Raw genomic sequence first — 72089 nt, forward strand, 5'->3', positions numbered from 1 at the left:
CCTTAATGCGAACACTATTTGGCGGTTACACCTCCATCAATGACATCCTAATAGCATCAAAGTCAGGTGATGAACATCGTAAGCATCTTCGGGTCATTTTCGAACGGTTTCGTGAGTATGGGTTATCGATTAATGTGGGAAAAATGCATTTTCGGTTCACCATCAGTCGAATATTTCTTCACGAACATCTCGTCGGTGTCAGGAAACGGATAACCGAAACTCAACGAAGATATAGTACTTATGATCGGGAATTGCAAGCAATCTACAGCGCCGTTAAGTTTTTTTCGGTACATGATTGAGGGACGTCCGTTAGCTATCAAAACGGATCATAAATCGCTAACTTTTGCCTTCAACCAGAGAGCCGATAAAGTAAGTCCGAGGCAATTGCGACAATTGGACTACATCGGACAGTTTTCGACAAATATTCTCTACATCGCTGGCGATAAAAACTTAACAGCAGATGCGTTGTCCCGACTTAGTACCATTACGCTGCCTGTTGCGGTGACTTCGGAAGAATTAGCGTTAGTGCAGACGAACGACGATGAGCTTCAACAACTTGTGGCGCAGCAGGATTAACCCCCGCCGCCGCTCTTCGCGGGTTTTCTAGAACTCGCCACGAGAGTGGAGAGCCAGCGGTTTTGTGAAATAAAAAAGTTATTGTGTTTTCAACGCATTTAGAATTATTTTGGTGCAGAATTAATCTGAAAAGTGACTTTAAGCGGAATAGAGGATTAACACTAAAGTTTGATTAACTCGAAAAAACCCATGGAGCTAGAGAAAAGAAACACCTTGCACACGTTACGGGCAAAAGAACAGGATCCAGTGATCGATAAAATCTCCAACTATACAAGGCTAATCCATGCATATTGCAGACGACTGTTGCCTAGTAATAATGGTTATCAATCATATGGATATTTCCCCGAGGAAAAATTCCGAACGACCAGAACTGCGTGCATTAAGATCGTGCAAATTCGATCGTTTTTACCCGAGATCCAAAGATTAAGGAAAGCACAGTCAATAGATAGTAAATTACGGATCATTCATTAACGTTCATTCATTGACTCCTGCGGCATCCTCAGGGTGGGGGAAAGGCTACAGAATGCCGACAACGTCAACAAACATTCCATTATATTGTACGAAAAATGCATTTGTTCTAAGATCATTGTGCGGCATGCTCATCATCAAACTTTACATGGAACCTCACAGTTAATGTTATCGATTCTACGACAAGAATACTGGATTCTAAACGGCCAGGAAATGGTGAAACAATGCATCCATAAATTCATCACTTGTTACAAAAGCAACGCAGAACAACAACCTCAATTGATGGGAAGCCTACTATCCTCTAGAGTGATACTAAATCGACCATTTTGGGAAACCGATCTAGATTATGCAGCGCCATTAGGGATTAAATAGTTAAACGGTCGGGGGCAAAGACTGCCAAGTCGTACATTGCGGTATTCATTTGCATTGCGGCGTAAGCTATGCATCTGGAGTTAGTCAGCGATCTCACGTCAGCAGTATGCATAGCAGCGGTAAAATGATTCATATCCAGAAGAGGCAAATGTAAAGAAATCTACAGCGATTGTGGAACAAATTTCATAGCAGATGGAAAGGAAATAAGGACCATGTTTCAAATTAAAACGCACGAAACACAAGCGTGGATGTCGAATAACCACATCGAGTGGCATCACATTCCACCAAATAGTCCCCATTTCGGTGGATTATGGGAACGACACCTCTTGAAAGCCTTCGAAGAATCCTTTCTAAACATCGAAGATATGTTTTGCAGCATGTCGAAGCATGTTTTGCAGCAGGCCTTTAGTACCATTAAGTAGTGATGCCAGCGACGAAGATGCGCTCACTCCTGCACACTGCCTAATCGGCAGTTCTATGTTTGCACTACCAAATAAAACAGCAGACAACGTCAAGGAACTACGACGGTGGCAGGTAACACAAAAATTGTTAACCGAATTCTGGGACCGATGGCATCGAGATCACAGGATTGTCCCAAATGGTTAAAACCAATCGCTAATTTACAACCGGGCATGCCAATATTGGTAAAAAGTGAGAAAACTCCTCCCACAAAGTGGCCGCTGGCACGAATAATCGACGTACATCCAGGACAAGATGAATTAGTCCGGGTAGCAACGATTAAAATGAATGGACATATCACAAAGCGACCAGTAGTGAAACTGTGTCCTTTGCCAATAAACGACGAATATCCACGAAAAGCAATAAAGCCGGTACAAGAGGCCGATAATGACGAGCACCAGGAACCACCTCCTTTGAAGCGAAGACGTGGAATAACCAAGCATTCTATTACGCCCTCATGAACGTTAATGTTAACAACTATATCACTCTGCGTATCACATGTAACGGCGAGTGGAGGTTTCTACCTAGAAGAGTTAGGAAATGGGATTATAAACAGGGGAACATTCCAATTTAACATCCATATTCCTTGGAGTGAAATTCACACAACCAACATAAAAATTCAAAATGTAATGCAAAACATGACGAGGTTGTGTGAATCTAGTAAGCAGATGAGCTGACATAAGTTGCGAGAGGCTTAATCAGCATTTGGTGACCATGAATGATGATAACATTCAGGATCGATCAAGACCAATTCAGTTTCTGAGATCATGACAAAGGAGAGGTATTACTGGTATAATACTTATGTTCACACCTAACTGAAGTAGTTACAACATTGAACCGCAATATGAGACTGCTACCACCATCGCTACAGATTCATCATCAATCCAACGCGCCAACCCAGACCAGCTACGATCTGCAATTCCACAACGACCCAACAAAAATCTCAAAAATACCTGAAATTCATGAAAGTATCCTCGGACTAAATTATGACGAGCAATTGTACTTCGAAATCATGTCGAGAAGAACTTGACAATCGCTTCGCATTAAAAACAAAAGTTATTTGATTTAATTACCGGCACTTTACAATATACAAATGCATCCGAATTGCCTCATCACTCAGGTGTACAATTGTTACGAAGGAAAAAATTGTTCCACGCACCCCAAATACCTGGATATATGCAGTCACCGACAGTTGTGTACGCTCTGTGTAACGGACAAAGAAGAGAAATCGTCCTCAAGGAGGAAGGGATCATCCAATTGATTTCAGATTGTTCCCAAACCACGAAAGAGATAATTCTTCTTTCCGAACAAAGAGACTTATCAGTAAATCTGAAGATATATTTTAAGCCTTTTGCGGCCAACATCAACTCATCAGTGGCAATCGAAACAGTGCCCACACTCAATGGATCAACTGTCCTTGAAGCAACAGGGTCACTTTCTACAAGAGTGCAAGAAACAAGATATAACAAGTCGGAATACCGGAAGCTCATGCTTCAGGTATAAAGGTTTTGTGTTCATCTTATCAACGCACATTTTTCTACCCGTATACAGCTACAAAACTACGAGACATACGTACATATTACATCCGTAAATGTTACGCTCACCCTAAACAAACAAACTGCCTATTTTCAAATACTGTACACATATAGGCACGTATATAAATTGATCGTACCCATATTTCCGATTTACATCTTATATCTATCTGAATTAGGCTCTACCCGCAAAGTTCATTAGCACGCATATACTATATACCTACATACAAACATGTCTGGTTGGAGTAATTGATATATGCAAATGACTAAAAAACTAAAACAAAAATAATTCTTTCCAACCCCATTCTTAAGAACTCATTTCGTTGTGGTATTGACGAATTGATATGTAATGATGACGTCATGCAGGTATCTAACCTGTAGGGTGCATGAAATTCACGAAACATGGTAAAGTTTTACCCCCTATAACTTTGTTAATAATAGTTGGATTTTCTTCAAACTTGACCAAATTGTGCATTATATTCTACATTATACCCATGCCAAATTTTGTACTTCTGGGATGAACATAAGGGGGGTGCCGGGTAAATTTCTAAAATGTGGAAATATACTATTATTAACTTTATTTGTGCAGATATCGGCACCGGATATATTTTGAGGCCTAGATTTCGTAGAGATGCACTACTGAGATTTTTTTCAGATTTTTCGGTTGGATAGGTTCTGAGAACGAGACCTGTTACACTTTTTGGGGGTCATATTTTGAGCCCTCACTCCCTTATGTTTCACCCAATATCAAATATTGAACCAGTCTCGAAAAGTACTAATTGAGGCCTTTCATTTGATACCCCACATGGCCACATTTTATGAAAAAAAATTTTGCACCCTCCTTTCACATGTATGGAGAGCCCCCCCTTAAACTTAACACAAAATGGCGTCAGTTGCTACATGTAAAGGGAACGGCAGATCACATACTCCTACCAATTTTCGTGACAATCCGTTCAGCCGTTTCCGAATAAATCGGCTGTGACAGACAGACAGACAGACAGACAGACGGACAGACAGACAGACAGACAGACAGACAGACGGACAGACAGACATCGAATCGATTCTAATAAGGTTTTGTTTCACACAAAACCTTAAAAACCAGGAGTTAAGTAAAAACCTGGCATAGAGGAGATTTCACTCCCGCGGAATGATCCAATAGGCCTAAACTATCGTTATGGGTTTAACCAGTATCTTTATCCTCCTACTCATAAGAAAGAACATCCAGTCATTCTGCCAACCGCATCAATCATCTTAAAGCCAAGAAATAAATGAGCCAGCAGTCAACAATGGAACAAGTATCTAAGAACCCAGCGGTTCTTGGTGCGCAGTATGTTCGAGAAACAAAACATCGAACATTTTCCGTTCCACGGCAAAATCAACAATACAAGATCGAGACGACCGGATTACAAATAAACATTTTTGGAAGATATACGATTTAGCGTTTGTAAAGTAATTTGTTGATTTAGCATTTAAAGTAAATTGTAGACAAACGAAACTGAAAAGAATAAAGGTTGCTAGTCAGCGCGATAATAAGACAGAACACACTCGTTTTCGTTGGTTGACAAAGCCAACTTACCCATCTCAAGGATCGGCAAGCATATTGTCAGTCTAAGCGCTTCAGCAATTATTTTAAGGATTTTTGCTATATACAAGTGCCCAACAAATGTATACGATTAAACGGCAGCATTTATCTGGTGTAATATCTCACAAGTAGACCAAAATCAACCTGCTTGGATCTTTAGTTTTCACTTACAATTACTAATTACCATTTCCGGCATCGAAGAGAGTATAGCACTCATTTGAAATGTGTAAGATTCTCCTGACCAACCCTATACAATATTGTATTCATAAAATCGGAAACTAACACTAAAATTGATCGTGCTTCAATGTGAAAAGCAAGGAAGCCAAACTCCAAGATACTGAATATGAAATTAAAATGAAAATATTATCAGAAAACGATAACTAGAAATGGTTTCGAACCAACCAATCACTTCTCTCCTTCTTAGAATTTTGAGCTTGTTCTTTGGGTTTATGTTACTGACATTCGCCGGTTTTTGACAGAATAATAAAATATATTCTAAATAACATAATTCGTAATGTATATATGAACATTATACATATATTTCCGTAGCAATAAGATTTTTTCTCTCCCTAGTCTTTGACTATACGTCAACTACTTTCTTTCATAATGTCTCAATCTTATCAAATTTAATGTATACTCACATACAACGAGATTAAAATTCGAAATCGTGTATATAAAAAAAATCAATTCTTATAAAGACTGGCAAATACCAATTTACATCTGGGTGCATACGTTCAACTCTCCTAGAACAGGTTTTCAGCTTTCAAAGTTTTCACAACGTCATACAAATGAATCGCGTTTGTTTGATCGTCCACCGCTTCTACTTTGTCCACTATAATTTTATCGTTGACTGGAATTAGCTCTTTCAAACGATCTGCCAAGGTTTTGTTGATTTCTTCTGGTATACCTGCCAAAGTTGAATTAGCTAAATCAGTTCAGACTTCAAAAAATTTCGATTTAGAATAATTACCGGCTAATAAACACGTGGCAGTCACACATGGAAGTATCAAATCTCTTGGATATTTCCGAATTTTATCGATATGTGCTGTTGTAAGGTTACCGAAGTCGATGAAAAGGACCGACGGATTCTGATCGCCCACAACTTCAATACATTCGGCGCGATACCAACAACCATCATCGTATTGAACTAAACAGATTTCCTGGGGTCTGAAATCGAATCCAAATATTCATGTTTTACAATCCACCGACTGCCCTATTCAACATTTTACACGCGAACATTGACAAACTTCACTTACCTTGGCGTATACGGTCCTTTGGCTTCCTTCACATAATCTGCAAAAAGCGCAGTCATTCTGTCAATTTCTCCCAGATCAGACTCCAAAACACATGAAATTGCACCAGTCTGTATAAGTGAAGTATCTAACACAACAAGCGTCGTTTTTTCTCCTGGTGGGAGAACTTTTACTTTTATATCCTGAAATTGTGAAAATAAATTATATTTTGCTCGAATCGAAGTTAAACGCAACCATACCGTCGAAAACACTGGTTCATCCACCAATGTCGCCGGCTTGACTTCTCTCAATTCTTTAATCATTTTATTAAAACTTTCATTCGTTGAAACTTCAATCAATTCCGCTACAAGAGGTCCTTTCTCATTCCTTTCGCTGAAAACAAGCTTCAAATCCTTTCCGACCGCATCGACAAATGAATTCATATATTCCGATACCTTGCCAGAAGGTTCAAAGTCCTCAACATCCTTTAAAATCAAAGTCAGAACATGCCTTTTGAGCGATATAAGCTCTTCTGGAATTTCCTTTAATTCAGACAATTTCTTGGTATCCACATTACCAAAATCAACATACGCAACCGTGATCCGATCTTCACTTTCTGGGTTTAACACGCAAACGCGATAATATCCTTCACCTTGAAAATCTGCAATGGCTAAATCACTTCTTTTTGGCATTTTTTCGAGAGGCTTGGCATTTTTGGCTTCGTTGTTGATTCGATTGATATCTTTAACATATGCAACGTTATCCTCAGATGCCATTGAACGAATGAATACTTTATTTGGACGGATCACAGCAGTTATGGCAACAATTGAACCACTTTCAGGATAGTCTGCTCTTACTATTTCAATAGGCTTTTTTGGTTTCGGCTTGGGTGGACTATCCTGTGGTTTTTTGTTTTCAAATGACTTGTTTGCAGCCTTATGCACCACACTTCCACTCCCTTCATGCTTATCCACCTGCTCGTTTCGTTTCTCAAAGCTCGAAATATGTTCCTTATCCTTCCGATTACCAAAACTGTTATGATGATCCCTATCCTTTCTGTTATCAAATCCTTGATTTCTATTCTGGTTTTGATTCATAGCATTCTTACGATTTTCTTGATTATTAGCTTCATGAAACTTGTTATTATATTGTGGTCTGTTATCATTTCGATTACGAGCATTGTCGGCATTTTCCCTAGGTTGGAATTTCTGCTGCCTTTGCTGCGGTTGCTGCTGTCTGTTATCTCCGCTTCGATTGTCATAGTTCTGAGAACCGCCTTGATATTTTGACTTCCTCTCAAAAGATTCGTTCAAATTAGGAATCGGCGAATGTGGTTCAGTTCGTCCACTGCTACTATGATTTGCTGCACTAACTGGTGCAACGAGCTCACTAAAAATTCAACCAAATTAGACCGGATTGGACCAAAAATATTGGCCAGTTACTCACGGCATTGGAAAACAGAACAAACGATGTCGACTCCAATCTTTACGTTGACACTCCAACGAACAGTAGTAATCGCCACAACGCTGGCATACTTTATCAGCGATATTTCTACAAAGATTGCAATATTTGATTTCCTCTGCGTCTTTATCAAATTGCGAGGAGCCCTTGAAAAATTCATCCTAAATTCAACAATGTGGACAGACTGTAAAAAGGAGAAATCAAACTACCTTCTCAGAATTGTAGCTTCCCTTAGAATTCATCGATAACCTCTTCAAATTGTCAGTAGTTTCTCTCGAATCCCTGGAAATCAAAAGAGAATAAACTGAATTAGCAAATTCAAGTTTCGGACGTTCTTTGAGAACTTTATTCTAAAAGATGACCATCGATTACGAAGAAAAAATCGGGAACTATACCCATTGTTCCCTTCTTGCTAAAGAGCGTAAAACCATGTACAAGCACAAGGGAGAAGATTCAAAAGAGGTAGTTGCTCATGAAGAACGGTGGCGTGCACTGAATGAGTGGCAACTCTCTTGTCAAAATGAGATAAGACGCAGAAGGACTGCGCAACCTTAATGCGTGGATGAATTGAAAGCATCATGAGACTGACTTCTTCCTTCGGTACCCAACTCCTAAGTGGGCACGGAGGGTTTCAGTCTTACCTGCACAAGTGGGGTGGGATTCGTCAACATTTTTTTTTTAAACACAGGGGGCCGGATAACAGGGGGTTCCCTGAACTAACAATTCCTTTCCTCCTCTCGCCTTCCTTTGATGAGAGGGAATTCCCTAACGTGAGAGAGCCCGAGGTAATGTGATAAACGGTGCCAGGTTTGCTCTCTGACCCACGGTTTTTGTCGTCGTTATGTATTCCGTGGAGACTTGGGTTCTTAGCAAGAAAAATTGTGAACTCTTGTCCGCGTTCGAGAGAAGAAACCTCCCCCTGCATGTGGATGGACGATTCCGTAGCCTATATAACGACGAAATCTATGAGCGATACCACGACTGTCTGGTTGTAGTAGTAGTTTGCGGTGGACGGGTCAATTAATCCGTACGGATGAGTATAATTCAAGCTGAAAAATCTATAAGGGCAATATCTATTGTAGAAAAAGAAGACAAGGCAGAGCCTGCCTGAGATGGAACGATGGCGCAGACCAGGACGCCAGGTGATAAGGATATCAAATTGGTGGATTTCAGCCTAAAAGTGGAATGTCTGGAGTTCCTTGTTAAGGAAGGCCTAGATGGGATACCGATTGCTGATAATCATTATCAACCATAATACGCTAACGTGAACATCTTCAACGTTCCTGTGCGTGTTTTGTTAGAAGCACAAAATTTCAAGCAAATTCATTTGTTGTAGCGACGGCTTTGCGACATTGACAACATTTTCTTTGCCGTGTCCAGGGACAACCTGACCGGAGAATGCATTTAATAATATGCAATATTCCTTCGTTTTCTCCCGTCCTAACACTTCTTAGTTTTCCCAATTTAATAATAATAATAATCGTTGGCGCAACAATCCAATTGGATCAGGGCCTTGAAGTGTGTTAAAGCGCTTCATTCAAGACCATAACGGTACACTATAGTATTACAGTACCCTACGCTCATCCGTGATTATTGTGATTTTTTTCGGATTTTTCGGTTGGACAGGATCTGAAAACAAGACCTGTTTCACTTTTTGGGGCACACATTTTGGGCTCTCACTCCCCTAAGTTTCATCCGGTGTCAAAAATATCATTAGTATGGAAAAGCGCCAATTGAAGCCTTTCATTTGACATCCCCCACGACCATATTCTCTAAAAAAAATGCACACTGCCCTTAAACCCAGTGCAAAATGATGCCACCCGTTGTAAAGCGATTAATAGACCACACGTTCTCACAAATTTCATGACAATTGGTTTAGCCGTTTAAGGTTTTGTTTTATACAAAACCTTAAAGATAGCAGCCTAATGAATCGTAATTACAATGGTTTGCGAACCGTAGAAATATGTTCTGAATAAGTCCTGAAAATTTCAAAGAAATTCTTTGGATAGATTTTGGGCTTTACGACATTGACTACATGTTCTTTACCTTATCTAGGGACAATCTGACGATAGAATACATTTAATAATATCCAATATTCCTTTATTTTCTCTTGTCCTAACACTCCCTAGCATTCGCCAAGGGCCCTTCGAAGACTCTGTGAACCATCAAGTGTGAACACAAGGAAGAGGCTTGCTGTTTCATTGCGCCAAGGCATTTGCTTTCAATTGTTTTCTCTAAACTACAGTCTAAGGAGGTAACAGGACCGACTGGAGAAGGAGTAGAAGTAATTATCATAACGGGGGTGTTGATTGAACATTAAAAGGGAAAAAAGATTATTAAAAGACGAAGCATTGACTGGTGATTAAATAGAATCGCGATGGTATTATCGGGATTAGTGATTATCCTCATATGAATTCGAGAAATCGACGGTGTCCTTTTTCGGGATTTTAAATTTTCAAGTGACATAAAAAAAGAGAAAGAAATAAAAACGACGTTTTTGAATCGCTCTGGAAAATAAAGGAAACTCTCGACGTCTGTTCTGTTCTAATAAAAATACGGAAAATGTTATTACATGAATTGAAATTCTCTGGAAATATTTTTTTTTCGGATTTATTTTTTGGTCGCAATGGTGTTTTGTTTTTTTTTTTGTGTTTGGAGTACTTTTAGTAATTTCCTCGTGGTTATAAGAGTGTTATACTCAGTAATCTTTCAATCATTTTTTCAGTTAAGTTATTTCCTTTGCAAAACATTTATTTAAAATTTTCGGATTTATGGAGCATCGAGCGTGTCTAAAGAGCTGAGAAGACAAATTTCCGATTAAGTGGGTTTAACAACATTATCTCTCCAAATACGTCGTGTTCAAATTCGTCATCATCATTAGCGGGAAAAGCGGGAGCACCAGTCGGCAGAACTTTTAGTGATTTGGGAGCCGCCGGCTTTTATAGACTTTGTGAGGTCTCATTACTATGATAGAGCAAGATCCCTTTTTGACATTGCATTTTTGATATTGCAAACCCGAACAGCCTGCTCCCTTCATTTCTAAGCCAAGCTTGACCCTGAAGAAGAGAATGTTGTTAAGGACCAATACATTATGAGCTTTTGAAACCTAGTGGAAAGCTAAACTCGGAGATATACTGTAAGCAAATGGATGATTTTAATAAAGTAATAAGAGAAAAGAGGCCGGCGATGTTCAATAGGAAGCATATTATACTGCATCATGATAATGCCAGACCACATGCTGCTTTGGCTATTCGTCAGAAAATCACAGAGCTAGGCTGAAAAATTCCCCACACCTAGCTTCCTCCGATTAGCACTTCTTTCTCTTGTTGCAAAACTTTTTACAGAGAAAAAAATTCAAAACTGAACTCGATGTCAACAAGGCACTTGTTGACTTTTTCGCCACTCTCTCTCAATTCAAAAACGGACAGAACTTTCCGGTAGACCTTATAAAATTGCCCCGCCAGAGTAGTGTGGAATGCATCGAGATAATCTCGGCCCTTGGCGCCTTCTTATTTTTTATAGAGTGCAATCCTTGAAGCGGGCCTATCTGCTCAGCATTAATTGAACAAGATTTCGACAGAGCCTCAATCTTTCTGGTGATCCATCCATCCCGTCGACTAGCTCGTGCCCAGTAGTGAGCTTTGGTTTTGTTTATCACTCTGCGAAGTCTCCTTTTAGCTATTCCGTATTTTGTCATTATGGGGACACACCATAATGACAAGATACGGAATAGCTGAAAGCTTCACGGTCGTCTAGCAGGCACAAGCTAATGCAAAACTAATGACGCCTTTTCTGCAAGTTGGCAGTAGAAGGTGGCCTCGAGACGTTTCGTTTCAAGATCCATAACTGAATTTATGACAGTCTCCGCTGTAGCGCCACCACCTCCCAAAGTGTCCTCAGGCGCAACTCTGCCTTTTCTAAGAGCTTCGACGAATTTATCCATAAACAACAAATCCAGGCAAAGCCAGCCAAGGTCCGGATTTTTCCGATACTGTTCGTTGATTAGCACTAGATCCGCTTTTACCTCCATAATGAACTGCGTTAGCTGTGGTAGCACTGAAAAAAGTTACAAACCGCAAACCTATTCTACTTTAAAGTCCGCTTGAAGTTCATTTTCTCAGGCTGTACTGCAATCGAGTTGGAAGAACAACTACGCCAATTGACTTGTATATGCCGAAGAAAGGTGGTTTTTAAGAGGAGGACAATATTCCACTTACTGTTCTAGTACTAAGACAGGCAGTATAGAATTTCTAGATGAAGGAGATCATGAATTTTTTCGAATAGCCCAATACAAAATGTAAGGATTGCTGATTCTAGGAGGAAATAACAAGAACTCAGGTCGAAAAATTGAATGATGACATTATTGAACTAAACATTGAACTACATTAACTAGCTACGATTCCGAAGATGGAGAAATTGACATATCGGGCTCCCATGAAAAAGACAATTGATTTTGGTAATGGTAAGCTCGATTATTTACCAGCGTCCAAAATTGTTACTAACAAAAAGAAAATTATGGAAGTTATAAGAAATTAAAGTTAGCCAAAGTCTTTTTGTCTAATTATCGAGCGGTTACTGTTCCTTGGGAGTTTTGACAGTCAATGAACAATCACCGTTACTTACACTTGATTGACCACCACGAGTCACTTTCATTCATTAGGCAAACCCATCGGCACCCATGAGGAAGATTGCATGCATTTAATAGCTCTCAATTGCACTAAACTGCAGACCACGTAAGTGCTGTGCTTCTGTCGACTACATTATTGCATAAATGCATTGAAAGTATTGCCAATAATATTTGGTTTCTTGTGAAAAAATGTTATGCATAGAGTAACCTCTAAAACAAAAACCGATACACCACTTTTGGGAGTTAGGTTACTTACTCAGCTTCAGCAAATTAACGGTAAACTGTTGGAGGTTCTCATTGCTCTTGTGTTTACTACTTTCAGATCGAAACTCTTCCATCCGTTATAAACACAATAGAACATGACCTTAAAACACGAAATAAACTTACTTGTAATAAGCCCTTCCTGTGTAAATTTTTCTGCCGCCTTGAGTATCTTCGTCAAACTCGTTTTTATTATTACGATCACGATCGTGCATATCACGTTCGATTAAGAAATGTCTGTCCGGATCCACGACTTTCAATTCAGAATTCTGATAGTCTTCTTCCGTTACGAAAGGTTTCTGATCGACAAGCGGTTTTCGTTCGGGATTTGTAAATGGACCTTTGATGGTCCTGAACGGAAAACAAGAAATGAAGCAAAAGTTACGACCCCGAAACTGATAAGCGGTTCGCGAGCAATTGGAAAGCACAGAATAATTCTTTAATGTTTCGAAAAAAAATTACCTGTTGGTCATATCGGGTTGACATGAAGAACCGCTATCTGAATGTCTGTCTCTGTCTTTTCGTCGGTCCGATCCAACTGTTGATGCGTTCGATGCAGTCTGATTGTTGGCTTGCTTCATCGCAGTATGCTTGGCAACATCTGCGCAGATTCCTTGTGGCTTTTCACGACGAAATCCTTCCAGACAGCGTTCCATATCACTGCAATTTGGAAAATACGTTACATTGCGTTAGATTTAGAAATTAAGAAGTTTAATTTTTACTGAATATATGAATATATTTATGATTTTGATTTGAAAAACAATTTGATCATTTTTACAATACACAAAGGTAATTAAAAAAGAGTTTTAGTCTACTGTAATATATTTCGTTTTCATATTTATGTATTTCTATGTTTCCTGCAGGTGCCATAATTTGCTTCTTAGAGCAAGCTTTTGCTTCCGCGGTTAACCATTCGAATTAACATCTAAGGGCATAACGATACTATATAAGATAGTCACTGCGAAAGCCTGCGAAGTACGCTGGACTCTTTATAAAGTTCCATTATTTTATTTTCATAGACTTCTTGTAAAAGTTTTGCTAACTAGTAGGAGAAGATTCTAATTTTATTGTGGCGTTAAGACTGTATAAGTTCATAAAACAACATTGTAAACGGCCGTCCGACTAGCCAAGGGACAAGTGAACCCCGCCCAGGAAGTGAAACACAAACCACTACTCCTCAGATGTGCAAAGTGCGCACAGAAAGTGAAGTCTTTGATATTATAATAGTAGTACATTCGTGTAAATCTTTCAAAATATTAAAAGGAAAACGGTTGTCTCGATTCGTTTTAGGATATTCACGAATAGGATGCAGACAGCTCCCTCAATAACTGTCGCGGCACTACGGGTGCCATCGTTTTGGAGTAGAAACCCGGCAGCATGATTCCATCAACTCGAACCTCAATGGAAGCCACACGATTTCTTCATCCATTTGTCGGGCGGGGTGAGGAGAAAATTGACCTTGTCTCCGACATGCTCGAGAATTACCCTAATATTTGGACTCAAAAATTCGTAGACTAACGCACAGATGGCGCTAGCAGTATTAAATCTATATAATTTTTAGTTTACCCTAACCTTCAAAAGACACGTGTACAAATTTGACAGTTGTCGGATTATTAGTTTGTTGGATAGAGAATTTTGAGTGAGGCTACTTTTGTTAGTTTGAAGAAAATGAGTAAAAAGGAATTTCATATGTTAATAAAGCATTGACTTTTGGCGAAAAATAGTAGTGCTGAAGCCAAGGCTTGACTTGATAAACATTATTCGGACTTAGCACCAGGAAAATCAACCTTTGAAGCTGCTCCTCCATAAAAAAAACTCGAATTTATGCGTCGACATGTGACAATGGACGAATATATTATTTCACGCCAGAATCAAAACGATCGTCATCTGAGTGGACTCCACGGGGTAAACCGACAGAAACGAAACAGTCGTACAGCAAGGCTATGACACCAGTATTTTGGAATGCGCATGGTCTAATATTCATTGACTATCTTGGGAAGGGAAATACCATCAACAGCGCGGGAAAACGGCTCCATTTGAAGAAAAAGGAAGTGCTGTTTCATCAACACAATGCACCGTGTCACCAATCAATGAAAACGATGGGAAAATTCATATTGGACTTCGAAATGAGCCTTTTTTTCTGTTTTCAGAATTATAGAAAATGCTCGCTGGAAACCGAAATCGTACTTTTCAAATGGTATCAAAAAATGACCACTATAATCGTTGTATCGCCCTCGAAGGAAACTATATTGAATAATAAAATCAAATTTTAACAAAAAAAAATTTTTCTATGTTAGCCTACGAACTTTTCAGCCCAATAATTGCGGGAGATTGAAGGAGCATAAAACGCCTTTCAGTGAATGAGACAACCAAATTTACATTTACTGACAGAGCATACGCTAGGTGATCTTGCGCTAAGCGAACTGCTGCGCATAGTGAAGCAGTTGGGCAGCGACAAAGACGGCACCGAGTTGTTAAAGTCTTTTTGACTACAGAGACTTCCGGAGAGCACACATGCTATTCTGGAATTTGCAAAATTCGAGGTTTCTGAACAATTTGCCGCCACCGTAGATAAAACTCCACAAGGTGCGCGCGACGCGTAGTTGGCAAGGTGTCTCGTATCAGGTAAAATTAGATGACTCCACTGCAGTAAGTACAGCCACCTTTTCTAAATTGACAAAGGCACTCGATGCTTTGCGGTCTGCAAATAGGACTAGTTCCCCATCTAGATCCATCTCCCGAAAAAGATCGGGTAGCAGATTGTCGAGACCCTTGATTGCTCAATTTGATGCAGATCACTGCCACTGAATGATAGTGCCTTTTCCAGGGTTGACCGTCAAGAATTTTACTTTGTTCCCATTCAGTCTCACAGCATGCTATATGGAGCAATCATTCCACTTTTGGACAAATTGTGCCAGATCAGCTTTGCTACGAGACGTTAGTAAATCATCGTCTGTATTGAGAAGCGTTTAGGGCTTTAGGCTTTGGATGTCACCCGCCATAACAACGGACCTGGTCCCCAGCGACTACTGACCATTCGCAGACCTTAAAAGAATGTTCCAGGGTAAAATATTTAGCTCCAAAAAAGAAGCGATCGCCGAAACTAAAGCTAAAATTTATGGAAACTCGCAGCTTTTGAGTAATAACGGCGATCACTTTCCATCCACAGAGAACAATGGCCCCAAAAACCTTCATCGTCATTTTTGTTTTTAAAATGCATTTTCAAATTTTGGATAAAACAGCGAGCATTTTCAATGCATCGGGGACATCGAGCTCGCTGGCGCCGTCCGAAAAAAATGTTTCCTAGATATATAGGTTTTGTTAGTCGGAGCTTATCCGACTCTGCTTGTCTCCTTTCCCAAATCCGGAAATTCCTGAGAGATTTTACCTCAATGCAGCATGATATTATAGTTAATTAAAAATTACAATAATATTAATTAATATTTTATTCTTTATTTTAAAACTTATTTGAACGACATTTCTGTCGCACAAAATCATCATCGCAAGGGCGGCCACCATCTGCTGAAGTTTGGTCATTTGACCCGTGGCCCTCCGCGACACTCCACCGACACGGGGCACGCATGCACCTCGTGGATTTTGTCAACGATGTATACTAACACCTCCAAAGATCCAGAGTTCGCACAGACAAAGATGGCACGTCATACTGTTTCGACATTTCTTAATATGCTGTGTCCTTCCTCTATGATATCCCGTGCATTCATAGATTTCAACGTTATGCTTTTCCTTTTCTTCTTTCTGACGGTTTCCGCTTCCCTCTCGTATTCCCTCCAGATAACCGAAACTAGTCTTTTCGTTTATCCTATATAGATCTTCTCGTAATCTGGACATGATTGGAAGGCGTGCTTCACTCTGGTGTCAATGATATACTCCTTTTTCTTCATAAACCTTTCAGCGCTGAAGGGCACGGAGAACCTTTTATGTGAATGGGAGTGCTTCGAATTTTTCAGAATCGTTCCCAGTGTATGTGTAAGCTTTCTATAAATATCAAGGGTTCCTCATTTTCCCCTCTAATAATTCTTAAATCTAGAAATCAGAATTCTATGTCGTCTTCTATCTCCATTGTAAGTCTTAGGTTCCGTTATACCTTATTCAGGATCTCCAGCATCTTCTCCACTTGGCCTTTTAGGGATTTTAGGTTTTAGGAAGCAGGTCTTTTAAATTCAGACCATTTTCAATCCTGTCTATGATTATGTTACTCAAGAAAGGGGACAGGAAGTTCCCCATTGCCACCATTCTAGTTCTTTCGTAGAACTTTCTGCTAAAAGTAACTGACTCTGGCTCTCTGTCATATATATCTGCCCGAGCTCCATAAGCATCCCGGTTTCTCGTTCCGATGCAGGATTTTTTTTTGAAACCACTCTTCCAGATAAGGAAGCGTCCCTTCACCGGGATGCTTGGAAAGAAGGCCTCCATATCGAATCTAGTCGTTCGTCCGGTATCGTGAATTCAACATCCTTTAATTCCCTAATGAAGTCCTCTCTATTCCTGATGGTTTTTCCAACGGGTAGCTCCCATAGCTGCTTAAGCCAACACAATAGCTACGATAAATTGTTTAAGCGAGTTTATGGTTCTTTATTGCCAGGTTTTTGGATCTTGGGTAGACCCTTTATTCTTTGCAGTACAGGGTTGGCCATTCTTAGTTTAACTGTATTCTCGATGATGGAGCGGTATTCCTTTAATACCTTTTTCCACCCGTTTGACTGAATCCTCCAAAGAGTCTTTCCCCAATTCAAAGTATCCCCTCTTCAATTTTTTTCTAACATTGCCGCGCCCCACTATTACTACCGCATTTCCTTTGCCCGCTCTTAAATAAAATACAAATTTTTCTTGCAGTTCTTTTATGATTTTTCCTTGTCTTTGCGCTATCCATAGTTCCTTGAAGGCAGGTAAATTACACGAATCTGGAAGTATTACGGCTCTATTCAGATTAACCTTCTCGCCCGACGTCCTTATAAAATTGTTTAGTTCTTTCCGTAAGGTTATTTTTTCTGTGTCTTTTCGCCATTGGAAGGACTTTGAATTTTGTCTACAGTGTCAGTCATAGCTACACTGTTATTTATATAGCATGTTGGTCCTAAAACCAGTATAAGGTGGACAACGTACTTTGTAACTATCCCCAGTAAGACAAAAATAAAATGCTGAGATCAGGGAAGGAGAAAGTATTATTGGAATTATTCCACTATGCTAAATCCTGGTGGCAGATCCTACGACAAGCCGACCAAGAAAATGCATCCAATGTCGCTAAAAACAAAATGATCGTATTGAGTCATAAGCCTGGAGAAAAATGCTAGGGTGTTCACCTCAGTCGACGCGGCAGGTCGGCCCCGGTCCTGTTGGGAAATTTGAAGCATAGACGGCGTCAAGTCGTAAGTAAATTAGTGCGAGCAAATCAAATACGCGCGTGCACATTAAATATTGGCACCCTCACTGAAATGACTGAGGAACTCGCAAGATCCCTTGGGGAAAGGCCCATTGATATCTGCGTTCTACAAGAAACCCAATAGTCTGGTGCCAAAAGTTCACCGCAATGACGGTGGCGAGTGTATAATCGATTTTGCGGACATCCTTGATCTTATACTTATGAACACATGGTTCATCAAACGATTGTCTCATCTTCCTACGTTTTATAGCGAGAACAGTAAAACGCAAATCGACTATATTCTCATAAAACGCCAACATTTGACCACCGTCACTGATTGCAAAGTCGTTCCCTATTAGACCAGCGCACCTCAACATCGGCCGTTGATTGCCGTCCTGCGAATTAAGCCACCGATAAAATAGCGTGAGGAACGTACTGGCCCGCCGCGCATTAAATGGTGTGGATTTCGTGAGAAGAAGTGATCTAACTTACGCAATTACCAACCATTACGAATGTGGAAGAATCGTGGAGCCAAATCCACAAAGCGGCCTCTGCTACCCTCGAGGTTACCAAATCAGTTAAGGAGTACATCAACCGAGATACTTTGCTTTGGTATGACGATGTTGAAATGAAGGTCCGTGAAAAGAAACTCCTTTACCACAAGTTTCTCCATGATAAAACGCTAATTGGCAAATTTATAAGAATGCCAACCGGGAAGAAAATAAAGCGATCGCTGTCACCCGAGCGGACCATTACAAAAATCTTTACGGTAAACTGGACACTCGGGATCGCGAGAGAGATCCGTTTCGATCTGCCAAAAGCCGAAACGAACGCACACAGGATATCGAACACTTCTGTTGCGTTAATGATGAGAACGGTACTTTGCTTAACAACCGTCGAGCCGCAACGTATAGATGGCGAGAATATTTTGAGCCGATTTTAACTGAAGAATTTGTTCATCCTCCACTTCCATAATCATCGCCGACATTAGGAGCAATTCCATCTGTCGTCGCAACTTAGTGGTGGCACCGGGAGACGCTGTATCGCATTGGCTTACCGGCTGGGATGCAGTAGGCGAATGCTCCAAAGGCCTAATTAGGGCGATCAGACCCGAGTCTGCACGGGGACTCATCTGAAGTGGCAACAGTCATGAAACCTTACCAGGGGTATACTGGTACCATGGGAAGAATTCCTGTTGTATGTGCGTTCAGCTCGATTATTTGCGGTTGGCCCCCAAGTGAGAGTTTCATGGGGGTTGTGGTTTCGTTCAAGCGAACAGAGACCTTCAGGTCTCAGCGTGGTGTTGCATTTCAACACGGGTGCCGTACTCCTTAGTTCGATAAAGATTTTGGTAGGGCTTGCATCCACCAGTATGAATGTTAGGTCATGCAATCGGTATAAACTGGGCTCTGATTGTGATCACAAAATTCATCCGTAGACCGCGGAATATGTCCACGAGATAGGAACTCACGTAAAACCCCCAGAACTCTCGTTGTCAGCGCAACTGAAGTCGAGGAAACAATTTAGCGAATGAAATCAGGGATAGCACCGCATCTGAGCTCCATAAAACGAACAACTGGGACCCAACACTGTAGCTCAGTGAATTCTTTGATCGGACTATTCAGGATTGGCAAGAAAGTACCATAGTTCCAATATAGAAAAAGAAAGGTAGTCCAGCAAAATGTTCAAATTACCGTTCGATCCGGTTAAAGTATGGGAAACTCCCATACCATGAAGATTTTTGAATGCATTCTTGACAACCGTATTCACGAAATCATTGAAATAACCGTGGATTAAGCCGAATAGCCGTGGGAAGCGTCGGAATCTCTACATTGGATCTGGAGAAAGCGTTTCAGCATGTGTCACACGAGCTCATCTGGTATGCTCTATGGCAACACTTAGTGCCAGAAGAACTTGTGCGCTGTGTTCAATTGTTCTACCACGATCCGAAAAGTAAAGTTCGAAGTATGGCGGGTGTATCAAAACCGCTTCGTGTCTCTGTTGGTGTTCATCAAGGAAGCGCCCTCTCACCACTCCTCTTTGTTCTTGTTATGGACACCGTCACACGAGACATCCAACGTACAGCCCCCTATACACTGCTTTCCTAGCGTCTAATAGCAAAAATGATCTGGAGCAACTTGTCCAAAAATGGAATGATCGCCTCATGCAACACGGTCTCAGATTGAATTTAAACAAAACTGAATTTTTGACGACCGATCTCCATGAAACAGGCACAATCACTGTCAGCGGCAGTGATCTGCTCAGAATTGAGCGATTTAAATACCTCGGGTCAATGCTATCAGCTAATGGAGAACTGCTTTATGAAATTGCTTCACGCATTAACGCAACCTGGATGAAGTGGCGTTCCACAACTGGTGTTCTTTGTAATCGACGTCCGCCCTGTCGCCCTCTATGGTTCTGAGTGTCGGCCGACTATAAAAGACAATGAACGGGGTCTTGCGGTAATGGAGACGAAGATGTTGCGTTGGACTAGTGGCGTGACACGTTTTGATCACATCCGAAATGCACCGACCGTGGAAAAACTACGACAGAGGCGTCTTCGATGGTATGGTCACGTAATTCGCGCTAACGAGAATTCACTTGCCAAGATTGGTCCGAACATCGAAGTAGATGGTAAGCGACCAAAAGGCCTGCTGAAACGACGGTGGCTTGATACGCTGGATGGGGATTTGAAAGCCTCGCCATTGCATGCAGATCAAGCATTTGTAGAACCAAATGGCGAAACCGATCATGTCGAGTCGATCCCGCTTGTAAACGGAACAAAGACTGGAAAAAAGAAGTTTCTGCCAATAGAAACATTTATCAGTCACATATTTGCCGCTTACAAAAATTGCCCAAATCAAATACAATTCAGATGCAAAACACGAACAATATCAAAACCAATCTAATTTGGTGACATATTGGGCAATGTCTCGCAAATTGTGAGCGACTCTAGAGCAAAGTGCAGGAGAGTTTTGAAATGCAATTTCGCTTAATGATGTAGATCCCTCCAACCGTGCTCCCCATCAACATTTGGATCGCCAACACCCCGCGGATCCAAACAAATAACAAAAAACTTACTTGAGCGTCGCGAAGCTAACAAAAACAAAAGGCGTCTTCTGGGATCGCTTCACGTAGGTGACTTTGCCGTAATGCGCACAAAGGTTCCACAGCGCCTTCTCGGACATATCGCTGGGGACCATCTTCAGGCACAGCTGGAACCGCTCGTCACGCTTGTCGGTCGCCTGCTGCCTGCCGCCACCTGATGCCATCGCGCCGGGTTGCAAATTCTCGTCGAACTCCGCACCGGGTCCTTGGGTGTACTTGTTAAAGTTTTGGTTCTTGTAGGCGTCTTCCATCGGATTCCACGGTTTTGCCATCGCCATGGTGTTTGCCTCTCAGTCACGGGTTAAAACCTTGCTAAAATCACAGGATAAAGTCACACGACACAAACCAGACTCTCGCGAACGCAGGATTCCAAACAAGATTATCACCCGACAAACTTTCGTATGAAGCCGAAAATAACCTCACTCTGTTCGCAGACCGACGGGGTTCCGCGAAATTACAAAGTGGTTCCACAGCCGAGCATTGCATTGAGTGATTAGGCGAAATGTTATGTTATTAAATTGGACAGCAGCATAAATGTCTGGTCAACAACTACCATGGAATTTCCAAACTAAAAAAACTTCACAAATTAATAAAACACATCAACGGACAAGATTGAAGTATTCTTCAGAAAATTAGATAAATACCTGGAGGGAAACAAAGCAAATGGGCTATATATATATGTAGAAGCCTCCGCAAAGGTGATCGTCCTTGAATTTCACTTTATTTTTTAGTACGGAAAGGATGGAAAGGTTGTTGGCACTTGCATCCCGCACTTATAGAAAGTTTGAGTTTTTTAGTTAAAATACTTTAGATGGGCGAAACTCACTAGGATTTTCAGCGCGAAACACACATATAAGGGTAGGAGGTAAGTATTATACAAGCTTTTAGTCCTTGAAATGGAAATGTAGATTTTATAACAAATTTTTTGGTTCCTGTGGGGCCAAGCAGTGCACTGCAGGATAGACTGACGCGAAACATAGCTCCCTGAGCCCAACCTATCTCTCTCTGAGGATGAGCTGCCTCTCCTCTGGAGCTTCCAAGCCTCTCGTCTACCAAGACCATTAGTGAGTGGTGATAGCCACACCCTGTACAAGGTGACCCTACTATTAGCAAAACGCTACGGATATAGATTGGGGAGTCGAAAAACACCTTCCCCAATCCAGGGTGTTATGCGAACCGTGCCCATTGGATAGTTTGCATCAGGGATAACTGACTGTATTCGAACGGAGCCTCACTGATACCTGGTCGCCTCAATGAGTAAGTTAGACCTTACCGTACTACGGGGGGCTATGGCACGGCGGACATCCTAATCACCATACCCGTGGGAATCAAATGAGTACAAACAACAAACAAAAGAAAACGAAAACCAAAAAAAGTGGGGCCCCGTACCGCACAAAAACTGGTTAATCAGGCGGAGGCACAACTCCGAAATACTGAGAGCCAGGTGATTACACTCAAGAAGGAAGAAGTTGGGACGTCAAGCAGTGGATTCAAGGTTAACAGTGGTATACTGCGTGAACAACAACCAACGAACGCCACTGTTCAAAGAGCAAGGACCAGCAAAAGCATGTCTGAGATAAATATATCAGACATCAGGAAGGAGACAGGTCTCAGTGGCGCAGGTGTTAAATGGTGCCTGCGCTATCTGAAGGAAGGCCTGAAACCAGAAGGGGCCCTTAAGAAGGCTCAGAACAGAGCTAAGCCATGTCTACCGGAGCCGAGAAAGCGGGGAGCAGCAGAAATCAGCACGCATGAAGGGAATGTTCCCAAAAATCCAAACCTGAACACAAGGGGGAAGAAAACCCGAGGAGGTCAAGGGTGAAGGCAGGACTCTGGAAGCCCGTCATTACCTATGCTAGTACGGTAAAGAGCATTCGACTGGCCATACTGCCAAAAATGTTTCCCGAGCAAATACTCACTCGTGAGGAGTAGGAAACCATTGAGGACCTTGTCGTCAGGCAGATGTGCAAGGGATGGACTTCGAAACTTGTGTTTACCGGAACACGCTTTCGACCAGGCCTTATACTGGGGGACTGCGCGACGGGGGACACTGCAGAATGGATTAGAACCACAGTTCCTAGATTGCCAGGCTGAGAAGGGGTAGAACTATCAACATGTGCTTGGGATGATATACCAGCAGCCCAAATGGTGACAGTTTTTCTGCCAAAAGCCGCGACAATAGAAACGGAAGACCTTATGGGCCTCCTAATCACCCAGAATGAAAATCTTCATACCCGACTATGGAGAGTCTTCAGAAGCAAGGTGGAGGGCAAAGGTAAACTCCTCACGATCGGGGTAGATGACCGATTCCTGGTGGCAATCAAACGTCAGAGTTGCCATATCAACTATCGATTTGGCATGTACATAGGGAAAAGCCGAGGAAAGATGACTCGGAAAAGACACCGGATGAAAAGCATACCGAGGTCCCCGGTAGAAAGGACTAGGTCAACCAGGGAGAAAGACCTGCTGCTCAATGAAGAGCAGAAGTTGGGCGACCTAGACCTAGCACTCCTAGGGCTCAGGGTGGACAGCGATGCGCAGAAAAGCGCCATAACGGAGGAGGAGGGGGATACTCCGTCAGTGGAAAAGAGCTCTAAACAATAACGGAGCCAATGGCCAGCACTAAGATAGCCCAGATAAACCTCCACCATCCGAAAGCTGGATCTGCGGTAATTGCAAGGCTAAGTTCCAAGGAGAACATTGGAATAGTGCTGGCTCAGGAGCCCTGGGTGCACCGAGGGCAGATTCGCGGTCAGCAAGGAGGAAACATGCAGGTAATTTGGGACTCCTCTTGTGACAAACCAAGAGCTTGTATAATTCTTAAACGTAATTTAAAATACATGTGTCTTTCAGAGTTCTTAACCGGGGACTGTATCGAGAGGCAGTCGTGGCATCGAGATACTTCCCAGGAAACGAAATCCGGGCTCCACCGGAACAACTCGCAAAACTGGCGAAGTATTGGGAGAAGAGGGCGTTATCACTTCTTCCCTATAACTTAGAGAACACTTCAATATTTGTGGCCAGCACTAGACATAACTTTAGGAAATACTTTAATGAACGGAATGGTCAGAAATTGGAGGGTGTTGGATGAACCCTCTATGTCTGATCACAGGATAATCAGATTCGACATTGAGGGTAACTCCGAAATAGAAAGAATAATAAGGAATCCAAGGAGAATGGATTGGGAATCCTATGTAGAGCTCCTGAGAAACAACATGGCCCACTTTCAAGGGGGCGGTGACGTCAGGAGCGAACTGTAACTGGAAACACTGGTGGAAAACCTCAACACAGTCGTCATTGATGTTTATGAGGCCAGCTGTCCGGCTAAGACAGTAAGGTCATCAAGGGATGTACCATGGTGGAAAAGGTAGCTGACCAGAATGAGAAGAGAGGCACGAAAACTCTTCAACCGGACAAAACAAACCGGAGACTAGCAGAGGTACAAAAATGCATTGAGTAACGCGATTAGGAAGGCAGAACGGAACAGCTTCAGGAAATTCTGTGAGGGGATCGAATAGATCACTGAAGCAACCAGGCTTTACAAGGCTGTAGCTAAAGACGGGGCAATATCCTCTGTCTGTTTGAAGAAGGAAGGTGGGGCATTTACCGAGAATGAGGAGGACAGGGTACACCTGCTTCTCAGAACTCATTTCCCGGGGTCCTACCCCACGGTGGCAGGCGACAACATTCTGCCTGACATCCCAACCACGAATAAAAGGGGAAGGAAGGAGAACTGGGGACTAGCAAAAGAGGTATGCTCAGAAGCTAGGCTAAGGTGGGCAGTAGGAATTTTTAAACCACTGAAATGGAACTGGAGTAGATGGCATCTTCCCAGCACTAATCCAGAGAGGCCTAGGAATTATCTTACAGTCTCTTCTAAGGGTGGAAAGGGGGAGCACAGCACTGGGATTCATACCAAGTGCATGGAGACGCACAAAAGTGGTCTTTATTGCGAAAGCGGGAAAAAGCATCCTTTTCCCCCTATATCTTTCAGACTAATTTACCAAACGTCGTTCGTACGTAAACGGTGGAGAAGGTCATAGACAACTATATTAGAACTAACGTTCTAAAGCGTAATCCCCTACATCACTGTCAACACGCTTACTGTATCAGCTGACAGAGGCACTACGGGACGCCATAGAAACAAAAGAAATTGCACTGTGCGCGTTTTTGGATATAGAAGGAGCATTCGAGAACACATCGCACACAGAGATACAAGATGTCCTGAGCCGCAAGGGAGTGGGAAACACCCTGGCATTCTGGATGGGCAAAATGCTAGAAAGCAGGCAAATAGAAATACCGATAGGTACAAATTCTATCGTCATGAACACTACTCAAGGTTGTCCACAGGGCGGGGTACTATCGCCGCTGATGTGGACGAGCTCCTGAACGTGCTAACAAATACTGGAATACAAGTCCAGGGTTACGCGGACGACATTGTTTTAATCTGCAGGGACAAATATGAAGATACCCTATATGATAGAATCCAAATTGTACTAAGGGTTACTAGTGCCTGATGCAGGAAGGTGGGATTGCGGATCAACTCAGCCAAAACCCCATAGTACCATTCACTAGGAGGCGTAAGCTTGATCACCTGAGAGCCATAAGATTACATGATATGGAGGTGAAACGAGAAACAGTAGTGAAATATTTGGGAATTACGTTAGACCAAAAATTGCTCTTTAAAACGCATGTCAGAAACACTTGCCGGAAAGCCACGAGGACTCTGATAACTTGTAGGTCCACAGCAGGAAAAAAATGGGGTTGCAGCCCAAAGAGTATCTTTGGATATACACTGCAATAGTAAGGCCAATGATTACCTAGGGAGCGGTAATCTGGGCAGAAAGAACCGAACTCAGCACACAAGCCAGGGAATTACATAAGCTCCAAAGGCTGGCTTGCGTGTGGATCAGTGGGGCAATGAGAACATGCCCAACGGCATCCTTGGAGGTCCTTCTGGGATTAACCCCTCTTCATCTGAACATACAGATGCAGGCAAGGAGGGCAATATTCAGGATGACCGATAGTATTAGTGAGTCGGGGAGCTGGCTAAATCGAAGGAAGATTGATATTCTTTCTAGGCGGTATCCCGAATTACTGATACTAAGGGATAACATGATAAGGAGGTTTCACTTTAATAAGAAGTTTGAGGCACGTTCGATTAACAAGGCAAGTTGGGAGAGCGTGGCTGAGGCATACGGCTTAAACCAGCAGTAGTAGGGAAGTAGGGAACATACTAAAATTCCTGACGGTTATAGGCTTGCTTGAGATATTATGATTAATAGGTACACTATAACCAACAAAAGGGGCACAATAGTTCTTTAAGGATGCAATGCGACTTTCCCATAATAGATAACAATAATAATAGATAGTAAGGAACGGGCCTATAATTCTCTGGTTTGCTAGAGATACCCTTTCTCCTAATGGCAATAATATTATCTATTTTCAAGGTGTAAGGGAGCGTTATTTATGTAGTTGTAGAATACAAGTAGGGACTTGACTGAGATCATCGGGACGTTTCTTATGAAATTTCGTCAGGCCCTGCTGATTTTTTACCGTTTAGATTTTTTTCGAATCTGTGGGAGTGGTTGACGGATTCGTTGACGAAAAAGTGGTAAACTTATAGCAATTTCTTGAGATGAAATCTTTGATTTGTTGATTGAACAGTCACAGTGAGGGTTGGGTCTTTCCGTGGAAGAGATACATTGAGCTGTCGCTCAAAAGATTCCGCAAGGACTGCTGCTTTTCCAGCGTCACTGCAGATAGGTTCTCTGCTGTTAGTCGGAAGGAAGTTGCGGGATTTATGCTTTCCGGTTGGCCTACTTATATTTTGAAACATATTTGGCCCGAGCTTGATATCTGCGTTGCCGCCCGATGCTCCTTTCTCGTTCCAGGAAATCATATTATGAAAAGACTGATGTGTAGACTGTTAACTTACTGGTCTTTAGGAAGGTGGGTGAAATGTTAGGTCGTGAGTAATCACCCCTCCTTTACCGTAGTGACTTATGCAAACTTTTCAAAGAATATATCTCCTGTTATTTCTAATTTTCCTGTTGTAACTGTAAAGTAATAATAATAATAATAATCGTTGGCGCAACAATCCAATTTCGTACGACAGCCTTGTGCTCCAACCACTCAGCTACCCGGACGGAAGACAATATATAGAAAACAAATTACTTGTTACATATTGTCCTCAGAGGGAGGAGCAAGTAAATGGCTAACCTTACGATTAAAACTAAAGACGGAGACAAAGCCAAAGGATCCAAGCCGTAGGGCGTTGTAGGACCGGGATAGTCTCGGGATCGGGCAGTGAAAGTAAGTCTCGAGCTCCGCGAAGGGTACCTCAAAAATGTCCGCACTACGTGTATTATGAGAGGCGGTGCGGAAAATAATATACGAGTTGGCAGGCATCAGGCAATTGCAGAGTTTGAAAAGAGTACACATATCAAGGAAGATACGGCGTTGCTGCAGAGAAGGGAGATTGAGGGTGCGAAGTGGAAGGTTCTATTTGTAAAAGAGGGTTCGGGCGAATTTGTGTTGTCAACTTCAAGAGCGCGACAGTCACGGATGCGGAAGGAGGACCACACTACACAGCAATATTCAAGGATGTTTCTGACAGGGAAGTTGAAGAGTGTTAAGAAGGGCTGAATTGAGGTAAAGTCGAAGGAAGAACGTAGGATAAAACCAGACATTTTGGAAGCTGTATTGATGATGTCAATGAAGTGGGAATCGGAACGAAGTTTGTCGTCGAATATTACATCCAGGTCTTGGAAGGAGGTCAATTGTGAAAGGGGTTGTTCACTAAGAGAATAGGAAAATGATGTTGGGGAGGGTTTAAGCGAATAGCACGGGATGCCATAGAAACACATCCATTCTAACATCGTCGAAGAATTATGGCATTCGTCACCTGTTGAAAGTTATGGCGCCTCGAAAAGAGGCTATTTCCGTAGTTTATTGGTAAGGCAATCACCGTCGCAATGGGCAAGGAAGGTTATAGAGGGCGGTCGACCTGCACCTCCCTGAATAGGTTTGATATCTTCCTTCTCCTCCACCATAAAGTTTCCACTGCTCCAGAGATAGGGCTGAAATTCTGAAAATTATTGAAAACGCCAGACAAGAAATCGAACATTGAAAGATTAACCAGATATGCGCGGTAATTGTCAACCGTTAGAGCTGCTGAAATATCTAGAAAATAAGATTCGACTAGAAACAGAACGAATCAGAGTTTCAAAGGCTGCTGAAACATGTTTTCTTTTTTTATAATTTTATTAGAGACTATTTCAAATCATATTACAAAAAGATTTGATAAAAAAAAAATTGTAGGAGTTGATTTTTTGCAGGTTTTTTCGATTTTTTACATGCTACAAAAAAAAATTAATTTTCGTATTGGTTTTCAATCAATACTTGGTCCATTTGCCTATGGCATCATGTAAAGCGATGATTCGGTGCGAAGAACTGTCATACAGTGATTGGATTTTGTCATGAGGGATGTTTGCCTAGGCCACTCTGATAGCTTCTTTGAGTTTATCCTTATTGCTGTATTGCCGACCATTTTCACAAAATGTTCGTGCCAAAATCAACCATACGTTCTCGATAATATCTGGTGACTTCGATGACCAATTGTCAAAACGCCGTATGCCACGCTCAAAATAAGCCAAAGTTGATCTGGCTACATGTATTGATGCATTGTCTTGCTGAAATTGCTAGTTCAGACTAGCACATTCGATGCCATACGCTGGTAAATGAAGGCCAATCATCTGCTGATAATACACAGCTTTCATTCTGGTCGAAATGAATGACAGAGGCATGTTTTTTAAATAGCCAATAGCACTCCATATACCCCATTACTAAGCCACCGCCGGATTGACGTTACTAAAAATTTTTTCTTCAGTACGTAAATCGTGCCAATAATAGGCAAAACCATCTGGGCCATCCAAATTGAACTTTTTCTCGTCCGAGAAAATAATATTCTGCCATTCTTTTGTCCAATTAATGTGATCCAGGGCGAACTTCTTACGGCCTTCAATATTGTTTGAAGTTAACATAGGCTTGCGCGTCATTTTGTTTTATATTTCAAGTACCTGCAACCACTTAAAATCTTTTCTGTACGTCGAACGCCAATGGGTAAATTATATTCCAACTTGATATCACGAGCAGACTTGTTGCTGTTGGCTGCAGATCGTATCAAGTGGCGTTCTTGTGCTGGAGATATCGTCGATGGCAGGCCTGTCGCGCAATTCTTGTCGAAATTTTCACAATTTTCCAGAAAATTTCAAACAACTTTTTCACTCCGATTAATTTCCTTTGCAATTTTGCGGTTTGACATGTTCAATGTAGTCTTTAAGGGGGTCATCCGGTGTGAAGGTCGTTTTTTTGTCTTTTTTTAGAATTTTTTTGTGAAGAACAGGAGAAAGATGCAAATACGAATTTTTCACCATAGATTTACTAATATATTGAGCGTGCATAATAATTTTTCCAGCCCAATCACATAGCTCGTTATTGAAATATAGAGCAATTTATACACCCATCTCCAAAAGGTATTTTTCTGCTGCCATGCTAGAGGGCGCTACGATCATCTTGGAGAAAAAAGTAAACGGCATTTTAACGTACAGACTTAACTACAGTCCGCAAACTAGGATTATTAAAAAATATTAAAAGCTAACTTTTTGGTGCCGTGTTAAACTTTTTTTTTTAATTTTGACGTTTTTTTACGGCTTCTTCAATGAATAAAAAAAAACTACTGAATGAATCGCAATTATCTTAGTTTGCGGACCGTCGAAATATGTTCTGAATAAATCATGAAAATTTCAAGGAATTTCGTTGGATAAATTTAGGGCTATGATGGCAGCCGATTTTCAACATTCAATTTCGAGAAAAACGCATTTAAAAAGTAGAATGCCATTTTTAGCCATAAAACCTTGACTGGCCATTAATGTCATATACCTAGTCCATAAACTTTAGGTTTTTTCAAGAAACACATGTACAGCCTTCGCTTCAATTCTTGTCCTTTTAGCGAAGTCATTCGAACGTTATTCGGTCCGATAAATACGTGCTTTATTACGGCGATCGACATAAATCTGGCATATGACTTATCACGTGTTTAACACTACAATTTCCGAACGACTCCGAATATCAAAAAATCACTTTGCCCATATATTCTACACTACATCTAGATACAATTGATGCCAAAAAAAATTCGATTCCGCGGATTCGACACACAGGATGATCCTCTTAAATCGCCATCCAGCGTATCAAACCACGGTTGTTTCGGACGGCTTTTTGGTTGCTTACTGTTGACTTCGGTGTTGAGACCAATATTGGCAAGTGAATTCCCGTTACAGCGAATTACGTGACCATATCATCGAAAACGTCTCACACGCAGTTTTTCCACGATCGTTGCAACCCCATATCGATCGCGGATATCCTCATTTCGGACGTGATCAAAACCTGTCATGCCACCAGTGCAATACAACATCTTCGTCTCTATCACCGCAAGATGCCCTTCATTGTCTTTTATAGTCGGCCAACACTCAGAACTCTAGAGAGCAGCAGAACGACGATATTGCGGTAAATTTTAGATTTAAGACGTTCGCTGATACATCGATCACAAAGAACACTAGTTGTGAAGTTCCACTTCATCCAGGTCGCATTAGTGCGTGAAGCAATTTCAAAACGCAGTTCTCCATTGGCTGATAACATTGACCCGAGATATTTAATTTCTTCAGTTTTGGGCAGGTTATTGAAGCTGACAGTACTGAGCAATTTAAATATCTCGAGTCAATGCTGTCAGCCAATGGAGCACTGCGTTATGATTCTCACATAGGGAAACACCAAAGCGTTTCCGGTTTCCCAACTTATTTAATTAAAATCTCTGTTTTGGACTCCCGAGCCAGGCGAATCACCCCTTTCTTCCCCACTTTCGTCAGGCCGAATTCACTATAGTGACTTTTAGAATTATTTTCGAAAACTACAACCCGTGCTTCATCATACTCCTAACTTTTTTGCTGGAACCTCCGCAAATTGTTTAAATAAAAATGCATTATTTTCGAAGAAAAACATTTTCAAGTACCAAATAATTTCATATACTTCAAATTTCGACTCTACATTCAACATCAATATGATATCGAATCTTGAAATCGAACTTGAAATTTACTTAGTCATTTGAACATCTTTATTATTTGTATATTGTGTGTAAATTATATTTGTAATATAAATAATTCTGCATCAAATATTAATGTTAATTAAATTTTCAATTTCAAATAGTAAACCAACGAATGATTACTTGCATATTACCAACTATCCGATCTGCTCTAATAATATTTCTCCATATTTCTAAGTCGTATTTATATTATATTAAGATTTAGTCGATATTCCTCATCCACACGATTCTCGCAAGCAAACTTTTGTACATCACATAACACAACAATTCCGATTACTACTTGCTTCTATGAATTAAGATAAATCTAGTATTTCACTATTACAACAGAATATGCACACTTAAACGGTATTACTGGGGCGCAAAAATGCATAATTACTCGATTCAGGCAGTCATTTGGGGCTGGTGGTGGTGCAGTAAGTCTATTGCAAAGGATGCTGACTACAAGCGATTTGAGTACAATTCATTAATGTGTGGGTGCTCCTTGTATCTTTCGTTTATCAATTTTATCTTAAAAATAAGAATTGAACTACGTACTTGCTCGCGTTTTTATCGAAACTAACAAAATTTTATATATTAGAATTTTTAGGAATAAAAGAAATCTTTTTCTCTGTCTAATTTTGAAAATAAACAAAATTTCCATTGGACCGATTTATATATAATTTTGAAAAAAAATCTGCGAAAAATAGAATATTAGTAGATACAAAAAAAGCGTTATTCTTCTAATAGTTTTCGTTGCACTCTCAAGATATTATTACATAATAATTCTTTATCCAATTCATTACGTTTAATTTAGATTGAACTTTTTGAGGGAGTTGCTTTTCTCAAAGGAGGAAAACTGTTTTGTTTTGGACAATTTCATGCGTGGAGACATCTTTTCAAGCTGTTTCTCGCGATATACAAATGGTTTTGAGTGATATAAACGAGCCTCCCCCATTTTCGAAAATAACAATTCAAAGGGAATTGAATCGTAATCAAATGGATCCACTAGGTACGAATAGATAAGTAGATAGTGTGGCTTGCTTGTGCTTGGATATATACATAAACATAACGAGTAGGAATTATATTAGATTTATTTTGAATATTTAATGTCTTTTGTTTTCATTCGTAATCATTGTTTCTCTTAAGTGCTGAGTGTTCTTTTATGTACAGTGTGACTTAGGGCTCTAAAAATTATAATAAAATGTCTTTTATTTACAGTTAACGTAGATCAATTCGGTGGACTAAAAAAATCACAGATTACACACATACTACACACTACCTTTGATTGATTGAATTTTGAGATATTTTATTTGTAATTTACTTTGTATTGGATTCGGTTCAAAAATATTTCATAGTTTTTTTTAGTTGTTGGTGAATTTTGGTTGTTTTTTTTTTAAAGGAGGTCCAGGAAAATATATTTTTATAAATTTGGAAACATAAAACATAAAAAATTCTAATCCATTGAGAAACAATCTGGATAAATTTCGGGATAAAATTCTCAAACAAATCAAAAGGCTAGAAGACAGTATTTGTTTTATATTTTTGTATGTTTTTTTTTGTTTTTTTGTTTTTTTTTCTTTAATTAAAAGGGAAATAAAAAATATATATATAAGCGATTTTTTTAAGATCTTGAAAATAAGATCTGGTCTAGAGCTAATTATTATGCGAAACTTTTCAATATTTCTACATTCTTCTTAGATAAAAGATAACTAAATAAAGATACAATTAATAATATAACACATAAATGCCCGTTAACTTGAATGAAGCGTATTTCAAGAGAGTGTAAAGCGTTTTTTTTGTCGTATTTGTATTATTTTTGGTTATTTACAGGTTGTGTATGGCATTCAACTGGGGGATTGTGGAGAAATTTCAGAATCTCCGTGTTCAAAGTTAAGGAGCATTTTTGCAATATTATTCCTTTTTTTATATATAAATTGATTAGACATTTTGTCCTTTTTTTACTACATAATGCACAGGTTTGGATTCTTTTTTGTTTGTTTTTTTTTGTTAATTTTTGACTAATAATTTACTTAAAAAATATCATTTCAAAGATTTCAGATTTCTCTTTTTCTTTTTTCTTGAAATTGATTTCCATTTTTTTTACACTTCCTTAGCTAATTGATATTCAATTTGTTTTAAGTTATTTCCTAATATTCAGTTTTTTTATTGTGTTTGTAGCCGCTGACAAGTTTTCGTTGAAAATACTTGGGCTGGATTACAGAACCAAGCGAGACCGAGACTTCATGAAACGATTGGCTGATGCCGAGGCTTTGATGTCGCCACTCCAACTTTTTGATTTTGCACGACATTGCTTGTAGTGATCCACGTAGGAGGGGTGGAGCATTGGCCGGTAGGCAACCGGATCACACAATTCTGAATACTTTCCAAAGAATTCTTTGTAGCCTCCGTGAAGGAGATAGATTTCAGGATAGTGAAGGGCAGGATAGGCGTTGGTATTGCGTTGGCGATCGTTACTTCGCAGGAAACGTGATCTGGAATTAAGAGAAAGAGAAATGTAATTAGAATTAGTTTGGCTGTTGGTGGCTCAAATACACTTTATTAAATCCTAAGAATCATATTCAGTCATAATTTGAAGAAAAAAAAAGCGTTTATGCATCATTATCGCCAAAAGGTTATCATTGTGTTGGTCCTGCGCTCCGGGTGATATTTTTTAGAGAAATTCATTACCATCGTAACAGCCTTCCGGATTTGACGCTCGGGGAAGATGTACTCGTACCCTTGGAATGAATCAAAAATGTTAAGTCAATAAGCTAATTATGGCATTGAGACAGTCGACAAAGGCATCATATGAACTTCATACAAATAGTTCTCAAGTATTTTGACCCGTTCCTGACGATAAGCTTGCTTGGGGTGACAAATCCTTTGGTATTTTTTAGCGCCGAGTTTCTTCTTCAATATCCCCCAGGGAGAGAAAAAGGCAGAATTTGCCAGCCATTTTTGGTTGATGCGCGCTTTATGAGACGATGCTGAGTCTCCCTCGTCTACAGGCGAAATGGTTATGTGGGCATGGTTTGACCACACCTTCCAAGATCCAAAAAGCAGGTGCTTTTATTTTGACGCTACAGTCCAAAAGGACGAATGGAGAGCGGTCATCAGCTGTTATAGCGAACCAAACCATTATCATGAATGGTACCTGCTTTTTTGAGGCTATTCGGAGGCGTAAATTTCCGGATGACCTCTCTGACAAATGAACCTCATTATTTTGTTTGTTGGCATGTTGCTCGAGAACAAATGAGGCCTCATTAGAGAATATGATATTCGGAAGCTTACTATTTTCGTGCAAGCTTCAAGGAATTGTTTATATCCGAAGCGTTGCATGCTTCGTGGTAATAAGTTTAGCTTAACAGTCGTTTCCCTTTTATTTAATCCTCTTCCCCCAAAAGGTAAAAAATCGAAATTCGAATACTTTTTTCACCGTTATTGCAAACAAGGCTTTCAGTAACCAAGGCGGTCTGTAGCGCACAAAATTCAAGAATGGTGAAAGCGGACTCAAAATTTAGACGCATTCAAGGCGACCAACTGCCTTGTTACTGAAAATTGATGTATCCTTGTTGAAGCCAATAAATGGACCACACTTTCTGCTGAGGTGGACATTCTTCAAATAGCTATTATCTGGCATTTCTACGCTCTTGGGAAAAGCAAATGTTGTAAAAAATTGCCTGATCACTTGACCAAACTATTGGAAACACTATGCGAAAACCGCTTTCTGCACCGAATTGTGACTTGGGATGGAAAAATGGAAGCCTCGTCGAGAGGACCGCTTCAGTCTTTAACAAAATAAAATTGATTGTGTGATCTCGGATGGGTGAATGGGCATATAATTTTCTCCGGGGTGGATTTTCTTCCCGCGAACTCTGAAAAAAACGCACCTATTCGGACAATCCAAACAAAAAATCAGTGATGTAAGGTAACCGATAGTCAAGTGCTACTAATTTCTAAGAAATACATAATTGTGTATTTTGCGCATTATGAAGACATCATCCACTGGTTCCAGACGGTCAGCCCATTAACGTAGACTTCTACTGTGCAAAACCTGATCTACATGTATGCGGCACTTGGAGGAAAGTATCCTGCTTTGATCAATCGGGGACCGTATTTTTCATCTCATCCCGCCAGACAGACCAAGGAGAAGATGTAAATTTGTCTGCCCTAGCCACATTCCTTCACTGCTTGTTTGTTAGAGGATTTATTTCCAATAGACTAGATAGCTCGGTTAAAGATCAAACAACGAGCGACTATTAGACCCATAAATGTTCTCATTTTGAGTTTACTTGCTTTCAGGGTTTCGATATTGCTTGAGCAGTCTCGGCTTTGCTAATTCGAAGTGCAGATCTCGGACCCTTCAATGGTGTTTTTGGCACGCCTTTCTTGCAAGTTGATCCGTCCTCTCATTGTTACCTTGTTGTCAACCCCTCTCCGCCCTATCTATCTCAACGTTATCTCATTTTCAGCAGCTAGGGCCACACTAGTGAATCGCATAAACCTCTGTCCGAAACTTCTCGGATTGTCAAATGGAGATGACTTCATTCTCTCAATGTTGTTTCCGGTTAGGCCCCACGTTGGGCGCCATTGCGAAATATCTCTAATTTGAGGTATGTTTCTGCTTCCCTCATGCGTTGTGCCTCATAGTCACCTGAACCATGAAGAAGAATGAGGCTGAGGATACAATCCGTCATGGATTTCAGCCCCTCGTCATGTATCTAGGCTTACGTAAAGTCGGCTCCCCGTGCGAGTTCCACCTGGAAATTTTTGAAGCACGACACTGTGAGATCCTAAAATGCTCAAAAGAGTAGTTTGGAAAACAGAGGGGGATGCTGACGAAGAGAGCGTTGTGCTAGGCCGCACAGGACCAATGCAACCAGAACGATTTGAATCATCCCCCATAGTCCCCTAATTTGATGCCTTCAGACTTGGCTTTCTCATCTCTTTGAAGATTCAGATGAATAGCAAAAAATGTCCTTCCTACACGTCAGTAAACCGTTTAAAAAGTATTTGCTGCTTTGATGAAAAAACAAAGCCTCTTAAAATTTACATTTCTTCGCTACTTATGACTGATTATGATTTCTAAGTTACAAATATAATGAGAGAGCCGTAAAAGATACTTACAATTTCGGTCCACGTTCTGACGAAAATTCACAATGAAATACTAGGATATGTCTCTTTGGTCCTTCAGCTTGTACAGTCGGTGCTTCAGTCTTACAATTGACCAGTTCCTCAAGAATCTGATCATGAGTATAGAGATTATGAGCTCCACGTATGTGTCCACCTTCAAATTCATACGGATACCGGCAATCTATTATCTTAAACGATGCAACACTATCGGCAAATTCTCCTTTAATTAATCTCGCCATTGTGTCGCATGATATCGATTTCAAATCCTGATGTCGTCCATCCATTAACGGCAGACAGAATGGCTTGCTAAAGTCCCCAATTAAATCAGGCTCTGACGACGATCGTGCCAACGCAGTCATAATATGAGCATCGTTCAGTGACATGGATTTTCGCAGAACAGGCCTAGGAGGCTCCTGCAGAAATTGCTGGGAGTTGATGATGGAGTTTTCTTTTTCATCGAGATCGGGTTTGTAGCGCTTACTCTGGATCGGGCTAGTACTGGGGGGTTCGGGTCGCTTGAAGCAACGTTCGCCGGTTAGTGTTAGTCGCGGTGAATTCTCATCGAGTTTCTTCAGGATTTCAGGAGTCTTGGGCTCAAAAAGGACATTTCTTGTTCGATGTTTCTCATTTGAGTCGGTCAAGCTTAAGCATCGTCGCACAACAGGTCGCTTCATTTCCGGAGTGGTTTTTACGTTTTTAATGTCTCCACTGATCAATGTGTTCATGTTTGTAGGGAAATTCGAAACGTCCTCAAGAGCCTCCATATCAAACAGTTCCATATAGTCGTCCTCCATGGATTCCGTGGAGGTCGAGCTGAGACTGTTGAATATTCTGAAGTTGTTTTTCGGGGAAACGCGACTTTTATATTCATGTTGGATCATTTTTTGTGGCGATTTCTCGTCTTGTAATTTGGGTAGCCGTGGTTCGGTGAAATGGAACTTCTGGAAACCGCTCGATTTGCCATCTTGGAAAGAAGCACAATCACCGCGGAGTCGATCATTATCCACTATAGTAACTGTATCATGGACGACGGTGAAGCGTTGCGGACTACCTTCTGGCGGCAGATAGGCAATGTCCATGATAGGGCTAGGCGGACAAGGCTGCGGACTCCTGGATCGTGGACTGTGACTGCCATAGAAGGACATTTCATCGATTGGCATTTCATCGTGATGTTTATCAAAGAGATTGTTCTCGTCATAGTTGCTGTCACTCGTTTCCAGGATATCATCAAGCCGCCGTTGAGCAAAACGTGCTCGCAATGACTCCGATGAGCGTCGGTCCACCCGCGTTCGCGACGAACTCAGCGTGAAGCGGTTCGAGATCAGGCTGCAATGGAAAAAGGACGAATTTTAGTCAAACGGCATTTAAAACACTTGCTTTTATTTATTACATGATTCGATATAAATTAGACGATAAGGATCGCACATAAAAAACAACACAACCACACATCCTTTTTGCTTTTCTCAACACTGAACAGTTATTGGAGATACAAGTTCAATACACCAGGCACTAATTAACGCGGTTTAGAGCGCATCTGAGACAAAACAACGCGTCTTTATCGAGGACCAACTACTATTATATTCCTTTGCGTGGCATCACGCTGAACATGCACCTTCAGACTATGCCACTTCTGATCCGTTTTGAATCCTCGATAGCGCTTGGCTTCATGCGCTATGAGCCTCGTCAAAACACAGCCGCCACCCGGAGTCTGGACGCAGTCTGTCGGCCCCTTGGTAATCGACAGGGGACGCTCAAAAAAACCATAGTAGAGGCGATACGACCATTCAAGTACCCTACGCATGCTACGAGGTGTAGTTTTTAGAGAAGGCGGAGGATCGGGACACAAGCGGAGGAGAGTCAACGAAATGTGTGCCAAATAATTTTATCTCTGTTTCTCGTGTGACGGTAACTTCTATTTCGAAGCTATTCAAGCCTATGGGAGTTATTAATAGTAGGAAGCGCAGGGGAGGATTCGTATGTATATGCATGAGTTCACTCACTGCGTTTTTCCCTCGTTTTGTCACTGTTCAATGTACGGGACACGTAAGGTTGCTTTGGATAAACGTGTGCTCAGTGGTGGCGGTGGCGTTGGGTCGATATGTATGATTGGGAAAAAGGGAAAAGATCGATCTCAAGCCATGATCCTTTTTTGGGCCCGAGCTTTTTTAAATGGATCTACTTTGGGTGAAGGGGTGAAGGACATATTTTGCATGACTAGTGGCTCACTGAGCCCGATATTAATCTTGAGAAGATCCTGCTCAGTAGGCCCATCCGCTAAAGCAAGTCCCAAATTTTTCTAGCCCCCGTCACTGCAGACAATCCTCACTGTTCCTCCCTATACACCACAAACAGACTCAAGACTTATCCGCAAGGCAATCGACCCTCTACAAACCTGTATTTCAGATGGTTCAGTTCATTCCGTTCAATGTATTTTTTCTTCATTTATAATTCTTGTTGTTTCGAGTCTACAATTTTTTTGTTCCCAGTCCACACTTCACTAGTCACATGTTTCATGTACATTTGCCGCCAAAACATACCCAAAAGGGCACAGGCACAAGGAACCTCATCACACATTCCAAATATATCGTGTCGGCTGTAGTTGTATTTATCGTCATATCGTAGCCATCCTGTGACGAGCTATCGACCCGAAACTTTGTACATCTGTACATTTTCATGCGGAGCGTATCTAGGAAGGCACACCAGACACACAGGGCATAGTACCCTATTTTCATTATTATACCCTCCTTGCAGTAAGTACTGTATTATTCCTCGATCGGATGGCTAAGAAAATTTCAAGGTGCTTGAACTAAGCAACACACACAAGACGGTAGAGACAAAATTAAAGACGCAGGAGAAGAATGGAGCGCGGAGGACGGACAGTTGAGGAGACCCCATGCATGAATAATAAAATATAAGAAAATTTGAATAAATTCAAAAGAAAAAGAGACGAAAATTTTCTTAACACAATTCCATTTTGTCACGTACCAAACCGGCAGTGTTTCTTGCGGGGATCAAAAGGAGCGAAAAAATTAGCAAAAACTGATATAGCTTTCCGATGGATCGGCCAAGGACTTGGGCAAAAAAAAATTTGGGAAGCCGTAAAATTGTTGTCTTAATTGAAATATATATGCCTGGGAATTGTTTCAGCTGGTCAGCACGAGGGATTAATCGGTTTTCGAATTTTGGGACCGGTTGTTTGGTATTATCGATTGATCCCAAATGGGTCGAGGGAGAAATTCGCTTTCGTAATTTTGTAAGCGTTTAAAAATGTTAATTTTATGGGAGGCTAAATGAGGCTCTTTCATGGGATATATTTTTTTGAAAGGCTTTTGCATGTGGGATAAGTCCAGCGTATTCAATTGTGTTTGTTCTCTTTGACCTCTGTGTTTCGAGAGGGCTGTTGATGGAGGCGTCTATTGGAAATATTGTGACCCTTCTCAGCAAAAACCTTGAACTGATTTGAATGGATTTTTGGCATTTGTTTAGTGAAGCCATTGTTTCGTATAATGGAATTGAAAAGTCAGAATTAAAGTCGGGATTTTTCGGACACTACCAGCAAAAAGAGAGTTCTTGTGGACCGGAAAAAGGACCTTCGATGAAATGATCTTGCGTCCCATAGGATCGAACAACAATTTTAGAAATCTGGCGGGAGGACTTGCCGCTCGATATACTCTTCATGGTGATGAAGGGTTTCTTAGAGTGTCTGACTTGTCGGGCTGTACTATCTACGATATCGCTGAGAGATAGCACCTGAGGGATTGACAGTGTTATTGGACGAAACTTACAATGAACACGAAAATTGAGAGATGATCATAGTGTTCATTCGATTACTCCTCGATCCCACGTTGGGCGCTATTTTTAATAGACACGAGAGTTCAGGGGTAATCGGGGAGACACCAGAGTTACTTTTTATGAACCACTTCGATGGAGTGGAAAGGCTTGAACGGCCAAAATTCGCCAATATGTCCGGATGGTTTTACAACTCTGCTTTAGTAAACGGCTAAAACCAACTTGAATGTTCGATTGTGATTCAATTTTCATTCTTTTAGCAAATGGCGCCCAATGTGGGGTTGGTGATAGTCAATGTTTATTCGATCACTCCGAACCCCACGTTGGGCGCCATTTGTTATAAGTACAAAGTTGGAGGATAATCAAGTATCGTGTTCATTGCAAACTTTCACTACAAAAATTGGTTGAATTATTGGCGGCTCTACAAATTACGGACGGAATGAAAGAGGTTCGCAAAATAAAAGTCAAGAAAATGACGTTATGTTGCCTCTATATTAAGAAGACCACGACGCTAGCAGTCAGTCAAGTGTTGGATGATTCTTTGGTATATTTTCAAAACCTTGTACCCATGCCGTAACGAGCAGAATAATATCATTGGCTGAAAAAAGAGGTGAAAGAGCATTTGATGAATTTTAGGATCGGATTTGCTCCGCACTCTGTTTCCTTGGTTGTAGGTTCACCAAGCTAAGCCAAATTGCAGCCTTCTTGAACTGAAAGTGAGCGCTGGTGCTTGGTGTGTGGAAGAAATGATGATTTGGATTTAAAATAACCAGTCCTTGCTGTTCATAATTTAAAGAAAACTCTCCGATCCTCTACCAGTGGAGCTAATGATAGTGAAGAACTGTCCTAATCTTTCAATATGGATCTCTCTTTAGAATTCCTGCTTTGTACTTGGTAGAAACGTTGATGTGAAGTTCCAAGAACTAATAAAGCCCCCAATCTTCTACCGGCGGAACTAAGGGTGCTTACAATCGTGAAGGATCTCCATTTCGAATCAAAAATGAGCGCCCCTGCTTGGCATTTGACAGAAATGACGATGCGAAGATCACAGAACTAACACTTGCCATTCCAAGTCTAAAGAAATCCTTCCCAACTACTACTGGCGGAACTAAGGGTTTTGAAATGATATCCTTGCGTTTCACCGACGTGCAGGCCAGATACTCGTGAAGATGTTGATAAAAAATCGGAAGGAGTAGATAGACCATGTATTAAAAGACGACAACTTCATTGTGGGTTATACGGTGGAACAGAATTCACTCTCCCAGGATACGCAGCGAGTGGGTGTATGCGTACTTGATATACCATGTCCTACAAGTGAGGACAAACAAGAGTTTAGAAAAGCCAGCAACCATTAAACTGGGGAAGGTAGATTGGTAAAAACAAGCCTTGGATTCATGAAACCTAGTGTAAATGGAGCTTTCAACTAATTTATGCAAAAGGGTGGGGCAGAGAGAGAAAACATAGTTAAAAACAGGAGATCGGTCTGTATTGGTTAGTCGGCTTAATATCCATTAATGAGGGAAAAAAGAAAAAAATACCAAAAGGACAAACACCAAACAAAACCGGTCAATTCAAACGCGGTCACCGAACTTTTTCAATTTTCAACTCACACAAAAGTCGCTTTGCTAGCAAGTAAGGTCCTCTCTCCACCTCACGCCGTTTCATGACGTATGATCTCCTTCGTCCGTGCCACTCTTAAGTTGAATATTTTTTTTCAAATAAATTTTACCTGTTTTTATTAAAAGCCTACTACTTCCTCCCCCCTCCTCTCCCGCATTTTCGTCCAAATGAATGTTTCTTCGCTGGAAACAAGTGGCTTCACAACAAAAAGCCCATTATAGCCGGAAAAAGTGAGAAAGATTGATCTACGATGGTTGAAGGGGAGGGGGGACTGGTCTGATATTCTTGTAGGAAGAGAGGGAGATGTCGACCTGAGATAGCTAAGAGAGGGGAGAGGATATTGATGTGAAATAGTTGAGAGTGGGGGAGACTGAACTGACATAGAGAAGGTTGATTTGTGACCGTTAATTTCAAAATTGTAAATTCTAGTTCGGCCGTTGGAGTGAAAGGGTCTACAAAATGGTCGATCTTCCATTCTAAACCACCGAACGAGATTTAGTGGACTGGGCGACGAGGCTGTCATGGGTTAGAGCTGCAAAACTTTTCTGAAAGTCCAAAGCCTATAGTAGGAGGCTATGATTCCTCGAAGATCGCCTACCGTTTATGTTAGGAAACCGACTCTCCTCTCCCTCTCTCCTTCTTTGTCATCCTCCGGCTACCTCAAAAATGGGTGGAACAGTAGCTAGAAATTATTCTGTATTTCTGGTTTACCATTTGATTGCTTGATGAGGGCAACTTCTTACTCATTGGTCAGTAAGCTAAGAATGCCAAACGCTGATTACAAATAAAAAATACCAAAAGAAGGGACGTGTCTACTCTCCGACCAACACACTATCCGGCTGCAACTAGCTCCATTGTGCCAATTTGGTTCAAATCAATTTTTTGTCAAAACTTTAATTGGTGCCAAAAAATACTTTGGGATGTCTACAAGTCTTTGGCGACGCATTCATATTATCAAAGCCCCAAAATTAGTCCGACTGACTGAAACCTCAATTTTTTGTCCCCGTCCAAAATAGTCCAGCAATCGCATCCCATAAAACTCCCATTCATTCCTTCAATTCCAACTCAAGTAATCACCCAAAAAGATCTACATTCATGCCCTCACGTCAACAGCTGATCTCATTCATGAGTTCTCCCATCATTTCCCAGCCGAATGCAGACTCCTAACAATCAACAAACATCCAGACCTCTGAACTGCTTTTCGCGCATTTAATCTAACAAATTTAGCACATTGAATGAGCTGAAGATCCATGGCTCCTACAAGTGAATATTTGGGTCAAAATTTCCAGGCCCCTTATCAGTCAAAAACATATGTATGAAGAAATGAATAGAAATGACAATAGTCCCGAATCTTAAATGAATAGAAAATTCTATGACCATATTGCCCCCGAAAAGAGGAAAAAAAAATTATCATAACAAATAAATACATTCATGATTGTGTGGCGTCAAAAATGATAATCGCGACAGAGTTTCCAAAGCGGTTTTTGACCCCCTGTTCGTTTTGGTATGTTGCCAAAAGTATAATCAACGAACTTTTTGACGGAATTGGACCATATATTCCGCTGGTCCTATGAATTAAAACCCAGACTCTTCCTGAACCGGAAATATAGCACATATAGACCTCGTTTAAGACGCAGATAATACAAAAAAAAAAAGAAAAAATCCCAGTCACAACGACCGATCTTGACGACGTGCATATGATGAAGATCAGTTAGACCACGGTTTATGGGAGCATGTTGGGTAACTAGCTGTACAATAATTTCACTTTTATTTCTCCTCTAAAAAATCCATTTCGTTTTCATTTGAGCCAAATACAAAGTTATCATGCCAGTCAGTCAGACATAGTCCGCAATCTGCACGATCATTTCTTTGTATGGCACGAAGCATGGTGAGCAAGGTGATAAAAAAGATGTACCTTCTTGTGAGGGGATCGAGAACGTGAACTTAGAGTAGAAGAAAAAAACCCGGAGGCCTCAAAGTCAGCACCAGTCTTCTTTGCGCATGGATTTGAAATGATCGTCTTGGGGGAGACCGTACCAGTATAGCTCAGAGGAATGAAAAAACTTGAACCAGCCAACTTGGTTTTTTCATCTGATGGAGCAGTTTCAAATGAGATCGAAACTCCACTCTCGCTCTCGGGGCTATTTGAGATGCTGATCTTGCCTCGTTTTTCTTGTTGTCTTCATGATTATATGAATAATATCAGAAAGAATTTTGATTAATTTCAACGGTCTCTAGTCATTTTCGCCGGCCGGCTCATAACAAAACGAGAGCCTGACTGAGCTGAGACCAACCAAGTTCAGCTGATCATGCATGCTGATCGCTGCTGGTCAAGCTCTTTTCTGTTTTGATCAATGGAACAGGGAAAATCTAGAAGGCTGACTGGTAGAAGAGCGCTGCAACACTTCAGAGAATATTGGGCCTGCTTTTCGTGCCTTATTGTTTTTCAATGAGTCCCTCTCATGAATATGCCTCTCAAGATCGTATCTTTTTGTTAGGCCGGTATCAACAATATAATATTCACGAGTTGATGTATATATGAAACAAAACAATACAGAAACACTTATGAATCTGGCATATAATTGTTAATCAGCGAATCCGGATGGCGATTGAGATAGAACGTTGGAGACTTGGACTTGGGAAGAAATAACCATGAGAACCACATTTTTCTGTGTGTTATTGGGGTTCTTTTTCACTTGATCGGTATGAATGCTGTGGCTGTGACTATCGATACCAAAGAAGTCGGTTTCTGAAATGTTAAGTGACTTGAAGAGCACAAAGAAGAATGGAGAACAAAATGGTTATAAGTGTGCAGATGAATCGATTTGGTTATAATTACTGGACTAAGAGCATCGAGATTTTTTTATTGAAAGTGAAAATGTTTAGAAATTCAATGGCAAGGTCGGTCAAGTGCTTTTTGATGAAGGTAAGCCTGGGTTTTCCAGGTCTCTTTTGGTAGCCGCTGCAGTTTGTCAAATTCCGAAATACTTAACTCGGATGAATAACAAAAGGATATTTTCTGATGAAACTTATTTAAAGTTGTCCATCAATTTGGAATGACTAAAGGCCTACCGGTGGACCTTCAAAGTCCTTTCGATCCTGATTATTATTTATGGATGAGGTTAAAGCTGAGGCTGATTTTTTTACACTCATTAAGCTAATTTGACACTTCTGCAGGTAGATCAATAAAATCTCATTCATGTTTTTGAAGCAAGCCTTTTTCACAAATTATACCGGAATGAGGATAACTGCAGCATTTGACAAACCAAAAAAAAAATTCTGTTCAAAATTTTTAGTCAGAAAATCCTAAATTCACTTCTTTACTATTAAAACTGTTCGCATGCAATTTAGGGGATGATTAATCATAACAAAAATTCCACAGTCGTTTGCGACCCATCGTTCTTCGAAAACTGAAAAAAAAAATCTTTGCGCACTGTGGAGTACTAAAACACTTCTCAGGACTATTATAATCTGTCTCTGCAAAAAAGAGAAGATACAAAATTGCGTTCCAAATAACAAAGGCTACAATTTTTTTCGAGTTAAGAATTTAGTTCTAAGGGCTAACATCAGCCAAGACCTTTACTACCAGCAACCAGTTAGGGCTATAAAATAATATGATCTGGCTCTATCCTGCTGGAAGGAATTACGACCAATACTGTCAATCCCCAAAATATTTCTGGATCTTGATTGATCCCTTGGATATCTACGAGTAATCCAGGTACTGCTTTTCGATACAGCAAAGGTTCGGTGGTCCCAAAAAGTAGTCTCACTTTTTTTCGATCCTCAGCGAATTAAAAGAAGTGTTAATTCTTGAACTCCCCAAAATCTTATCCACTCAATTCAGTCCACCAATAAATAGCACATAATCACAGTCATTCCAATCAACCACACAAAATATTTCAATAAATCCCAGAAATCAGAGCTTTTTCAAATTACCTCGTACACTCCATCACTTCGCAGGTTTCTTCAGGAATACTTTCCCACAACATTTTGACAAAAACTAAACAATTGACCTAATCCCGAATTATGTTGATTGAAGAAATTATAAATTTTTCATTTATTTAAAAACACCAAAACACACGATATCACTTTGCAACAATTTCCGAATATGGATCAAGAGTGTCCCAAGGAAATCCTGGCCAGTCACCCCTTTTGTTGCGTTGAAGCAAACCAAATCGAAGATTTCTGACTCCAAGGAGATGGGGGAAGGATAGTGTGAGCGAAAGAAAGTCCAGGATTATCCGATATGCAACATGTTTTCAGTACTTTCACAATGTTCACTGTTCACTGCAAATGTTATCATTTTCGATTGATATTCTGCGGAGATGTCTGCACTATCAGAACCAACTTAAGAGACTGCACTTGGGTCTAAAGAAACTGCTGAGTAATATCCGTTGCGGCAGTGAAAATTCTTTGATAAAAATCCTTTTTAGAGCATCTTAAAATCAATTATAATTTTTCTTGATTTTTCAGATGTGTCCGTTGTCTTTTTTGAAAAGAATTAAGAAAAGTAGAATAACCGGTATCCGAATATACGATGTGGTGTATATTTTAGAGGCATATGCACCCCACAACGTGGTCTGAACTCAAATGACTACAGCAAATAATTTGTAGAGGCTTTTTATCAGTTCGAGGAGAAAAATATGCTGTGCGCCCCCTTGGTAATTCAACACGACATACAAGTTATACATAGTCTACCCGACATACAGAAAACACACAGTGAGCCTGCCTTCTTGAGCGTATGAGAACCAACCATACACACACACGGCTCGTTACATACGTACATGCGTACAAGATGAGAAATATATACACAACTATCACACAAGATGCATGGTAAATCAAAGGAATTTCTTCTTCAGATGATCGACGAAACAACAACGACAGCAACAACAAAAGCAACTTTTTCAGCCCCGAGAAACGGCCGGTAGACAGAGAGCGCTCAAATCAAGCTTCCTTCGGTTATAACCCCTGGTCCAGTATGGAGGCAGTGTCTCGAGATGATCAAGTTGATCTTTAAGAATTTATGCATGTATGGCTGAGAGACCTACCTGAATGAAAATTTCCATATGTAGACTCAGCCGACCCAGCCGAATCAGCCGAAGAACATATGATCGGGACCATAATCATATGTGTGTGTTTTGAAGGACTCGTTGCGAAAGGAGCAAGACAGCCGAGAAGGAAACCCATAAAAAGACAAATTATGTGTGTCCAGATTGGGGAAAGACCTCGATCAATACACGGACATTATTGCTTGAAGATCACCAGGTAATTAACATTATATACTCGGCAGGAATTTTCTGGTCCCCGTTACCTACCCTGCAATATATAGGCAAAACAAGTGCATTCATGGAGAAGGGACCTGATCATGTTCTAAAATCAATTCCCTTTGATTTGTCCACAGCTGATTCAAGGGAAGGAGATCTTGACAAGCAACTTCATACCTTCCAGCGAGATCGTCGTTTTGCAGAAGGTATGTGCGGTCATCATTCCTTCTCGGAGCCTTGGTGCAAGAGGAAGGAAGTGATCTCCACGTCCTCAAAGTCCTTGGAATAGAATAGCATTTTTTGGAACAAATCCTCCTTGATTCCTTTGCAAAGACACAATTGATCGCGGTTATAATTTTGGTGTTAAAAATTATCAGCACCCAAAAGCAAATGAAGAAAATGACAAGGACCCAATAAGAGTTAAACAATTTAAATTGATAGTGAATTTCGAAAAGGCTAGGACACACAGGGATTGCGTAAAAGTGAATAGACAAATGTGCATTTCTGAGGTCCTCTGGAAACCTTGTTGTCAGAAATGTCACCTAAGCAAAAAGTATGGATCTTGTGAAAAGTGACAAGTGTGGACTTCAGGCTACAATTTCAAGTAGGGCTCAAACCTGAAAATCAGAGCATCAATGTTGCTTTCTTTCTTGATTGACTACTCTTCAAATTGGGCAAGGATTCTGGCACTCATATTTCGCAAAATTCACGAGATTACTCTTGAAGATGCGGAATGTAATCCACATCAGGGGAACAAGATATCTTTCTGCAGACAAGAAACAAGAGGTATCTTTTGGTCAACTCCTTAGCATAATCCTAAAAGCAGAAGAATTTCTTGACTACTTGCCTTTTGGATGGTCAATCTCAATTAGTTTTGCTAGAAAAATTTAAACTTTTCCACTCGTAAGGACGATAATGAGCTTCATTCATACACTTGTGCACTTTCGGCAAACGGCGCCCACTGTGGGCGAAAGCAGGGTAAGGACCTTAAAACAAGTCCATATGGACTGGCAGTCCTTTCAGAACTTTGTGGATGTCTTTCCGTCACTTACTGAACTAAATTCTTCCACTCGTAAGAAGGATAACCCACTTTATTGATACACTTTTTGAATTTTAACAAACGGCGCCCAATGTGGGATCCAAAAAAGCAACTCCATTTCCAAGCTTTTTTTTAGATTGTTAGAAAATCAACATTTAGAGCTTCACATTCATGCGAGCTAATGTTTCTTTGCGAGTCATCTCCTGTAAATGATTCCCTCTAAATGGCGCCCAATGTGGGGTATCAGGGGGAAAGATGGACGAAAAAACGTTGAATTGTGAACTTCAATTTATTCTAGGGATGAAGAGGAGGTGAAGCTACGAAGACAACCAGGATTAGGAAGGGGTGATGATAAGCATAGATTGGGGAGAGGATGGTGATAGAGATAGGATGAGGAGGAGTGATGATAAGGATAGGATAGAAATTGTGACGCGCTGATAAGGCATCTAAATTTTAAATGCAAAGATACTACCCGCAAGTTGCTCGAGCTCCCAGCCCCCAAAAGGAGAAGGAGAGTTCTACTAGGCAAGGTACTAACCGCCAAGGACAACTTACCTTGTTGCAGCCAATGACCCAGCATAACGTTTTGATGAACACGCGGGTAGAATAAACCTCCATCCAAAACGGATGCGGGCAATCTGAATATGCAGATTGTATCCACGTACGTGACAGTCGTGGACTACTTCGACAAGTTAGAGACGAAATATAGTCAAATCGTGTCCGCATTCTACGCCACGGTGATTTATTTGGTCTCGTTATTATTATTCTGTTAAGGGAAAGTCGCACCGCGTCCTTGAAGAACTATTGTGCCCCTTTTACTGGTTATAGTGTACCTATTGATCATAGTGTCTCAAGCAGGCCTGTAACCGTTAGGAACTTTAGTATGTTCCCTACTTCCAGATGTTTCAGCTTTGCATAAGTGTTCTCCCAGATGTCTCGACCTACTTTGCACAAGTGCCGGACACTATCCCAGGAGAGAGGTTTCGTCCTCCTTCTCACAAAACCTGCAGGCAGTGTCCGTAGATATCCCTAGTTTCCCTAGGTGATAGTTCAGCCAACAATGACCAGTGAGAATTCCCACTATGATTCGGAGGTTCTTTTTGGTGTGGTTTAAGCAATCCTTTGTGCGCATGGGTTCGTATCCCCCAATAAGCACCTTGGACTGCTCCATCCCTGGTAGGCCCGTCCAATATAGTTCCCTCAACCGTCATAGCCATGAAACCGTTTCCGATTCCACAGAAGGGTTCTGGCCCGTGTAAAGGCGTTCCTGCTCCCTTCTTGGCTAGTTCGTCCGCTGCCTCGTTGCCTTCCAACCCAGCATGGCCTGGAACCCAAAGTATCCACACCTTGTTGGACGAGCCGAGTGTATTCAATCTCGCAAGGCATTCCCATACCAGTTTAGAGTTCACCTGGTTGACCTATGTGCCTTGGTCGCTGCTTGGCTATCGGTGACAATAGCTATGTTCAGCCCCCTGTAGTTCCTTTGCAGATTTGTCTATAGCGTATATTTCCGCCTGGAATATGCTAGTGTACCCCATCGGCCCATTACCCCATTGTGTGGCCCATTGGCTCAAAGTACATTTTCCTTGCACCAATGACACCGGCACCCGCTCCCTCTGCTGTGAAGGATCCGTCAGTGTACCAAGTAATCAGTTGCTGGTTTAAGCCGTATGTCGCAGCCACGCTCTCCCAGTTTGCCTTGTTACTCCAACGTGTTTCAAACTTCTTATCGAAGTTATCCCTATCCCTTACTGATACCAAATAATTCTGGATACCACCTAGAAAGAATATCAATCTTCCCTCGAAGGACCTCCAGGGATGCCGTTGGATATGTCCTCATTGCCCCACTGATACACAAACAAGCCAGCCTTTGGAGCTTATGTAATTCCCTGGCTTGTGTGCTGAGTTGGGTTCTTTCTGCCCAGATTACCGCTCCATAGGTAATCATTGGCCTTACTATTGCAGTATATATCCAAAGTAGTATCTTCGGGCTGCAACCCCATTTTTTTTCTGCTATGGATCTGCAAGCCATCAGAGCCCTCGTGGCTTTCCGACATGTGTCTTCCAGAGTAATTTTTAGTCTAGCATAATTCCATTGGGTCTCGAAGACAGAGAAGAAACACTGGCAATGGCGATAACGGGTGTCCTGACCAAGACTTGCCCCCGTTACAAAAGGACAAAGAACAAATTCGAGTGTTCGGGTATTTTTGCATAATCGGCAAAACGAATACGATCTGCTACAAGTAACAGCCGTCCCTCGGGCCATAGGAGGGGGCCAGTATCTGGTGCCTCAATTTAGCGTCAGCACACTCACAGTCGACTTCAATCAAGGCAACTACTTCGAACTTGACCAGTCCTCGCTTGCATCGTGTCTTCGGCAGGACAAAATCTTCCAAAAGTAACAAAAAACATGAACGACATGCCAAACTGTGCGCTGGATGCAATCTACGATCGCCCAAATAAACCAAATTGTTACTTGCAAAAGGTCATGATAAACGGCACGTTTTGGAAGGAGTTAATGGCGACGAACAGTTGGTTGTATGTTACCAGTTGGCTTACAATATGTTCCATAACCTGCAACGGGCAGAGGTACGAGGTGGCTCTGAACGACGTGGGGATAGTGCATACTAACGACGCCTGTACTATCCACGCGAACGGCATGGTCCTCCGATCAACAGTCTCGGAAACAAGAAGGGTAGTGGAAGCCTTCACCAGAATAATTCGCCCTGTGAACTTGACATAAGCCAGACGAATGTTTCCTGGCCACGTTCTACTCCGATCTCCAAGATGGACGACCAGTTATTTAATACACTTTTCCCTGAGGTTAGAGCTCCGACACCAACAGAAGAACATCATGATCACCACCATTCGGCTAGCATGGCAACAAATTTGGCGCTCGGTACAAACATTCATCCTACTGGTCCTGCTGGCAATTACTTGTCGAAATCGTATCCTCACCTGCTGTCGAATCCATTCAAGTCAACCGCCAATGTCGTTGGCGCCTGGGAATTCAAATCAATCAGACGGAGAGATTCCATTATATTATTAATTACGAAATTTGGCCACTCCCCCCGCAGTCTTATCAGCATGTCACAATGGGTCGGGGTTTCTACCTCCGTGGCTTTCCTGCACATTGCATTCGGCTGGCTCAGGACGTCATTCATATTCTGACGATCCCTTATTATTTCTGAAATTGGAAAGTGCACCTCAATTCTAACTCTCCTCGAATGAGCCGAGAGCGTCCTAGCTTCTTGACGTGCTATCCAGCGTCTGGCTTCCATATCACATAGTCCTCGGCCGAAATGTTCTTTGAAAACAACATCCCGAATTATAGGAATAATGTTGAGTAATGACCGCACCATTCTTTTTGCTGCTATTTGCTTTCTAGTTAAGGTCCTGTCTTACGCTTACATGGAGGGGCAGGATTCTCTACCTCGGGTTGGTGCTCAGAGGTGGCGGGCGAGGAAGATGGAGCGGCAACCCTATCGGCCAAACCAAAACCAAGTGGCCGAGGAGAACTTCCATAGTGGTGGCACCGGGAGACGCTGTAATCACTTTGGTTTGCCGGCCGTGATTCAGTAGGCGAATGCTCCAAAGGCCTAATCAGGGCGATCAGACCCGAGTCCGCACGGGGACTCATCTGAAGTGGCAAATTGGTCTGGTAAGGTACCAGGGGTATACTGGTACCATGGGAACCGAGAAAGCCCCTGTACTCAGATACTTTGGGTGAACTCCTGTTATATGTAAGGACAGCTCGGTTATTTGCGGTTGGCCCCCTTATGGGATTTTCATGGTGATTGTGCATTGTGGGCTCAAGGGTAGAGTTGCGCTGTACAACTCGGGTGTTGCACTCCTTATTTACGGTAGGCTTTAGGTAGGCCTTGCATTTGCCAGTATGAATGCCGAGCCTGCATTCAGTATAAACTGGTACCGTTGTGTCAATTACCATTGGGTCTGATTGTGGTTTCCAAATCAGTCCGTGTCCGAAGAGGACACTGGGATGCCTATATGGCAGGCACTCACGTTAAACCACCAGAACCTTTGATTATATCTACCTACAGTAGCCGGAAAGGTGTAAGAGCGCTGTGTAAACATCAAAAGGATACTTCCCCCTGTGCTTTCCAAAATATGCTCTCGCTAAAATTTAGATCTCAACTTTTACAATAAATGCAAATATTTCTAATGAGATTTGCTCATTCATTATCAATGCATGTTTATTAAAAGCGGAAATAAAACATCCGCATTGAATCGACGAAAGTGCAAATGACTGCATCTAGGAAAATACCACAGTAATTTTCTTGATAAAGTTGTTGATAAATGTTCTTATTAATAGAGCTGATTTGAATTGCAGTCCTATTATATCCGGTCTTTTCTTTTCGACAATTACTCATGGTTCCGCTCAACTTTATTGTTCTCTCTCCCCTTTTCCAGCTCTTCTTCATGCATTATCCGTTCCTCCTATACAGTATCCGCTCCGCGCGTATTCTTTTCGATTGCTAGTTTAGAGTCTGTGGTATTTGGTACGACTCGCTCTTTACGACCGTTGACTTCTGGATCCTTTTTCTCTACGGTCTTTGGTTTGAGATTCCTCTTTGTCAGATATGACACCTAACACTTTCAAAATCTACAGAGGATCTCCTCCGTTTCATTGACTTCTTTTCGCGTTGCCTGGAAAATCCAACTAGTTTCCCATATCCCTGTCTTTCTCTACAGAATATCTTTTATATGATCCCTTTGTCCCGAATTCTCCACTAAGTTAACATCATTCAAAATGAATTTGTTTTCAGCATTTGATATAAAAATTATTTCCGAAAGGAGCCCCTTACATTTGCTGCCACTTTAACTCCATCAATCGTCAGGATGAAAAGGCTGAAACCCCTCCTATAGAACAAAGAGGAGTCCTTGTCTTATACTTTCCAATTAAAGAAAACCATCTCAGTTATCATTCGTGGTCTAGATCACACTTACTCTGCGCAAAAATCGACGAGGAAATAAGGGTTCTAGACAAATAATATCCGTGAAACTCTTCGACATAACGCATGCCTTCAGAGTGCCATTCCGGTTCCCATGCCAACAGATAAACTCCAGTTAGGCTTCTTGGTAAGAGCAAACCTCTTGCAGACTCAGGCCTGCTCATCCTTCTCAAGTTAATGGGGATAGCGCTCCCTAACTGCCTAATTGGAATCAGGTCAGTTCGGAGGATCACAACTAAGCCTTTCCACTAGTCATATTATATTGCTCTGTGTAGCTCGAGAAGGACGCCCGTTTTAATTTCTAAGTTCATGAAAAAAAGCCTTTCTTGAGTACCACCATTCAAACAACCGCAAATTCTCTCTGGTATAGTTATGGCGTCAAACTCGAAAAAAGGCCATCTTTTCCGGATTAACCTAACCCCTGACAACAAACCACTCGCATGATTACAACGATAAAAATGTCCTATGCAGCGGCAACCATTATCATTGATTGCACAAGGCCCTACCAATGAAGGCACCCTAGATCTCGTTCAGTGCTACACACTAACATTTTAGTCGGTCGATTTCATATGCATGGGTTTAATTTGTTCCTCCATGAACACAATCCGCAAGTATTGTTTCCGTGTAATACCAGGTTACACTATCAACAAAGGACTTTATTCCTCAATTTCAACTTACTGCGAACAAGTAGACACCATCCAAGCTAAACGTTTCAACGACTTACCGGTAGCATTGTGATTGCAGTTTCCGACAAATACCAAACCTTTTCACAAGATAAGGTCATCAAATCTCTTAAGGTTACTAGCGCCTTAGTCAGAACATCTTTCTTGGAATACCGTTCCCCTCTACTATCTGCACTGTCTTTCGCTAACATTTTGATGCGAATGACGGCCCAATTAACTCAGATTTTTAAGGGTAACTTAAAGGTCATATATCACAGAAAAACGGTTGTTAATCCAACCGTTGGTTGATTTCTCATTTTTACCTATTTGACTCACCCCCCGTAGGACTCTTTTTTAAACTGCGAAAACCACGATTTTGATACTTTGCTTGTCCAATATTACTAAATATCAGAGAGAGAAAATTCGGGCCCGAAATGACAATCATGCGGGGAAAAACTGGGCCCAGGGACACAATTGTGCGGGTCCCCTTACCATCATTTTTTATTGAAATTTCTATTCTGGCCCTCGAGAAAACTCCGGGCACTGGAGGAATCCCGCTTTTTCCACCCCCTCTCGTCAGCCTTACTAGATACTTACAAGTACAGAGAGAAGAAAAACAATCCCCCCAGTACTTGAGCACTATCTCCTTTTTCAACAATCTCACTGAGTCTATCAAGGAAATCAATTTCGTCAATCGCAAAAGGGTCATAAAATCAATTTAGCAAAAGGAAGAATAAAAAATCAACCGGATTTGACTAAATTTCAGCCATCATCTACCACACCAAAATTTACGCCCAGCTACAGGCACACATCCACCCTGTCAACCTCATAAATTATCGATGAGCACTTTGATAGGAATAAAATTACCCCAGACGTCCAGTTCGTCAACCAATCACTTAGTTGAACATACCTTTCCAATTCAGAGAAACAACTCTGGTTGGGGATTAAATGCGAAACACTTACAATCGTCTGCTCATTTGACGGAAAGCTTACAATTCCACATGACCATACAAACTTCCTCATAAGCCAAAAGGCATCCTTCATTCTCGCCAGCACTTTTGCAAGCTAATCGCAAGTTTGACGAGACAATGATGGAGAGGAGGGGATATGCGCCGCACTCGGAGTAAAAATTTATAGGGAAAAAAGGATAGTAGGGGGGCCTGACTAACCTTCATCTCAAACCGGTATTTTCACACTGAGCTCCGTTTTTCCGCATAATTTTCACCCCAGACATGGATGTTTCCTCTCTGCAGCTCTGGCTAATCCTTATTATAGGTTATAGTGTACTTATAATTCATAGTATCTCAAACAAGCCTACAACCGTTAGGAACTTTAGTATATTCCCTACTTCCAAGTCTTTGCATCTGGTATTAAGTACTTTTCCCGGTGCTTCAACCAACTTTGCACAAGTGCCGGAACCTTTGTCCCAGAACGTGTGCAGAGATTTCGGCACACTCTAGGTGATAATTTAGTCTGCACATAGAATTTAGCGATCAGTGAGAATTCCCAATATGATTCGGAGGTTCTTCTTGAGGTTTAAACAGTCCTTTGTGTGTTTGGGTTCGTATCCCCCAATAAGCACCTTGGACTGCTTCATTCCTGGTAGGCCTGCCCAGTATAGTTCCCTCAGTCGTTCCCCTTCATTTTTTAATGTCATGACCACGAACCCATTTCCAATTCCACGGAAGGGTTCTGGCCCGTATAAAGGCGTCCCTGCCCCCTTCTTTGCTAGTTCGTCCGCTGCCTCGTTGCCTTCCAACCTAGCATGGTCTGGAACCCAAAGTATCCAGACCTTGTTGGACGAGCCGAGTATATTCAGTCTCTCACAGCATTCCCATACCAGTTTAGAGTTCACCTGGTTGGACCTAAGGGCCTTGATCGCTTGACTATCAATCATAGTAGAAATGTTCTGCCCCCTGTAGTTCCTTTGGAGATTAAACGAGGCACATCTATCTATTGCGTATATTTCCACCTGGAATATATTAGTGTACTTACCCTTTGATTCCAAGTACATTTTCCTTGGACTAATGACTTCAGCACCCGCTCCCTCTGTAGTGAGGGATCCGTCAGTCTACCAAGTAATCAGTTACTGGTTTGTCTCGTTATCGAAGTAAAACCTCGTTGTCAAGTTATCACTTGGTGTCAATAATTCGGGGTACCGCCTAGTGAGAATATCAATTTTTATTCGATTTAGGCATCTGCCCGCCTCTCTGATACTCCCGGCCATCATGAAGATTGGCCTCCCTTCCTGCATTTGTATGTGCAGAAAGAGAGGGGTTAATCCCAGAAGGACCTCTAGGAATGCCGTTGGGCATTGATGTCTACTGATGGACACTCAAGTCAGTTTTTGGAGTTTGTGGTTTGTGTGCTGAGTTCAGTTCTTTCTGCCCAGATTACCGACACATAGGTAATCATTGGTCCTATTATTGCAGTGTACATCCAAAGTAGTAACTTCGGGGTGCAGCCCTCTTTTTTCCTGATATGGACCTGTAAGTCATCAGAGCCATCGTAGCTTTCCGACATGCGTCTTCCAATGTAATTTCGGCATTTCTATTTGCCCATCCAGAAAGCCAGGGTGTTTCTCGCTTTCGTGCGGATCAGGCATATTGTACCTCTGCCTACGATGTGTTCTCGAATGCTCCTTCGATATCCGAAAACACACACGCACACGCTATTTCTTTTGTTTCTATGGCATCCCGTAATACATCTGTCAGCTGATACAAATCAGTTTCGGTTGACCGTCCTGCACGGTAGGCGTGTTGACACTAATGTAGAGGGGATTATGCATTAGAACATTAGTTCTAATATAATTGTCTATGACCTCCTACATCGTTTTGAGTACGAACGATGTTAGGCAAATTGGTGTGAAAGATTTAGGGTGAAAAGGATCCTTTTTACCCGCTTTCGGAATAAAGACAACTTTTGCCCGCTTCTATGCTCGCCACCATGTCCTTGGGCCCCAAGGCTACGCTGCCCCTTACCAACCTTAGAAGAGATTCTAAGATGATTTCTAGGCCTCTCTGGATTAGTACTGGGAAGATGCCATCTACTCCAGAGAGAGAGAAGAGTTACTTGACGTGATAGGGATTACTATACTCACAATGACCATCAGCTAATCTGCTTGGAAATCAATGGCGAATCCAGGGTTCGAAGAAGTCTCGCAAAACGCCAGGTGGTTTGTGCGAGTGGACGAAAAAAGTCACCCAGATCATCCAATGGGTGACGGAAGAATGCCTAAATGAAGGAAAATCCCGTGCCCAATGGAAACGAAAAGTTCATGTTGCTTCACCACACCCAATAAGCCACTTGAAGATCCAGCATCATAATGCCCGATCTGCCTGTTGGGTACAATGGGGAAGATGATGGAGAAATTAATCTAGAGTAGATTGTAACCCATCAACGAAAGCGGAAATGGCCTGTCGGAGCGTCCGCTCTGAATTTTGGCGACTGTCGCGCCGTGTTGGCGCGGAATACCCAAAATGCATTCAACTCCATCAACTTGAGACGAATCAGTGGCGCATTGGCTGGCTTAGGTGTTCCTATATATTTGGTGAGCATTACCTCTCAGAACGAGCTTTCTGGTATGAGATGGATGAGGGCCCCAGAGAGTAGATTGTTACAGTCGAGGTAACATAGGGTTCAATACTGGGTCCCCAGCTGTGGAATCTGTGCTTGTGCTTCTCATCACAGAAGATAATACTATGGTCAGCTTTACTGATGCCCTAGTTGTAGTAGTTACAGTAAAAACCTCAAAAGATGTGGAGGTCCAGGGAGGAGAGAGAGAACTTAAGGGCTCTGTTGGATATGTCGCACAGCCGCGGAGGTTTGTTTTCGCCTACATATCTCCAGCAGCCTGTCTACGCGACATCCTGCCTAGAAAGAGCAGCTTACTCTTACGAATGAGAAAGCCAACCGGAACCGTAAAAAAAAACAGTGTCAATGTGGAACTTCGAATAACTTAGCGAACATGTACAGGTCTAAATTTTACGGGAGCTTAAGGACTCTGTTCGGCATGTCGTCCAGCCGCGGAGCTTTGTCACTTACTCTACTACACATTTCTAATAACCCGTTTGTGGTTACTGCAGGAATTGCTGTCACATTCAGAGATCTTTGAAATGTATCATTGCCCCTCACTTTCTGGAGGAATAATCCTTGGATGATTTTCAACAAGAGTGGGGCACGTGATTTGTGAAGTTGACTGGCCTCTAAGGCGTACCATCATTCCGCGCTTAGTTTCGCTGGATGGTTTGAGGATTGAGGATTTTGCGGGCTCCCTTGTAAACATGCTCTTTTTGTCCCTAATCGATCCTACCTACCAGCCTCTGAGTTGTTCGTCTAGCTCGGTGGCAAGGAACTTCACTTTTCCAACAGTAGTTGGGTCTTCTACTGGAGAATGAGCATATCCTAGGCACAGACGCGTCACATGCATTGGCGATGCATTGTGTCGCCTGGATCGGCTGCCTTAGTATGTTGGTCTAGCCTTACTTCCAATCGACATTAAGGTATGACTTAAGTGAAAACACGGAGAGACCAACTACTAAATAACCTAGGCCTTCACGGAGCGTGGTGGTTGTTATAGGCCGAATTGCTCTGCATGCAGTGGCATTACCAGAGTGAAGTTTCATTGCCCACGGTTTGCCATGGCAGGAAGGACCCCGAACCAAACGCTAGGAAAGAACGTAAGCCCGAAAAGTATAGTTGCGAAGATGCTGAGGCCAAAAAAAAATTTAAATATGGTTTGCTTTGCAATTCTAAAAATACAGAGGAAACTGCTGAAGAAAGTAAAAAGGAAAACCTCAAAGGACGGGAAGCACAAGTGACTAAGGGCAAACTCACCGAGTGAAGTCTATCTAGATAGTGATCCCGCGGGGCTATCTTTTTAATGTGTCCCTCCTCCCACAGAAAACAACTTACGCTGTTCCTAACCCAACCCCGCGCCACCAATCCTACTGTCATTTTCAACTCAACCCTTTGTATGTATCTTAGGAAAGCAGATCCTGACTCCACTTTTGTATGAACATTTCTTAGAATATAAAGACACGCTCGATACAGTACCTTTCTCTTTATGCCACATGCTTCTGGGATATTATCATAAAACTATCTGAATCATCCATTTTATCTTCAATTTTTCATACGTGCTGATAACATTTCATTTCAATTCGAAATTGAGAGGTTACTTAGCGGTTACATTTGGGTACTCCTTATCAGCTGGCTCTTTGAGAAGGCAGTTTGGGCTGGTTCCACGGCGAATTGTTTTATTATTCATAAATGGCGAAATGATGAAAAGAACGCCCAAGTCGAAATGCTTCATTAACTTGAAGAAGTTCTGCTACAAATTAATGTTCATTCAAATAAAATGGAAATAAATCCATATCTACATGCGCACATGTGTTGACTCCTATTTATATGTACATATGTATGTTCATGCATATGCTGGAAAGGGGACAACACATGCCACTATTAAGGTTTTCTTTTCGCGACATATTTTCGAATCTGTGTCATTTTTTTAATAGAAGCAGTAACTGAGCACGAAGTACCACATCAATAGGAATTAGGTCCAAATTTGTGAATGCTGGGCTGAAAAATCTATTATCTCCTGCTTTAAAGATCTTTGGCAAAAAAAAAAACAAATTATCTAGGGAAGAAAAAAAAAACGTATTACTATTCCGAGGACGACTTCAATTACTTCCGGGAAAGTATATGAAACCGTGAAACGGATTGAGTTTGCAATTCAAATGCCTCTCCGAGGTCAGAAAAAAAATCTTTTTAGCAAAAATATCGAATAATTACTACTGTAGACATCGATTATCAGTTGAGAAAGATGCCCTCATTAGCTAATTACAAATTTTATACAATGGTCCAAGTCCTTTAACTAGGGGTTGCTTCCTAGAAATTTTCAAAACTTACAGACAGAGAAGGAGAGCCTGTTTTTCATTGAGGAAAAATGGGAAAATTTATAATTAAGAGACAGACAGCTTCTGCCATAGGACCCTAATAATTAGCAGGTTGTAATCTACCTTTATTGACAATAAATCTTCATAGCAAATAAGATAATTTGAAACCTGTCTTTAGATTGTCAGAGGCCCAAAAAATTTGACTAGAAGTTTTGGTGGAGAGTTATCAAATATTTTTCTAGCTCTTAGAATCACTTTTGGGGACGTCGCTACCGACCCTTAAAATGATAGCAAATATGTGCTGCAATCTTTTTTTATGGAACCTCGATATGGGACGGAAAAAATGGGTTCTAAATCCAAGAAATGATTTAAAGCGTAACTCGTCATCATCATTATCCAAAAGGACTAAAATTGTTAGTCATAAACCTAGGCGGTTACTGTTTGGAGTTGTCAATCGTATGTTAGGCAAAACTCCCACAAATAGATAACCAGACCTAACACCAAATATGGAAGAAGGAACATAGGAGTGAGTTGAACTGTTTCTATCGAAGGATTCGTTCAGAAGAAGTTCGGCTCTTTGTAAGTGTCCCCACCAATATGGGTAACAAGCCCGACGATTGAAAGTGGTTGCATCAGTGCGCAAAAGGGGGAAATCAAAAGGATGAGATTCTGAACTCTAATTATCTGAGCAACCATCGCAGCGACTTATCAGGCATGGCCTTTATCGCATATTGGTCAGGATCTAAGGGCTAAAACAAGAGGCATCGGGCTAATGTACAACAAGGCTGAGGATGAAAAAGGCAATAAGGCGTCGATTGAAAACGTGGGTCAGGCAATAGCTGTGACACCCATTCAAAATACGCAAAGGGAAAAACCGAGAAAGCGTCGGCATGATCGGTTGTGTGAAGCAACAGGACAGCAAAGGCTCAATTGGAAGAAACTAAAACAAGTAAGGGAAGCAGCTGAAATTGCTAGCGAAGTGCATATAGAGGGAAGGAGGCCTGGAAAAAAGGTGGCGTTCAAAATGAGCAGATGAAAGCAAGATATAACCAGAGGTGACCACATTCTTCAAATGAGGATATTGTAGTCACTGGCATACGATATCACCTATGTTGGCTTAAGGGTAGCGTGCCTTTGCTATCAACAGGGATTTTTCCCGATTGCGTGCTCAATGACCAAGTTTAAAATCATTGGGCCCAGTGCGTCCCTTCGCTTGTGGCCTTTCCGTGGTAAAAATGAGTCAGCCATACTGATGAGATGGGATCAAGCAATGCACTGCAGGATAGACTGGCGCGGAAGATAGCTCCATGAGGACAACATATTTCCCTTTGAGGGTGGGCTGTCTCTCCTCTGGAGAGATGAGTAGCTTTCCAGTGGCCAAGTCTCTCGTCTACCAAGACTGTTAGTGAGTGGTGACAGTCACACCCTGTAAGAGGTGACCCTACTATTAACAAAACGCTACGAATCTAGACTGTGGAGTCGAAAAACACCTCCCCTAATCCAGGATGTCATGCGAACCGTGCCCATTGGATAGTTTGCAGTCGGGGCTAACTGACTGCATTCGAACGGAACCTCACTGATATCTGGTCGCCTCAGTGAGTAAGTTTCACCTTATTGTGTTACGCGGGGCTATGACATGACGGACCTCCTAACCCCCATACTCGTGAGAATCAAATAAGTACCTGTATTTAAACAGAAAAACTACAACCAGACAAGCGGGACCCCGTATCGCACGCAAACTGAGAACCAGGTGATTACACTCAAGAAGGGAGAAGTTGGGACGTCAAGTAGTGGATCCAAGGTCAACGTTGATATGCTCCGAGGAACAACAACCAACAAACACCGCTGCTTAAAAACGTCTGAGATCAGTAGCGCAGGTGCTAAATGGTATCTGTGTTACCTGAAGGAAGGCCTGAAACAAGAAGAGGCCCTTAAGAAGGCTCAAGATAGACCTAAGCCATCTTTATCAGAGCTAAGAAAGCGGGGAACAGCGGAAATTAGCCCGTATGAAGGGAATGCTCCCAAACCAACCCTGAACCCAAGAGGGGAGAAAACCCGGGTAGGTCAGGGGTGAAGGCAGGAATCAGGAAGCCCGCCATTAGCTATGCAATGCAGCCAAGGGCATTCGACAAGAGCTATCAACATGTGCTGGGGATGATATACCAGGAACACACATGGTGATCGCTTTTCTCCTGAAAGGCGCAACAATAGAGACGGAAGATCTCATGGACCTCCTAATCGCTCAGAAAGATCCTCATTCCCGATTATGGATCATGGTGGAGGGCAAGAGTAGGCTCCTCACGATAGGGGTAAAATACCGATCCTTGGAGGCAAACAAACCTAGCAGTTGCCATATCAACTATGGATTTGGCAACGTACCTGTACATGTGCACAGGGAAAAATCGAGGACAGGCACCTTGGAGGAGACACCAGGTGAAAAGCATACCGACGTCCCCGAAGAACTCTGGAAAACTGTAGAGGCGGAAAGGACTGGATTAGCCAGAGAAGTATATCTGCAGCTCAGTGAAGAGTCCAACTAGACGACCTTATGAATTTTAGGGTTTAGGGTGGACAACGACGCGCAGGAAAGCTCCATGTCGGAGGAGGAGGGACGTACTCCGACAGAGGAGAACAATAATGGAGCCAATGGCCAGTACTAGATAGCCCAGATAAACATCCACCATGTGAAAGGTGATTGCAAGGGCAAGTTCCAACGAGAACGTTGGAATAGTGCTGGCTCAGGAGCCCTGGGTGTACCGGAGGCAGATTCGCGGTCTGCAAGGAGGTAATTTGGGACTCTTCTTGTGAAAAGCCAAGAGCTTGCATAGCTCTTAAATGTAATTCAAAATTTATATGTCTTTCAGAGTTCCTGACCGGGGAACTTGTGGCTAACCAAGTCTCACTGGAAGCCGGAGGGAGCACCAGAGAGGCAGTCGTAGCATCGGGTTACTTCCCAGGAGACGAAATCTGGACTCCACCGGAACAAGTCGCTAAACTGGTGAAGTATTATGAGAAGAGAGCGTTACCACTTCTCCACGGCTGCGATGCCAACACCCATCATGCAGCCTGGGGAAGCAGCGACACCAATCGAAGAGGTGAGTATCTTCTTGAATTTATTGTTAGCAATAAGAAGTATATAACCTAGGGAACACTCCAACATTTGCGACTAGCACTAGACAGGAGATACTAGACATAACTCTAGGAAATATTCTAATGAACGGGCTTGTCAGGAATTGGAGGGTGTCGGATGAAACCTCTTTGTTGGATCACGGAATAATCAGATTCGGCATTGAGGATAACTCCTAAATAAAAAAAGTAATAAGGAATCCCAGGAGAACGCATCTGACCAACAACATAGCTCACCCTCAAGTGGGTAGCGATATTAGGAGCGAACTGGAACTAGTAACGGTGGTGGAAAACCTCAACACAGTCGTCATTGGCGCTTATGAGGCCAGCTGTCCGACCAAGACAGTTAAGTCATCAAGGGATGTATCACGGTGGAACAGGAACCTAGCCGGAATGAGAGCAGAGATACGAGAACTCTTCAACCAGGCCCCATTCGCATACAACAAGTCAGCATGTCGGAAGTTTAAGCCCCTAATTTTTCCACAAACAACCCATGGCTCTTTCATGAAGTATATACATGTGTTGCAGCTATTGATCCGACGACTAATAAGTGCAGTCGCCCCTTTACAACGCTGCAAATTTATCTGAGATACGGCACCTCATCTACGGTTCAGATGAAGATGCCGTGGGTTCCACGTCTGCTCGGAGCCGATAGCCCGTTTCTTCCCGAACCTTCTTAATATCCCATTTAGGAACGCCGATAGTGAGGAAAGTTCCCGGCCTATCGGCTCTTCCTCCTGCTTTGCTGACTAATAGCAACTAGGTGGACGCTATTCTGGACTTCAAGTTATTCCAGGATCTCAGCGCCGTTACGCTCCTATTTTGGAAGCCAGAGAAAGCACTTTTTAGACGATGGTAGCTTTTAAACCCTCTTCAGGGTCAGTCGTTACATCGTTAAAGGAGGAGCAGTACTGTCTGAGCCACTTGTTCGTGCTTTCGTCGGTAAAATTTATTCGTAACATTTTACGGTATACATCTACCAACTCAAAGCGTAGTTTAATCCCTTGCAATGATGCAGTCGTTACAGCAAGGAGGAGTGTTCTCCTAATCTGTTCACACTGGAAGGATTAGTGTCGTCTACAATATCGATCCATGGACTTCGATAGCCTTGGCTACAACTGAAGACTTGGCCTTTGCTGACCGAGCCTTCTTTGCAGCTATTTGAGCTGAAGAGTTAGGATCGCCAGAAAACCGCTGCCACTTTGATTTGACTTTAGCCGCAGATGCCCCAGACGATCCTTTCTCTTCAACATTGGCACAACTCGAAGGGTTGTCTTTTGCTCGGAGGCCGGTTGCCCGGAGGCGGTTTGCCCGGAGGCATTGATTTGCCCGTACGCTGTTTGCTGCCCGAAGACAGATGCTTACCCGTAGGTAAAACTTTAGCCTCAGCAGGTGTCGCCGATTGAAATCCGGGGTCAGAAATGCTGACAGAAGGGGACTGGTTCGGCTCGTCCTTTAAGCACTGGGTAGAGTTGGTTCCCACTTGAATAAGTAGAGAATATAAGTCTTAGACTCAGATTCTCCATCGAAGAGCTCAGGGTTGGATCGTCATGATCAAAGTGCTGTTGATTTCTTTTGTATTTTAGGTTTTTAAGGAAGATAAGTCAATCTAGGCAGAGCCCTTTTTTGCCGAGACTAGGCTAGTTGAAGAACAAAAAGATTGCTCGCATTAGAAATGGGAATCAAATTATCATCTCCAAATCGATGATTAGATGCTTCGGAGTAATAATAGCTGCTAAGCTCCGCAAAGTGATAAAGTACTCGACACACTGGTGGCCAGGCGGAGCAAAGGCCTAACCCAAACAATACGAGAAGGAAATAATTCAATCGCGATAGGGATAGTTCTAGAAATTGTTTTTCGGTACTTATGGCTAAATAGTTCGTTACTTACGATTTTTGTATGCCTTCATTTATCGTGAATTATTTAACGGAAAGAAAACTTTGGTGCGACTACGATAAAGATCCCAACGACAGCTTGATTCTTATGCTTGTTTTTAAGATTGGCTTCTAGCTTCATCTGTGAGGAGCGTTATCTATGGGCCTAAAAGAGGTTACAGCGGTACATTATATTAAGATGGTGGAATACACTCGTAGAAACTATCACAGACCCCTTATGTTCTTGAGAATGATGTTGGACGATATAGTTCTTCTTCAAGTGATAGTACTATCAGCTAGACTGCCAGCGCATATTGTCCTAAAAAAATATATATATAGCTTGTGGCTCACATCCTGGCTGTTAAAAGCTATGAAGAATCTTTGAATGGTCTCAGATTCCCCTCAAATACTTAGAACAGAAAAAAACTTAAAAAAAAGTTGGCTGACGGTTTCGTCCACGGCAGAGGCAACTCATCAGACGCTGCCTCACCTCTGCTCTGGGAGTAGCGTGACTGAAAGTGGGGTCCGTGGAGCACAAGAGAAGAAGTAAGTGGTCCGGTCCGTCATCAAGTGGATGCGGACTCAGGACTCCCTACATCCTCAACAAAAAATTCACTTCGCCCTAGTTTAGGTCTGAACAACCCATGTCGTGTTTGCGATTATATATAAATGAAGCGATTACCACCTATCACCACTTTCGGTCACATTGCTCCCAGGGCAGAGGTGAGGCAGCGTCTGATGAGTTGCTTCTGCCCTGGACGAAACCATCAGCCAACTTGTTTGATAAACTTGGATGTTTAACCCAAAAAAGAGCGGCCTCCCAAGTGGTGTCCGGTTCGTCATCTAGTGGATGCGGACTCAGGACTCCCTGCATCCTCAACGAAAAATAGAACTGTTCGTAAAGAATATAAAAAGGAAGAAATTTGAAAGAAAGAGCCTTCAAAGTGTCGTTAGACGTTATCGATAATCTCCACGTGATAGGGGGGAGCACCAAAACTTCATTCAATATCAGAGTCGAATTAAAGGCGATCAGATTAGGAACGAAATTCAGACAAGAGAAAATCGACAACTACAATTTGGCCCAATCCAGAGTAGTACTCAAAAAATATAGTTCTAAAATGAGAGGCCATTGGGCAGCGAATACTTGACCCTCTCCCTTCAACTAAAGTATCTTCCTTCATGTAAATATACATAGATAGATTTATAAACACTTTCGAAACTTTGCTTCCAAGGGGGTCAACTACATGTTTGCTATTACATTATCGACTCTTCTGTAATTTATATTACCAGCCCACCGGGAAGCGCCATTAATGGAGAGTTCCCCTTAAATCTTTTCTTGGAGGTGGGATCCGACAAAATATGTCCTGTTTAGCATAGAACAAAACTTTGTAATTACATAAAATCGTTGACATGCAAATTATAAAAGTATTTTATAAAGACATCCTGAGGAATTTCGCTGGGGCTATCATCCCATTAAATAAGGAATTCAGACCTCCAAAAGGCTTCGTTCAATGTAGGACAAGTTGTTCATAAATTGCGAGTTTTACGTTAACATCTTAATTTGATTTCGTGAAAAAGACAGTAAATGGTAATTGCTTCCGAATTAAACTATTTTTTATCCGTTTCGAGGTACGAGATTTCTCAAGAGTGCGGCATTAGCATGTAAATTGGGGTGGACATGTTAAGAACATGGAACCGGCACGGAGTCGGTATGAATGGTTCCGAAAGTCTTCATGTTTGAGTTTGTTTCACAAGATGCCTTTCCACTTTTAAAACATGCCTATGTGGATCGAAATTCCTTATTTGCTTTTACCAGGAAGTTATTCTCATGAAATGTTCCGAGAGATCAACCAACAAAAAAAGGCTTTCAACCAGTATCTTCCGCGCGATAATCCGTTACAAAAAAAATCAAGTGTGCTCGCGCCAAAAGACACAGGTCTTACCGGAATAAGACCCATTCCAATAAGATTTATTATTCTCTGTATGCACAAAAGCATATCTACATAAGCCCAAGAAAAAGGAAAGTAAAACCTCGGTCGCGGTCCCCGGCCGAAATCCTGCTCTGATACCTACACCACCATAGTTTCCGTAGGTATCTACAAGTGTTTATATCTACACCTTTTTTCCTGTCTTTCATATTTACCTGAAACAAATATTTCTATCTTTTACAAACATTTTCCATCCACATCCCAAAAAAAGTCAATCAGGTTTCCCAGTTCAGATGACAACAAAAACTATCACGATCCTCATCATCCCTTCGCAACATGCCCTGCATGCATCTATAGACACGAGCATGGATTAGAGGCACATTTCTTGCCTGATCCTGATTTCGATGGACAGCAGCCACATAAGACACATATACCCATCGGGTGCAAGGATATAGGCATACACATGCATCTTTATATCTTGACCCCTGCCACGATCAGCCCGCGATCAGCTGAGCGAAAAGATTTCGGAGGTTTGCAAAAAACTGATGGTTTGTAAGGAAGGAAGGGAAGAAGTTAAACTGGGAGATTGACATTTGAGGCAACCATCAGGAGTTGGAGGAGAAGACGAATGAGTCTGTGAGGAGATTCGGTAGGGTCCAGGCAGGGTAGACTCTGCTAGAGCCAGATTTCCAGACATGCAAAAAGGCGGGAATCCGGGAACAATCTTTTAACGACCACCACTAACTGACGGCAACCAACGATGTGGCAATGCAATAATCTTGAAAGAGATAAAACATCTTGGATTGAATTTTAGGGGTCAAGATGATTATTTTTTTCGCAGGTTTGAGAAGGTTCCTGGTTTTTTTGTGACTTGTTGGAAGAAATCTTGGCGGGTTGATACAGTGGCGCGGTGGATTTTTGGGACTGGGGAGGAATATGTACCATATTTTTGGAAGGAGTAGTATCTAGTTCCTTGAAATGATAATTCATAGCAAAAACTGGTAGATGTTACCATCAGCATATCCTACGAAGTATAGGACTTACCTCTCATTTCTAAAGGTTCTGGAATTTTAAGATAATCTGAGATCGGTGGTTTCCCTTGAAGTGGTTAACTTTACAATCAGAATAAAAGAGGAATAGACAACTTTTTATAATTTCTCCACAGGAGGTCTAAGTTCATGAAAGTTTCCGGCCAAAAATGTTGGGCTGCTTGCAACAGTGTGACTGGCTAAGCCCCTGGGCCAGAAGCAGAGCCGTAGAGATCTCTGCATTTGGGGTGAAAATAATGGGGGACTCTCTAGAACCGCTTTAGCTTCAGCTACTTATTTCATTGTACACGTTGGTGTTTCTATTCTGAGCCGTTTGAAAATTCTAGACCAGTGGAGAATCATCTGCTTTTCCTCCCACCCTCTCATGACTGAACAATCTAAAATTATACCATATACCTTCGTTGCAGGATAAGTATATTGCAGGAACCGCTTAAGATCTCAACATCGAGTTGCACTTTGTTTTATTGAAAGTTGTCTCTCTGTCTGGATGCCTGATGTCACTGCATCAAATTTGCTTGACTATCGGGTTCGTTGGTTGGCTTAACAGCTTCCAATATGTGGCTTGCAGACACCCTCTGGTATTAGCGACGGAGATATTAAAGTGCTAAGACATGGTCAATTAATACTTGGAAGAGCCAAGCAGCTACACAGATATACGTTGCCTACATAGCTAACACAAGTGGCCTGATCCTAAGGTTGCGAGTCTACCATTCCTTCAGGATTCACTTCCAAAGTGTAGGGTTCATTTTGAAGGAGGCTTGAGAGTGTAAATCCTAAGGGTTTCTCTAGTTCGCACCTATGTTAGTTCTATTTGTCGCTAGAAACTTTGTTATTATGTAAAATACTCTTCCCTCCCAACATGAATTTGAGGTCGTGTCGCCCTTCTTAACAATACATCTTCAGCATTGAATGCACCGATCAATTTCCTTCTATGTTTTCGCGGTGTTTTTATATAAGTAACCCTGAAGAGAGAAAATGTTTAGACCAGGATGAATGTTTAACCAAAGTATACATTAAATTTTGCTAAAGCCTCTACTATATTCGAGAACTCCGAGAATATTCTAGGCCCGGTGGGAGTCACCTTCTCAGGTCTGAACGGGGTATATGCCCGAAAAGAAGCTTAGGGATCTATTGAAAATCTTTTTCTACCAAGGAAGGGGAATACTATACTTATATATGCACATATATAAATTGATCATACACATATTTACTTCGTACACAAAAGAATACATACATATGTACATATACAGTACATATATTGAATACCGCTGGTTTAATGTTCAAATATATCTATTTGAATTAGACACTATCCCAAAGCTTCATTAACATATACATATAAATACTTACATGTGTCTGCCTCGAGTAATTGATATTGATATATGAATCATTCCATTCATATGAGCTCACTTTAGTGTGGTATTAACGAATTGATGAGATGACGTCATAGACGCTTTGGAATGCACGGAATTCACATACAATGTAAACAGTTCACCTCCTATAACTTTGTTAAAAATAGTTGGATTTCCATGAAACTTCCCAGGCTTATATTACCCCTTATACCACAGCCTATACTTCTAGCATGAACTTAAGGGAGGTTTCCGGCTAAATTTCTAAAAGGTGCTAATATAATATTATCAGCTTAATTTGTGCAGATATTGGAACGGGATGTATTTTCAGGCTCAGATTTTGTTTAGATACACCTTTTTGATTTTTTTTTCAGATTTTTTGCTTGAATAAGTTCTGAGAACGAAACCTGTTACACTTTTTGAGGGCCATATTTCGAGCTCTCACTTCCGGTTTTAAATCTAGGCCAGTTTCGAAAAGTACTAAATGGGCCCTTTCATTTGATATGCCACATGACTATATCCTGTGAAAAAATGTTGCTCCCTCCTTTCGCATGTATGGAGAGCCCTCCTCTTAAACTCAATACAAAATGGTGCCACTTGCCATTATGTAAAGGGGTTCACAGACTACACACTTATCCCTCACTCACTTAATCCCTGTGTTTAAATAGAGTTGCTGAGGAATCTCATCTCACCTTCCACAAGAAAAAAAGATGTGATGGGCGTAGTGCACAGCTCCATTGCAAAACACACAATCAGAAGATCGTGCCTTCCCAATCTTGCGCGGGTAAGACTGAAAACATCCATGCCTACTTAGGAGCTGGGTAAGGAAATAATCAGTCTTACCATGCTTCCGATTTAGCCACGCACTTAAGTTGCCAATGAGCCACGCAGTCCCTCTCCCTCTAGCTTCATTTTATCAAGAGAGTTGCCACTCATGTAGTGTGCGTTCCCGTTCTTCATGAGCAACCACCTTCCTTGTCTCTTCTCCCTTCTGCTTGTATATGATTATACGTTCCTTAGAAAGAAGGGCAACGGAGATCACTCCCGCGATCGCCACTCGCAAAGTGTCCATACTTGCACAAGACGCTTCCGATATATCTCCTTGCCAAGAGCGTCAGCCCATACCTCTGCGCCGCAGAGCAGGACAGACTGCTTTGAGCTCATCAGGATTCGTAGCCTGCTATAAGTAGGGCCCCTAATATTTGTAATTGGCTGATTTAATGCCGAAACTCCAGGTGCAGCCTTTTTAGCTGCTGCTTTGATTTGCTCAAAAAAGCTCGTCTTTGAGTCAAGATTCAGTCCAAGGTACTTTACCGTTGGTTTTGACTCGATTATCGACTCGCTGATTCTGGCGCCTTCTTGTTTTTCATAGAGAGGACTGCTTCTTTCAACTCTTTTATAGCGACAAGTGGACAGTCCTCGTCGCTTTCCGCACCGCCGTCATCATCCCGTACTGGGTGCGCAGGGAATAGTGCCCGTACAATGCGGCTCGACTTTAAGTGAGCAGGGTTTCCGCAGAGCCCCGATTTTCCGAGTTACCAGGCTGTAACCGAGTCCTCAGATCCCGCCAGCAGCGAGCTTTGCTCCTGTTTATTGCGCTTCGCTGTTTATTTGGCTGATCTGTACTCTGTCATTAGAAGCCGCTCCCCGTATCATAAACGACCCGTTAAGGATCGTTGACGACCTCTTAGGTCAGCGTAATAGTGCTAGAACTCGAATGGTTGAACGAACCTTTCCAGAAATGAATCGACAAATTGGCCCGCGTTTCACAATAGAAGGAATTGCCAACCACAGTAGAAAATGACACTTTCTATGAGCAATTACATGCAGTTCAGCAAAGGCTTCCTAAAGGTAACATTGTGACTGTGATACGTGATCTGAAAGCCAAATTGGGGTCTGACAATATCTCTTGCTCGACCATGTGTTGGGGAACATAGGCTTGATAACAATAAAAATGGACAATATGTAGACATCTGTAACTTTCGCCGCATATTGCTTCGGTTGTCGACCAACAGACAGAATTTTCCTGTTGTGCAAGTGGCACAAACTCTAGACAACCTGACCAAGAATATTGCTGGGTACTTGGTCGTCGTCAAAAGCGGATGTTTTTGATGCGACCACCTTCCTGAAGGACGCTATAAGACCTGAATGACTGCAAAAACGTGGAGGCGGATCGATTAGCTTAAGGAACTAAGAACTCTATTGAAAACTGTGAGGAAAACTACTGGAGCACCGTTGCCATGAACTAGTATGAGAGTGCAGCCTTGCGTATACTATGGCCAATCGATAATTAACAGCTGAAGAAGTGGAAGAAGGACTTTATCACGATTCTCAATCATATAACAGATCTACCTATCCCTTGTGGATCATACGACTAGTCACCCTAATATCTAGATACAATCTCCTCCTTTAAACGGAAGTGAAACTAATTTTGCCATCAACGTGCTTAAATGGAGTAGAACCGCCACTCATCATGATGTCCTTGCAAAACTTTCCTGTGTAGCTGTTGTAGTCTCTGCAGAGTTTCTACTTGCACTCATTCATAAATCCTGAGAAAATGAGATCTTTACCAGTGATTGGAAGGGTTGTATAGGTCCCAGGGCGAAACGTGGATTGGTACCTACGATGTAGCATAAAACAGCTCTACTACCAAACTCTATCTCAACCTCCACGTGATGATCGCTGGGAGTTCTCTGTTAATGAAAAACTACACACAAAGATGGATGAAGGCGAGTCTCCCGCGCCTAAAAATGGGAAAAATTCTACCAACTGGTTCTCCAGGTTGAGGGTTGGGTAGAACTGATAACCCTACACGGAAAACTGACTTTACGAAGCCACGAAAGCCAGAAAGGATTTTACAACGACGAACCCGGCAACGACAACGGAATAACGATTTGTGCATTTTTTCATGAAACGTGCGCTCCCTGTACAGACCGTATGCTGCTCAGCAGCTAGTCGATATCCTGTCCCAATATGAGATTGATGTAACAGCATTGTAAGAGATGCGTCGGATAGGGACCGGTTTCCTGGAGAACAGCCACTACGCCACATTACATAGCGTAGTAAACCATGTGCTCGGAGTAGGTTTCCTAGTCAGCCAGAAAATGAAAGCTACTGTAATCGGCTTTGAAAACATAAGCGAAAGGCTATGCACTCTGTGTTTGCGAGACAAATTTCACGATACAAGTGTCTCCC

General features: G+C 41.8%; 2 protein-coding genes across 3 annotated transcripts; both read right to left on the bottom strand.

Annotated features, from left to right (window-relative positions):
• Positions 1-5485: 5485 nt before the first annotated feature.
• Positions 5486-21482, bottom strand: LOC119652346 (RING finger protein 17-like). 2 transcript variants are annotated; one of them, XM_038056372.1, is made up of 9 exons: positions 21032-21482; positions 13033-13230; positions 12697-12921; positions 7892-7964; positions 7668-7843; positions 6482-7610; positions 6246-6424; positions 5960-6156; positions 5486-5896 (listed from the first exon to the last, which is right to left on the bottom strand). In XM_038056372.1, exons 1-9 carry the CDS (start codon positions 21334-21336, stop codon positions 5733-5735), a joined length of 2646 nt encoding a protein of 881 aa, XP_037912300.1. In that variant the 5' UTR covers positions 21337-21482; the 3' UTR covers positions 5486-5732. The 2 variants fall into 2 exon arrangements, with proteins under 2 accessions (XP_037912300.1, XP_037912301.1); XM_038056373.1 differs by lacking the exon at positions 12697-12921 and having other exon boundaries at positions 21032-21480.
• Positions 21483-32269: 10787 nt separating this feature from the next.
• LOC119652803 (M-phase inducer phosphatase) lies at positions 32270-46398 on the bottom strand. Its single transcript, XM_038057127.1, has 3 exons — positions 45675-46398; positions 36324-37655; positions 32270-33688 (listed from the first exon to the last, which is right to left on the bottom strand). Exons 1-3 carry the CDS (start codon positions 45725-45727, stop codon positions 33412-33414), a joined length of 1662 nt encoding a protein of 553 aa, XP_037913055.1. The 5' UTR covers positions 45728-46398; the 3' UTR covers positions 32270-33411.
• Positions 46399-72089: the final 25691 nt, after the last annotated feature.

Source organism: Hermetia illucens, chromosome 3 (genome assembly GCF_905115235.1).
Source record: "Hermetia illucens chromosome 3, iHerIll2.2.curated.20191125, whole genome shotgun sequence".
Classification (NCBI taxonomy): Eukaryota; Metazoa; Arthropoda; class Insecta; order Diptera; family Stratiomyidae; genus Hermetia; species Hermetia illucens.

Bases quoted from the DNA above. Each gene is read 5' to 3' on its own strand.
- LOC119652803 (XM_038057127.1), bottom strand. From the start codon at position 45,727: ATGTTGTGGGAAAGTATTCCTGAAGAAACCTGCGAAGTGATGGAGTGT. The intron at 37,656-45,674 runs GTAATTTGAAAA...TTTCCATTGCAG, and splicing joins GAAGTGATGGAGTGTACGAG to CCTGATCTCGAACCGCTTCA. The intron at 33,689-36,323 runs GTAAGTATCTTT...TCTTAATTCCAG, and splicing joins TCAGAACGTGGACCGAAATT to ATCACGTTTCCTGCGAAGTA.
- LOC119652346 (XM_038056372.1), bottom strand. From the start codon at position 21,336: ATGGCGATGGCAAAACCGTGGAATCCGATGGAAGACGCCTACAAGAAC. The intron at 7,965-12,696 runs GTAAGTTTATTT...TTTGATTTCCAG, and splicing joins ACAGGAAGGGCTTATTACAA to GGATTCGAGAGAAACTACTG. The intron at 5,897-5,959 runs GTAATTATTCTA...CAACTTTGGCAG, and splicing joins TGCCACGTGTTTATTAGCCG to GTATACCAGAAGAAATCAAC.